This window comes from Indicator indicator, chromosome 3 (genome assembly GCF_027791375.1).
Source record: "Indicator indicator isolate 239-I01 chromosome 3, UM_Iind_1.1, whole genome shotgun sequence".
Taxonomy (NCBI): Eukaryota; Metazoa; Chordata; class Aves; order Piciformes; family Indicatoridae; genus Indicator; species Indicator indicator.
In genome coordinates this window covers 29,348,924-29,421,012 of record NC_072012.1, presented here as the reverse complement: position 1 = coordinate 29,421,012, position 72,089 = coordinate 29,348,924, and the positions used below count along the sequence as shown (strand labels likewise).

Genomic DNA, 72,089 nt, shown 5'->3' with positions numbered 1-72,089 from the left:
GAGTGGTTGGCCATTGGAATGTGCTGCCCAGGGAGGTGGTGGAGTCACCATCCCTGGAGGTGTTCAAGAGGGGATTGGACGTGGCACTTGGTGTCATGGTTTAGATAGTCATGAGGTGCAGGGTGACAGGTTGGACTCGATGATCTTTGAGGTCTCTTCCAGCCTTCTTGAGTCTATGATTCATCAACTAGACAAATAGATAAAAAGTGTCTTAAACCCGATTCAGTTCTATAGAGGTGCCTATATCAAGCACCAGATTTTCCTGTATGTTTTTCTTGGTTTTTATTTAGTTGTGTAATATCTATAAAAAAGGCAAACTTTCCTTAGCATAAAGAGCTTTACTGCTTTTCTCATGTTTTTTTTAATGAAACGTAAAGAACAGTCCTTGGAAATGCTCAGAACTTGGCCATGCTAGCAAGTGGAGTTGCACTTCAGCATCCATGTGAACCACAGAGAGAGCTGTGAAGTTTTTCACTCAGTTACTTCACCCATGCAGTACATTCTGCACAGCTCTGTGGAGGGCTTCCTATTACCTGGGCTCTTTTAAGCTGCTGGATGGTCTATCATTTGCTGTCATCAGATCTTTTTGGGGTTTTGTTTATTTGTTTTTTAAATTTAGGATAATTAAAGCCCTGTGAAAGTGTGGTGTGTGTAGTAATTTAATTACATTTAACATGATCAATGGAGTTTTCATCAGTATGTTTTGGTTAATTTTTCTTTTTTTCAGGAATTGTGTGTTAGCAGATATCAGATTTACATGTACAACTGTTTCTTTTGGAGTTTTCGTTTTGTTCTATAGCTATGCTTATCAAAATGAGTGGGGCTTTTTTTGTTTGTTTTGTTTTATATTAGACAATTACTTTAACTTTTCCTCAAGCAAAAACTCAATTAAATTGAAAGCTTTAAAAAAAAAAAAATGGATTTTCAGTGTCAACTTTCAAAGTTGGATTTATCCCTCACAGAACAGGCACTATCCCTGCTAACTGTGAGGTTTAGGAAACGTTTCTGATTTTAAATGCAGCATTTAGAATGATCCCCATTTAGATGGGAAGTAAGCAATCGTACTTTCACAAGGAAATCTTAGAATCATAGAATTTTTTTGTTTGGACCTCTAAGATCATTGAGTCCAACCATCAATTTAAAACCACCACGGCCATTAAACCATGTACTGAAGTGCCATGTCTACACAGTTTTTGAACATCTCCAGGGATGGTGACTCTACCACCTGGGCAGACTATTCTAATGCCTGACCTCTTCATCTACAGCCAATTTTTTTCAGTTCTAGAGAAAAGACAATTCATGTTTAAGATCAAACTGCATTGTAAACTCTTGTCTCTTGTGATTCTGCCTTTTAAATAAGAATTCTAGTTGTGTTTGAGTCTTTCAGCTGTCCCAGTGATACTGCTTATAAACTGGTCCTCTGGCCAGCATCACCTGCCTCCCTTCTGCATTACCCTGGTATGTCCTTAGTGGTTTGGTGCCTGTCCACCTTCTCCTCTTGGAGCTGATATTACCACCTGCTTGAGAAAGCATTTCACTTATTTTTTTTAAGGACATTTTATTATACTACAAATGATGTAATGTGGATAGATTTTTGTTTGTTTGTTTACTGATTTGGTTTTTGTTTGTTTCTTTGGTGTTTTTAGCCACTTTTCATGACAGCTTTTATAAACTGTCTTACAATCTACTTAGTCCTATTTTTGCCTGGGAGTTCTATACAGCCATCTGCATTGTGCTGTCTCTGATCTCTCCAACAGTTACTTTCCATTGCATGTTGAAAGCTCTGTGTTCTTCCTTCTTTAGGAAAAAAAAAATAAAAAGATCTTGTGAGATGACCCAAAGTGACTCCAGAGCTTCTTCCCAAACAGAAATTCGTGCACTATTTCCTTAGAGGCTGCTGGCATCGATAGTATTTACATCATGCAGTCCTTCTCTTTCGATTTAAAAAATAGGCAGAGCCTAACACCAACCTGGGTGACCTAAGACATGTTTCAAAAAGCAGCCTGCTAAATCAGAGTGTAGTGGCACAGGCCTCTGCTCAGGAAAGGTGGGAAAGTGAAGCCCACCTTAACTCATTTACACTGTGCAGCACCTCAGCAGCTCTCTCTGTACTGCTGACTCTTAAGTGTGTGCTTAAGATCCGTGAAGTTTTTGTCCTGGATAATTTTGGGTTAAAATGGGGGAGGTGGTGTGCTGTTTAGACTTCTATTTTGGTTTGAGGAAGTACAAGTGGAAAAATTGAAGTGGAAGGCTTTAATCCTAAAATTTAACTCCTTACACCCACTCTATCCTATGCTTCTGGTTAGACTGTCACAAGTGTTTTGAGGACAGTAGTTTTCAAGACTGGAACATAACATTGCTGTTGCTTTTTCACGTGGAGGACCTCTAAGGAGATGCTAAGACAACTCAGTAGCCTGTGAGGTTTTTTGAATGCTGATCTAAGTTGTCTTTGACAGACAAAGAGAAAAGGTCCTTCATCTGATATTGTACCTGATGACTTCTGTATGGCTTTTTTTAAGGAACCTTTTACTGAGATATGTTACTAAATATATGATTTCAACTGCAAGCTCAGGTTACTGAAGGTGTATGTGTCACTGTAACATTACATGCTAATTTACGTAGTAAATGTTAAATTTTTGAAGAGTAGTAGTAACACACATCTGCTGTATGTAAATCCAGCTGGAAACTGAAGACTTTATAGATCTCTACAGGCTGAAGGCAGAATCCCAAAGACCTGTAGAGCCATTTGATTTCAGTGGACTGTTTGGACTGTTCTTTCAGATTAGGTATTTTGTTACCAATGCAAAGACTTTATCATCAGAACACCTCTTAAGTGTGAGTGTATATCATAAAGATACATAGATATGAGGCCTTGGAAGTGAGGGAAGAGAACTACATAAAAGGAATTGCATGATCAACATTATGGGTTAGGAGGAGGACCTTCACAGCAGCATTGCTTAGAATGAATGGATAAAAATAAATGAAGCAACAAAAATGCTGCAGAGTGAGAAAGATCCTAAGAGGAACATGATAAAATGGCTGTTAGGAAGGAAGACACAATAGAGTTTGCAGCTACAAAGCCAAGAATTCAAGAAATTTTGTGAAAGGTACATGAAGGAAGATGGAAGAGCGTTTCTGAGAACTGGCCAGGGAAACATCACTAAAGAGTTTGAGAATGGGTTTGTTGGAGTACTAGGATGGAATGCAGATTTCTCATTATTCCTTTGTTGAGTTTCATCCTGCATTTCTTTCCAGCCACTGGAGGAGTGTGGTTACTGACTTTAGAAAGGAAAGGGAAGTGGGATAGTAATTAGCAGAGTCAAATTTCCTATTTTAAATGAGACTGTCTAAGAATGTTTTTAATGAAGGAGACTGAATCAGGATGGGGTTGTTTGTGGAGAAGGATGAGAAGGGCTGTGACAGAGATCTCTATGTAAGATGCTGTCATTAAGGCTATGGAGTAGTTCAAGAGCAGAGGAGAAACATCTCTATGTGTGTGGAGGGTGGCAGAGGGATTTGCAGGAAGGGTGAAGTAAAGGCAAGCTCAAGAAGTGGGGAAGACCAGCTTGTATTGTGCAGGTTTTCTTTCAGGAGGAATTAATGAGATTTTATTTAAATTGTTTTTTTTTTTTTTTTTAGAGAGAGAGAGAGGAGGGGTATGGGGTAAAAGAGAGATGGGAGGCACAAGAGAAACCAGCTATGGCGAAAAAGGCAGCAAAGGTCATGGAATTACAGCCTTCTGTGAGGTGAATGGAATATGTTCACAGAATAAATGTTCTCTGCTGAGGGTCTCCTCCATTCCTCCTTCAAGATAATTTGTTATAATAGGCACCTTCCTGACCACAGGAAGCAGCAGTGGTGTAGCTCTTGCTGTCTGTCATGATAGTGATTGCAGTTGGCTAGTGGGGACAGTACCTGTTCCAGAGCCCTTAAAATCTTGGTGCCTGATTGCTTCAACACAGCTTCCTAAGGAGCTGTTAGCAATGTCAAAACTAGTAGCTAGTTGGTACTAAAAATTTAGTACCCTAGTTCTGTGTATATAGTCAGAAAAGGAGAAGTCATTTCAAAGACCCTATATGACCTGGAAACAAGTTGCTACCATTTAATGTTTTGGTGGTTGTGAGAGAGAAAACAGGAAATGTGAAGGAGAAGCTGGGGGAGGAATAGGAAATAGGACAGGAATCTAAGTTAGCTTTGTCAGTTTAGGTTTATAGAATGTATTTGAAAGCACCAATATTTTCCACTCTATGTGCAGGTTAGCCACGAGCATTTGTAGCTATAGCTTTGAAACCCACAATTTGTTAACTACCTGGCAGTCTTTTTTAATGAAATGTTGAACAGAGTAAATTTGTCGTTAGCAGTGTACTGGCTTAGTCACGGCTGATGGATCCCCTTGTTTACATACTGACATTTGGCTTGTAGGCTAAGATACATGGTTAGTTTAGTATCCATGAGTTGGTTACACATGCTGAGGAAGCTAACAGTTTATGCCCTCAACTTTCTCTGTTTTTCTCACAAGCATGATTTTAAATGCATCACTCCCAGCTGTATTGTCTATAATTTCATCTAGAAGAGTGACTGCACCTCTGGAAAGTTAAGTATTTAAGTCCTTGTGAAGACGTGAGACAGATCAGAAAATAATAGCTTGTGGATTCTCAGAGGCTGATACAGGTTTTTTTGTGATCATATTGTTACGTTGACAGAGGCTGATGTATGCATGTAAACATATGGATAGCAATTATTTTGAAGTGTTTTTCAGTGTCTGGTTAAAGGTATGTATATATTATGTTGGTTATGGAACAATTACTTTGGCGTATGTAAGAGAGATTCTGTGTGTTTATGTTTGGATCTAGTGGTAAATTAATCTGAGATAATTGACAGTGATTGTACTAAAGCTAGAACAATTTATGCTAGTGCTCAGCATGGTGTGTTGGAATAACATCCAAGCAATGTGATGTAATTTTACAATACAATAACCTGTCATCATCAAGCAAGGAGTTTTTTTCTCTAATGAGATTAACATGTTCCAGAGCTGCCCATTACTTATCTTCCTGCTTTTTGTCTTGCTGCCATCTCATTTTCCTTTATAGTTTCCTTCACGTATGTTGTGATTTGTGTGGTTTACTAAACACTCTGTACCTCTGCTCTTAGAAGGCAGAAATCACTTGAAGTTGCATAAAGTGACAAAACATTTATAAAGAAGAAACATGAACTGTTTCCTGGGTTTACTGTGGATGGTCTTTTTCTGTTGTTCTCTTGCTGCACTGCCAATAGCTATTACAGTCTGTTTTCTGGTGTCGGATAGATGCTCTTTTGGCTTTTTGGAAGACCATAGCTCTACAAAATGTAGTTCTATTTATTCAGAATATATTCAAAAAAGGATTTTGAAGAGCAAGATCCTAGAGAAGACTTAAAAGACAAATCTCACAAGGTGAATCTTGGAAGCAAAACCCAATATTGATGTTTTTTATGTGAAGACTTTCTTTCACATGTGACAGTTATAAGAAATGTCAAAAGGGTTATTGTTCACTGTAGCTTTGAGGAACTAATTATTAGGCACTAAATAGTGTTCCACAGCAGTATTTTCATGTACCCCTTTTCTATCTTACTTGTCAGTGCAGTAAGGATTGCCTACCTAAATGGTTAGGCTCTCTCCATGTTAAGACTTGTTCAATTCCTTCCTCCTTAATCCTTGCTCACATACACCCTTCTGCTGCTGTTACTTGCTTTTTCTTAGTAATTCAGGATATTGCAAATTAAGGTCCCCATCTGTCCACAAGGAGAGGTTCATGTCTCCTGTGTTGGAATGATGAGTTAGTGGGTACACAAAAGTATAGTTAGGATATAAAGGATGTCTGTGGATCTAAGTTTGAAGTTGTGGCCGTACCAAATACGTGGCAGAAATTTTGTCTGATTTCTATTTTGCTTTCTTACACAAATCAGTAAAGTTCTGCCCACATGAATCTGTTTTGAGCATGGATTGCATTTTTTTTTCTTTGTTTGGTGGTTGGGGTTATTTGTATGTGTGTGTGTGTTTTTCTCTTAATTACATGGAATGGAGTATCTTCACATGTTCTGGAGGAATATGACCAGTGAAGGAAAGAAAAATAAAATCCTAGAACAATATAGGGAAACCCTAGATGCAGTGTCATTTAAGGATCTGCTCAAGTACAGCATTTGCTTCAATTTTGATATAGTGTGTCCAACCAGTTGTCAAACTTCTCATGTAGAGGTAATAACAGTCTTGCAAGATAGGACACTGAATTACATGAAATAGAAAAGTTTATCTTCTCTGACTGGTGTGGGTTTGTGTTTGGTTTTGTCTGGGAGTTTTGGTTTGGGTTTTGGTTTTGTTGTTGTTGGGTTTTGGGGTTTTTTTGCACTTACCCCCAAATGAATCACTTAGAATAAGTATACCTAATTGTTTGTACAGATATGATGATTCCACAAGCATAAATCAACCTTTGTAGACAACCAAAACTTCATGGTTATCTGGGATGACTGGGACAAAATATTGACTGACATGGGTAACCTGCAGCAAAAATCTGCAGTTTGCTGCAGACACAAGACTGACATGGCATACAACCAGCTTGGATCATGCCTTCGTTCTGCATCAGCTGAAGACCTGAACTGGCTCCAGGAATGAAGAGAATTTACTAGAATGAACAGTTTGCTCAAGCCGAACTTTTTCCAGGGATTATGGGTAGTACCATGTCCAGCTCATAAGCCCTCTCTGAGCCAAATGCATTAGGAACTTGAGGAACTGGCTGTATTTCTGGGATTAACTGGTCCCCTTGGACAAATTCTTCCTGCATTGTATACTGGAGTTTTCTAAATAGGATACAAATTGTCTTCATGCATGGTTTATCAGACCAGGCTCCTGCAAGTAGCCTTCCAGCTGTTGAAGTAAATTTGATCCTGAAGGTTAAGTAGTCATAGCAGAATAGCGTGCTCTTAATCCCCAAAGCTCTAAAGGATCTGAGCAGCCCGCACACACGAATGGCTTGTCTGTCCGGCTTTGCAACCACAGTGGGTAACCTGCCTGCGGGCACTAGGGAAATGGCTGTGTGTACAGCCGTGTTTGTAAACATCAGCCACTGAAAATCCATGCCCCATCAAAAGTCACGAGGTTAGCATGAAGCTGTTAAAATCCTGCGCTTGCTGCTTCCTGAGTTTTTGGACTGCATCAGTTTCCTATGTTCAGACTTTTCTCTGAAACCTTAAGAACTAGGGAAATGTGCATATAAATAGAGGTTTGTATTTCATCTAGTGGAACTTCAATAGAATTACTTAATATTGGAACTGACAACACTGTGAACATAGGCCTAGTTTAAGCACTGATTGAAAATCACACTAAGCAGGTGTCTCTAATCTGTGAAAATGATGCCATCCCTATAAGCAGGATAATAGCTTTATGTTCTTGATCTTGGAAAGGACAGACAGTAAAAGTGTCATAGCTGCAAAGGCGTATGGGTCAAAAATGATCCTATCTGAAAAAGCTATTGCTAAGATTGTTACAAAGTAGTTTCTTGTAAATTTAAAACATTGTAATAATTGTGTTTCTTTTAAAAATTATCATAGAATGCCTGTCTAAAGTGGTGTTTCTGTATTCTATTGAGGCATATGGGCATAATACTCAAAGGTGATGACAGGAATACTGACAATATGCAATTAGAAAAGTCACTTCTTTTCACTGCCTACAACAAATTAAATGCTAGCAGTAAAGAAGAGATACGGGCTAGGAGATGACATCCATTTGCAAGTATCAAAGTTTATGCCCATTTTACTGTACAGTTACATGAGGTAGCATCATAATCAGAGGTAAGACACCTCAGAATAAATAGTTTCAAAGAGTCTCAGGAAACAGTAGTTGAACCATTGGAAGGTTGATTTGTCGCCTAAGTGTAAGTGAAAATTAAACCAGGTATGAACACAAGTGGTTGGTTAAAGCTGAAGTCTGTAGAAAGAAAAAGGTGCCAAAGGTTGGCAGCAGTTAACTTGAGGCAATGTAAACACCAGGAGACTGCCAGAGAAGCCCTCTTCTGCCTTGATGCAGAGTGGCAGAGTGTGAGTTGGCTGTCATGCAGGGAGAGGGAGGGGGAAGGGCCTCTAACCCTTCTCTTTTTCATTAAATCAAACTAATTAACAGCATGGGTTGGGGTTTGATTGTTTGATTAGTTTGGGTTTTTAAGAAGCTGGTTTGAATAATTTTAGTCGGGCTGATTGCAAGCCTTCAAGGAAGAGTGTGTAGGTGCCAAGCAAGAAGGCCCATATTTTACTGGGACCAGGGACATCCTATACAGGGACTAATCTGAAGACCAAACATTCTTGGAGAAATCACACACAAATGGAAGCATCCTGCTGACAGAAGATGATGAGGGATTCAGGAGACAACTCAGATTGCAGCTGTGGTAATACAGTGGCAAGAGCGTAGACAGAGTCTTAAGAGGAGGAAATGTACACAGGGAGGAATGCAAGCAATGGCTTACTGTTTGCAAAATTTGCTCACAGAGGCAGTAGTAAAGATCACAGATGCAAGTCATCCTTGATTCTGAGATACAGGTGAGCTCAAGCAACCTGAAGTTTATATTTTTGAATATTTAATTGTTAATAACTTGAGTTATAATGATAAATGAGGCAAGGAAAGAGCCTGAAGGCGTTACTCTGATTATCATTTGGTACAGTTTCTTGACTGTGGAGGAACTCATTTAAACCTGCCTGTGCAGCTTCAGTTAATGATTTCCCATTAAAGATCCCAGGACTGAAGTTGCCATTTGTTTTCTTTCTTTCCCGCCCTCCCTCCTCTCTGTCCCCCCCTCTCCCACCTCTCTCTTTATGTGCTTCCATCCTGGGTCTAAAAAGCTGCTGTCACAAGAATTACTGAAGCTAAAAAAATAGTTCTTTGTACCATCTGAAAGCTTTGCAGCCTTGAGACAAATGGAGGGTAAAAAGCAATCCGTCTTAAAGATCAGTGGTTTTTAAACCACTGAAACCCACATTTGACCTTAGAATTAGGAGGAGAGGGATGTTTATCATGATAACAGGATTTAAAACCTAATTCTTCCTAACTTTGTATAATGTGCACAGTATTTCACAAACTGGTACACAGATGGGAAGGTTTGTGATTACCAGAAGAGCTAAGATGATAAGCACAGACTGGTGTTTTGGGCAGTATCATTTATCTGATAAACGTTTCCTTTTTTACTAGAAAAAAGTTGGAAAGGATATAGAAAGTATGTATTTGTGAGACTTGACAGTGTTCTCCAGTGGCTTCATGTGCCAGGATAACACACAGGGCAATTTATTCTAATCTTTGTTACATTAACAGCTAAGCACTGGCTTCCTTTTTATTTCTTCATAAGTATTTGTGCAACCTTCATGTCGTCTCTCTGGCCTGTCACATGGATTTGTATCTCTGTTGTCAGTTATTTTCACAGCCATTTGTTCCTTGGGCTGCTTTGTGTATTTGAACAACACAGTGTCCTCATATCCTGAATGCCTGTATCCCTGCTGTACTGTTGGAACAAGTCTGCTCCTTCTTCCTATGCTTGCTTTCTTCTGTCAAGGGAGTGTCGTTTCCGAGGTGCTCAGCAAAGCCATAACCATTAGTAATTTGCTAGATGGAAAACAAGGGAACTGTCTTTGAATACTTTCAGTTACTGCTGACTAGCTTCCCTGGTTGCAGTTCCTGAGTAGAAGGTGAAAGAAAGCAAAGAAACGAGCAAGAGCTCCCAAGAGATCACAGATTTCTCCAGTGAACTAGCTATGAACTTGAAGTAAAACGTGCCTTCGACGTGGATTTTTTTCTTTTCCTCTTCCAGCTCAGCTTATGATACCAAAACAAGACAGAAGGTGGCAGTAAAAAAGCTTTCAAGACCTTTTCAGTCACTTATTCATGCGAGGAGGACCTACCGAGAGCTTAGGTTGCTTAAGCACATGAAGCATGAGAACGTAAGTGAAGACTGAGTTCTTTCCCTTCGGATTTTCATGACAAAATTGACAATATAGACATAATTTCAGTTAGATACAATCTTCTTCAAAAAGTGATGTACCTCTAGCTACCTAGACCTAGCTATCTTCTGTGTAGTAAAGTTGCTGAGCTTTTGAGACTGAGTAAAAGGCTGCCTTTTTATTTTAAGATTATCTAATTTCATCTTAAAGATGCAGCTAATGAAATCCAAAGCAACTGGTCCTGCTCTTCTCTGACTAAAGTAATGGGAATGTTCTGCTCACTACTGTTGGATGCTCTTGAAACATCAGTCCAGGAAGAAAAATACCTCAAACCTACTTTTGCTGAATTTGGATTGTGTTGAGAAATTAAGAGCAGATACTCTCACTGAAATTAACAGCAGTATAATATCTGGATGAAAGATGAGCCCCCAAAATAATGGAGTACTATTCTAAATGTATAGGGCAAACAGTTGATTTCAGTGGGAGTATTCATCTGCTTAAAAGTAACTTGATGAATTGAAGCCTGAATGAAATATAGTGGGTTGAAAAGTATCCTGCAGAAAGGATACTAAAAAAGTTAAACAAGAAATCCCTTTAGACTGTGCATGATCTCAAGTAACAATAGGTGTATAAGCCCCATGTCACCTTGCCTGCAATGCATCTTTACTTTTCCTGCCTTTATTTCTGTTTGCCTCAATTCTTGTTGTAATTGCTCTTTGCAATTATTCCAATTTTCTGCTGGTTGTGGAGATTGCTGAGGCTATACCTGTACAGACCACCTATTGTGCCAGTTGTGTTAAGTCTTCAGGAAAACCATATGCCATATTTTTGTAAGTTTCATCCCTAAAATTTTAAGTGAAGTCAGTACTAATTTCATGTTTATTCCTTTAGAGATATCTAAAAATAAAATGTTGATTCCCTCATCTTTCAGGTTATAGGATTGCTAGATGTCTTTACACCTGCAACATCAATAGAAAATTTTAATGAAGTGTAAGTAAAATTTTTAAATCGTTCTGACTAGGTAATAACCAAGTAAGTAAACACCACTCTGATGTTAAAAAGGAGGCTCTTAACTTTTCTAATAGACTTGCAGCCACAGTTGGCTTTGTGTAAAGAAGTCAAATAAATCGTTTTGCAACTTTTCCACAAAAGAGAAGGCAAGGCATTGAACCTCCTTTTTTTCATTTTTTTAAATTATAATTAATTAAGATTATTGTGTATGGTAAATTATTTGATACTGCATAAATGCCAGTAACCAAAACTTTTTCAATTCAGTTATGTGTTAGCTGTAGATTATTTTTCACAGCTAGATGGGATAGTTTAGAAATTCAGGAAAGAATTCTATTGCTTAACTGAGACAAGATAAATATAGGCTAGATTCCTGACTAACCTAGGACAATGTGTATTTTTGTGTTACTCAAACATATGATTTATGCTGAGTTCCTCTTGGTTTACATCATGTATAAGCACTTAAGTAAACAGTCTATCAGAAGAAATAGTAATTAATACATTTTTCTCTCCATGGAAACTAATGGCCCCTTTGACCCTGCGGCAAAATTACACAAATGATAATTGAGTGTGATGGATGCATACTTTTGTCCCAGTACTGGATTTTTGGAAAATAATCAATGTTTCTGCAAAATTTGTGACAAAATAAAACTCCGCTGGGGGTGGGGAAGGATGTTACACAAAACACTCTTATTTCAACCAATTCAATGTTGATTTTCATCATCAGATATTCCAGGGCCTTGCAGGCACTGTAGGTTTAGTGCCTCAGGCTCCCACTTTGATGTTGGGTGAGGCTTCCTGTTCATGTAAAAATATGATGGGTTCTGCCCCTCACTGAGCTGGTGTAGTGCGTCATGGAGAAAATGGAGATAAAAACTTTCAATGTATCATGAGGATTTATTTTTCATTACATTAAATCTCATAGCTGTGATTCTATTGTTAAAGCTCATAGCTGATTTAAAGAGCATAAACTATAAACTGTGCACTACACAAAGTGGTAAAGGAACCTGTAGTTATTCTTTACATGTGCTGCTTTTAGAAGGATTTACATTCTGATAGTCCTAAACGGGGTGGGTTTTGTTTTCTGATCTCTCTTTTATTTTCACAGGTATCTTGTGACAAATTTGATGGGTGCTGACCTGAATAACATTGTGAAGTGCCAGAAGTTAACAGATGACCATATACAGTTTCTCATCTATCAGTTACTTAGAGGTCTTAAGGTATTGACTGAAATTTTGTATCAGCGACCATTCTGCTGCAGTCACAGTACTTAAAGCACTTTATTATGTCTTGATTTCTGCCTTCCACACTCTTATTGCAAAAATCACCAGTTCATTTTTCTAACCAGAAATAAAGCCCAAAGCCTGTTTGTATGTGTAATACATTTTATTACTCCCCTTGATGTTGTATCCTAGCTGAAGATAAGTAAGAATTGTGCTCTAAAGGGATTACTAATTGCAGAAATGCACTCAGGTACATTTTTGGCTCTGTTTTAAAGGGGGGTTCTGGAATTGAGATTCTAATGTCTTGTTAGTTGAACATTTGGTCATACATAACTCTTTGCTTACGTCAATGCTAGAGTCATTACAAAGCGTATTTACGTATCTAGGTGAGCCTTGGGCTCACTTGTAATTGTGCTCAGTAGTATGGTGTACAGGCTTCATGCCCCATAGAAGCTGTCTGAGCAGACAAAGCATTAGTGTGGAGCTGCACAGTTTGGCAGGCACCTGAGCTGGCTTGTAGAGGACTGCTTGCTGGCACTGAGAGGAGCTTTTGATATTGACTCAGCAGCGCAGGGACACAGCTCCTTCTGTCACAAGCAGTGTTTTGGTTTCCTCTTCATTCAGCTGTTTGCATCTGTTACAAGGAGCACTCAGGGGTGGCCCTGCCCTTCTGATAAACAATTCATAGGTTGAAACAAGATGAATGCTCTTGAGTTTTCTTTGGATTTTCCCTGATTGATAAACACATCTTGCATGTAATCTCTGCTCCTAAAAAAAGAACCTCTAGAGAACAGAAGAGTTTCAAGGTCTGCCTGATCCTGGTCCGTAAGACAATTGGCTCTTAATCCTAATGAGCAAGTGATAGGCAATTACAAAATAAGCTTTTCTCACTCTTGGAGTTTTAATGTTTTATGTAAAATAGCAGAGGCACTAAATAGTCTTGGGTCTCTGTTTTGCAAGTGGACCTGAAGTAATGATATGACTTAAGTCAATAACTTGTCCCAGGGTGCAAATATCTCTTACCCATATTCATCATATATGGTATGGGAAGGTGTTTATAGGAATCAACCATACTGCTCCCTAAGCCACTAACTTCACTGATCTATTAGCTGATAAACATGGCCATCCAGATAAGACTGGAAATTGCAAACTGATAAGACACTTTCAACAGAAGGATCACCGCAAGTGCTATTTTTTGCAGCAGAATCTAGTCTTCATGGTTACTCTTCTTGAACAAAACAAGGAGGTTTTGAAATTTGTCATACCTCTGTTTGATCTGAAAGAGTAGTGTGATTTAAGTCTCTTCTGTGTATAAACAGTCAGTCTCAGAAGTGAAAAGATAAGTGAAGTACTTTCCTTCACTTCTAACTTCAAATCTTACCTTTTCTTTTCCTTTTTATTTCACAGTATATTCACTCAGCTGGAATCATCCACCGGGTGAGTTCACTCATTGCAATAATGGAAGTGAATGGAGCATGTCCTTCTGTGCATCATTATGATATACTTTAAAAGGTTAAAATCATGCTTGACTAACTCTGTGTTCTACTGCAGGACCTGAAGCCCAGTAACCTAGCTGTAAATGAAGACTGTGAACTGAGGGTACGTATCATGCTGTAGTAAAGAATGTTGTAAAATCTCTCAAGATGACAGTTTTGTGAGAAAATACTAGCTACTGTTTGTATTTCTGACTCCATTAATTTCAGCTATTTGCTATTGTTGTTCCCCTGGATTAGAAAACCCATTTCCATGAACACGTGTTTTTTCTGTAATGTTAATTTAGTATGAATACACACTCATTTTTGCAAGATATTCATCCTTACTTCCACTCAGATGGTATATAAGCTAATAAGTTGTCCTGTGAGTGAGTACTTGACTGAATTTATTTGGAGTTTAACCTGTGATAAGTATCTGCATCTACTGGGTTTAGATGAAGCCTTGTAATAACTTTGGTTTTGTATCTATAGAATTTACAAGATAATTATATTGGAAAAGATACCAGTTACATTGCCAGTTACAACCCCAACCAAAAAACCTAACCAGAAAGACCCCTCTAATCCACTGTTCTCAAAGGCTATTTTAATATACACATTTATAGCAATAATATTTATCTTGGTGTATTTGTGTGATATGATATTACATAACAAGCATGAGACTCTGGAGAAGGAAAAGCTATCTTTGAGCTTTCTAAGCCTTTAAGCCTAAGAATAAGAGTTTAGCATTTCTCCATGACAGCCAGAAGCATCTTTCTCCCTGTGACTGAGCCTCTGATGTAATTGCTTTGTTCCAGCTATGAGGGATTTAAGAAAAGATTTCAAATACTACAAGATCAGAAAAAAAAAAATCACAATAGCGAGTAAGAGCAGTGCAGTTAGGTTCTTGCACCAATCCTGGTGTGTGGTGAGAAATTGTAGTTTCCTGTGTGGTTTACTGACACTTACAGATGGTCAGCAAATTTCATGATTATCCCTTTAATGTCTTCATGAATGTATGCTCAGCATCTGTGAAATTTTATGGGTCATCTGGGTCTGATCATGCACTCTAAAATATGTGCTGTATTTTTGTACTGTAAGTAAAGGAGACTTTGAATCTTTTTTTTATTATTATTATTGAGGTATCTGTGCACCTCTCTGCCTACCATTTGTTACACTATTTTGCTTTGTCTATATTTTTAGCTTTACTTCCTCTGATACTAAATTATTTTCTAGTAGAACATCTAGTGGATATTTCCAGGAACAAACAAAAAGGGATTAAAAGCAAAACAAAGGAAAATATGTATGTGTACACGTTTGATAGATTGGATCAGCGGTTAAAGAAAAATATTGCTGAAACACTTACAAAAGTAAGAGCATTAGTGTTTGAGTTTCATGCTATTATTCATGCTTTCTTTGCCTCATGCTGTTATTTTTGCTTATTTAATAAATAAATAATGCTCTTAAAGTATATTAGAAGTAAAGATGTTAATCTGTTATTTATGTCTTAATTTTGTTTAGGCATTTGATATCTTTAAATTGGATTATAACTGAGGAAGTTCAAATTATACTTTAAATTTTCTTACTCCCAATGAAAAGGATTAGCTGTCAGCTTAAGAAATGATCCTGAATCTTGTCACAGGAGGTTGCTGCTGATCTTAATTTACATTTCTAGACGACCGACTTAATGGACAGCACTGAGGCTCAGATGGTACCCTTTCACAACAGTCTTCTTCACAGCCAGGGATAAATTTTATCTCTAACTAGTGTGACATAGACCAATCAAAAAATAGAAACCAAAGAAACGAGCAGGAAAAAAATAATTTAAATAACTTCCTGCTAGTGTAAAGTTATTGAGGGAGAGCATATGGAGGAGAACATTTTGCTATCAAGCCCATGAGTAATCTGTGTACCTAAACAGAGCTCCTTTGTTGTTTCAGTGAGGGAGTGCTACCAAAAACAGATGGTATGTGATTTAAATCTACCTTGTTACATGGGGTATGTGTTTCTTTCCTAGTGACACTGGAATGATTCGTGATTTGGGTAAACGCTCAGGTAGAAGTGAGAAGGAAACAACAGAAATCCTGCAGATGTGTGATCAGTTCTTGCGTTCTTTAGGTTTTTAATGGCCGGTGGCACTTGCCATTGGCGTTTAGCACAAACATTCCCAGTTGATGTTTTGTCTTTTATAGCAACAGTGCTTATTTTTAGCAAATTCATGTCAGTGGGAAACTGAACTGGAACTTGAGGCAAAACGCAAAGTTTACCTTAGAGGACAAAGGGTTGGGCTCATCACAGTGGAAGCCTCTTTATGCAGAGTTACAGTGGGGAGAGCAAATGAGCTCATTCACAATGCTGCTGTTTTACTTCACCAATAGTGAGGGACTGTGGATAAACTCAAAAATTAGTAATGGGGAAAATAAGTACCTATAACAACTGAAAAGAGTTTTTAATTATTATTATTTTCATTTTTGTCTGTAGATTTTAGACTTTGGTTTGGCTCGACAAACTGATGATGAAATGACAGGATATGTTGCAACAAGATGGTACAGAGCTCCAGAAATTATGTTGAACTGGATGCATTACAATCAAACAGGTAAACTATGAAGACTTGGATTTTGCTACAACAGGATATAGTATTGGTTTTAAACCAAGAGGTGGCTCTGTTGAAGGATCTCATCAGTTCGTCATACGCATTTCTCTTTCCCTTTTTTGGCAGTTGACATCTGGTCAGTTGGATGCATCATGGCAGAGCTATTGAAAGGGAAGGCCCTATTTCCAGGAAATGATTGTATCCTTAACATAAACCATAAGATGCAGCTATAAGATTACTCTTTAATTCTGCTTGCCTTTCACCCCCCCTCCCCCCAATGACTTGACTGTTTCTATATAAATGTAAACAATTTTTGCTAATGTTTCAGTTTAGTGTATACAACAGCTGAATGTGAGACACACCACCTACCGGTAGACAGAAACAGTAACAGAGTATCTGTTCCTAAGTTACATTTATTGTTTGTCATGTATCTGTATTAAATCATAACTTACTTAGAACAGAGCAGATTTCTTCCTTGTTTGTATCACACTGAAAAAAGGTATGTTAAAACTGAAGCTAGGGCAATGTTTTTTCATTGGCTAATATATTTTTAAACAGTAGAACTGCTTTTAGGCTGGAAATTCCTAAAATGCAAACAAATTAACTTTTAAATAAATGAGGCATATTGGCATATTGTAGCCTGTTATAAAAAAGGCCAGAAGATCTAGAAATGCCACAGGAACAACAAAATCCTCTCTTTTCTTCAGTACTGTGCTGTAGTCCTTGCTCGAGCATCAAGGATTTCCATTGGTGCTTGCTGCACTGGCAGGAGGAGGAAAAGAGCCATTGCAGAGGAAAATAAAGTAAAATAATGAAGCAAAATAGTAAAATAAAGTAAAACAGTAACATAATAAAACTGAAAAAAAAAAAGCCCATATTATGAAGAATGATAAAACTACTACATCAGAGGAGGAAAGCTTTTAATATGAGAAACAAAGACATTCTTCTGTGCTGAATATTGACATTTCTCACTACTCTGAAACCTGTAAAAAAGCAAACACTTGTGCTAAAATGTAGCCATTGACAGGTGCAAAACAACAGAACTGCCTGAAAAAGAACTGTTAAGAGATTTGAGACACCAAGTCTCCTTGCTGACCTTTCTTTTGTGCTCATCATCATTAAGCTCTGTTGTAACTACAGGCGTTGTCCAGGTATCTCTCATCTGGATGATGAGTGCACCTCACACTTTGATTACATAATATGTGGTATTTTTAAAAATCAGTACCTCTAGTTTCCAATAAATAATTGATTTTTTAAAAGTTATTATTAATTTTTTGCTGTTAGAAAATGTTATCTACAATTGTATGATTATCTTAATGTAAAAAAGCTGTAAAGTAACCTCGATTCTCTATGAAAAACATTTTGCAGATCTCATATGACAATGAAAAATGAACATTTTCAGTGTTTTTAATCTTGAAACTGATGTAAAACAATTTTTTTTAATGAGAATTTTCCTGCCAGCCCTCAGATTAGTAATTTATCCCTGTGGGGTGTATCATATCAAACTGTTCTTCAGAACTCCCTCAGGTCACTGACACATAAAAGTGATATTAAATTCAAGTTTAAGAATATGTTAAGTTGGGAACTAGGACAGGAAAGCAATATTTTGCATGCACCTTTCTCACATACAGGCACACCTGAGCGGTTCATGTGGTATATCAGAGAATCTGATACTTTAGGACTAGTCTTAAGCAGGTATGAATTGGTTTCCTCATATGGACTACAGGGAATTGTCTTGCTGAATAATTTTAAACATCTTGACTGTTTGCATGAAAGCTCATTAATTGTTTAAACCCAGAAGGACTCTGTGCTGTTTATTTCCCTGAAATAATGCAGATATCGATCAACTAAAGAGAATAATGGAAGTTGTGGGAACACCCAGTTCTGAACTTCTGAAGAAAATATCATCAGAACATGTGAGTTCACAGCCTCATTTGGTTGACTTACTTTCTGTCATTATTTTTCTAGTTGTCATCATATGTCACTGATTGTATTACACATGTGCTCCCATTGGAACTGAGCAAACACTATAAAATGAGCACTACTTTCAAAATTTAAAAAAAAAATTTAAAATTCTCTTTTTAGAGGTATCTTAGCTGGATTAACTTTGATACTTGTTCTCATGTACTCAGTTTTTGAAATTACTTTTGTAGTTGGTCCTGATGATCTTTTATTTTACTGATGTGCTTATAATTTATTCAAACTGATGTTCAGTTCAGAGTATAATATTGTTATTAAATATTGTGTCTGTCATGTTTGTGTTTTCCATTATTGTAAGTGATCTAAACAGCTACATCAAAATCAAATCAGAGTTCTGCATGAGTGCTGTTATTGGGATCCCCAATTTGAAATTCATATTTGTTTATCTCTCTGGATGCCTGTGTGAGGTCCACTTTCATGATAATATCTGTAGTTAATTATATGATTTTTTAACTCTTCATATGACTTCTCTAAAATAGGAATTTAGTAAATAAAAAACTTCCATTTCATTTCTCTGCCAAAGCTACACTTAAAGGATGCACTTTAAGCACTAACCGTGGATATGCCACTGAGGAATGAGATGTGGTATTGATAAAGGCAGGTGTACAAATTTAGATGAACAACAGCACACAAATGCCTTCTGAGCTGAAACTGTTTTCTTAAACCTTTTCTGTATAGACCTTAGTCTAATACTGATGGCTGTTTTTCAGCTTGTGTGTCCTTTGATGGGTTTTCTTTGAATTTACTAATGAATACGCCAGTGGGATAAGCAAGTAGGAGCAGTAGGAGAGCCAGATATATTTCTGGAAGGTCAAAGCATAACAAAAGCTCATCAGAGCAGGCTACCACATAGCCCTGGGGTTTGTGTGTACCCAGGACTTGTAAATGGTCAGGGCAGGAGGAGGATCTATCCCTGTGCCAGGGACTGGATCAACCAGCAAATCTCAGACTGTGCTGTCCTAAGTGCAGGTCCTTTTATAGCCTTCATGCGTCATTAAGATCCTGTGGTTTTTGCAGTTACACATTCAGAGCTGTTACATAAACATGTGATTTACCCACAACTAGTCACTGTGAGCTTTTTGGTTATGAGATTAAGCACCTTAAATATTTACTGGAGATAATATCTGCTTTTGTCTTTAATTTATTGTGTCTCAGAGCATACATCAGTGAGCTACTGGAATCCTGATACTGTTTTACTGGGGCTAACTGTACCCTTAGAGCATAGCAAGAACACAAAAAACAAGTTAATGAATGGGAGTGCTGCTAGGCCACCTCTGGGCCATTGCTGCCTAGTTAGAGGAGCAATATCAAAGGAGATACATACCTTGCTTGGGGGCACTTGCCTCTTATAAGGGAGTGTTTGTTTTATTCCTTCATTCTAGTTCTTTACCTTTAATTTGGCCTTACTGTTTAGCTATTTCTTAATGCAGCTTTCAGTCCCAGACTATTTTTGTCATTCCTCTAACAGCAAGGTCAGAGGATTTCTGAAATGCCAAGCCTATTGTGAGTTATAAGTAGAGGATTAAAGAACTGGAAACTAAAAGTTCAACCTCATGGGATGTTTTAACACAAGTTACTGAGCTGTTTTGTCAATCTCTGTTAATATGGGTATAAATGGTGATTGCATTTAATTATTTTCAGAATGAGTTAAATGTCTGTGTTCTATTGGTTGGGTTTCTGTGGTGAATTTATAAGCAGAAGGGACAGGTTGGTAAGTATAATTCAATAGGTTTTCTGGGCAAGGTTGGAGATAATTTTGACCTTATCTTGTTCAGTTATGTTTGGATTAGTGATGTTAATGGATATCCATGCAGAAATGAATAATCCACAAATCCACAGATGTTTGTCACAAGATACATTTACCTTGTTTCTCCCCTAGTTCATAGCTTCCATGCAATAATGTGTAACAGCTCTTTTTCTATGCTGTCCATACATATGTCCAAGCTAATGCCCTGGAAGACTTAACTGATAGGAGCTGCACACCCTGACCTAGCAGGTGTTTGCTGCCTTTATGAACTTTAGGGACATAAAACAGATGGAGCAAAGCCAGTGTTTGATTGGTCTTTAAACATCATTCTCTGCATAACTGGCTACAGCTGCTAAGAATAATGTCATCCTTATAGAAAGCTTTAGTCTCGGATCCCTAGTAGAAAGGGAAAGTGCTAATATAATTTTAATAGGTTGGAGACATAACATGTGAAGGCTTGCTGCTTTTATTAAAACTGAAATGTCTCTAAAGGAGGCCTAGAGTTCTGATAGAATACGCTTACACCTTACAAGAAGCCAAAAGAAAGATATATAGATCTGCCTTAAGTTAGAACAGTTTGAAAGGAAACCATGCTATGTAATGATTTAGGATATTTTTATGTCAGTTCATCACAGCAGCAGCAATCGAGATGATGGCAGAGAGAACAGGATGTGTTTGCCCAAGTGTGGTTTTAGGATTGTACAGATGATATGTAAGAGTATTTTATAGTCTGTATATGATAGCCCAGAAGGTAGTTCCCCAGTTTTCAAACTGATATTGCACTTGAAACCATGGAGCTGCTTGGTATGAGCAACTTTATTTCCTTTGCTCTCTTCAGTAGGCAAGGAGTGCATGGAGACATCCCTGTAACACAAACATGTTTTAAAAGTGCATAGAATGCACTTGATTAGAAGGGACCTCTGGAGATCATCTAGTCCAATCCCCTTGCAGTAAGCAGGGACATCCCCACCTGAGTCACATTGCCTGACCTTGAAGGTCTCCAGGGATAAAGCCTCCACCACCTCCCTGGGCAACCTGTTACAGTGTTCCATGACGCACAGTAAAGAATTTCTATGCTACATCCAATCTACATCTACCTTTTCCTAGCTTAAAACCATTGTACCTTGTCAAACTGCTACATGCCCTGCTACAGTCCCTACCCAGCTTGTTTGTAGGCCCCCTTCAGGTAGTGGAAGGCTGCAATAACGTTCCCCCAGAGCCTTCTCCAGGCTCAACAATGCCAGCTCTCTCAGCCTGTCTTCACAGGAGAAGAGCTCTAGCTCTCTGGTCATTTTTGTGGCCCTCCTCTGGACCCTCTTCATCAGGTCCATGTCTTTCTTGTGTCGATGGGTCTAGAGCCTGACACAGTACTCCTGGTGGGGTCTCACCAGAGCAGAATAGAGAGGCAGAATCACCTCTCTTGATCTGCTGGCCACGCTTCTTTTGGTGCAGCCCAGGGTACAATTTGCCTTCTGGAATGCAAATGCACGTTGCAGGCTCATGTCCAGCTTTTCATCCACCAATACCCCCAAGTCCTTTTCCACAGGGCTGCTCTCTGGCACATTATCTTCCAGTTTATATTGATAATGATGTTTGTTCTGACCCAGGTGCAGGACCTTGCATTTGGCCTTGTTGAATCACATGAGGTTCACCCGGGCCTGCTTCTCCAGCTTGTCCAGATCCCTCTGGATGACATTCTGTTCCTCTGGCATATAGACTGCACCACTTAGCTTGGTGTCATTTGCAAACTTGCCAAGGATGCACTCAATCCCCCTATGTCATTGACGGAGATATTAAACAGCACTGGTCCCAGTACAGATACCTGAAGGACACCGCTTGTCACCTGTCTTCATCTGGACATTGAGCCACTGACCACTACCTTTCTGGAGGTGACCTTCCAGCCAGTTCCTTATCTACCAAACAATGCACCCATCAAATCCATATCTTTCCAATTCAGAGAGAAGGATGTTGGGGGGAACCATGTCAAAGGCCTTGTGAAGTTGAGAGTGAGTTCCTTTGTCCACTGATATAGTTGCTCCATTGTAGAGAGCCACTAGGACTTGCCCTTAGTAAAGCCCTGTTGACTGTTTTGAATCATCTCCCTGTCCTCCATGTACCTTACCATAGCTTCTAAGAGGATCTGTTCCATGATATTCCCAGGCACAGAGTGAGGCTGGCAAGTTGGTAATTCTTAGGGTCTTCCTTTCTACCCTTTTAAAACCTTTAAAAACGTGTATAATGTTTCCCTTCTTCCAGTTACCAGGAACTTCACCTGACTGACAGGACATTTCAAATATCATGGAGAGTGGCTTGGCAGTTTGTGGGTCTGATATGTGGGTAGGCTTTTCCTAGCTGAGTTTGGATGATCCTTTCACAGCCAGAGTGACAAGGCAAAGTATAAATTATGTTAAACATCTGAAGATCTCTGCCCTGAGAGTATCAGGACTTGTTTTCTGGTTAGTGAGGCTACTATTTGAGAGAGGAGAGTGAGGAAGGAAGGGCACAGTTTGGATTATACCACTTAGCTGAGGGTAACTTAAAGATGATTTAGGTTGCAATTTCAGGTTGAATATTACATGCATGTGTTCCCTGGGGATATACTGCAATGAACCAGTAAGTGTAGGTGAAAATGTAAATGCTGATGCATAATCCTTAGAGTAAAATACAGCTGTATAAAACTCCTTTGCTTATTGTGCAATATGCAGGAGTGACTGTCTAAAACAAAGTCATACATGATCATTTTATGTAAAGAAGGATTCACATGTATAAGAAACAAACAAAAGGAGTCTGTTTATTTAGAGTTGATATGGTTATTGATATGGTTACTCTTGAGCAAAGTTTAACCTCTGTGCATGTGGTATGTATATTGATTTATTCCTAGGCGAGAAAATACATTGAATCTCTTCCACATATGCCTCAACAGGATTTGAAAGCAGTATTTCGTGGTGCCAGTCCATTAGGTAAGAAAGTCAGACTGGTATAGATTAAATCTTTCACTAACATAGGAACTCAAGCCTTCCTTTGCTATATGAACCTGCATGATAATGATCAGACCACTGAGGATAACATTGCTTAACCTTTCATTCTGAGACTGTTTTGCTTTCAAGTGTCTTTTGTTTCTGGTGAAGATTACTGGAACCTCCTAAAGGAAAATGGTATGTGCATGAAGAGCAAAAAGCTAGCTACATATAGCAGGAATAAACAAATGTCATGGAGTCTAGATTAAAAACATCGTTTCTGGCTCAGGTAGGCCAGGAGCTGTAAATTGCTGGTGATCAGAAGGATATACCAGGAAGTATAGTGGTTTGAATAACCCTTTTGAATATTATTTCCTAGGAATGGATTAGCCATTGTTAGACACAGGATACCAGCCTAGAAAGGCCTTTGATCTGATCCTGCACAATTGTTTTTACACCTAACCAATTGGTTCTGCCTGTGTAAGAGATTTTTCTATGAACCATTTCATGTGGTATGACAAGAGACGTTTGTGATTTTCATCTGATGATTTCATTGGTGCAGCTAATTAAAAGTGTGATCTCACATTCACAATTTTAAATTACTGAAGCTTGCATTGATCAGGACCAATTTAAGCACATGATGCACATTACAGGATATTTAACTTTGAAGCACAGAGATCTTTTCAGAATGAAGACTTTGGATGTCTGAAGAGGTGAATCATATATCAAATAAACTATAACGAACCCTTGTGCATACTACAAGCAAAACAGAACCTTCTTTCATCTCTGAAAAAGCCTACTCAGAGTATAACATCCTCAAAACTTATATTGCCTAAATTTTGTGGGTTTGTCAATAATGTTAGGTGTGTTTAAGGTGAGTGAGAATAGCCTGTGTGTAAACAGCTGCCTTGTCTTTTCTTAGTTGATGGTCTCTTCTGGCTTTGAGCTGTGTTTCTCTTTTTCCATTAGCTGTAGATCTTCTTGAGAAGATGCTTATATTAGACAGTGATAAAAGAATTACTGCCTCAGAAGCACTTGCACATCCATACTTTGTACAGTATCACGATCCAGATGATGAACCTGAGGCCGAGCTCTACGATGAGTCAATAGAGAATAAGGAGCGAACCATAGATGAATGGAAAGGTAACAGAACTGCACACAGTGGTTAATACATGAAGCAGAGCAAAACCTTACTTAAATAACAGTTTTCTTTTGTTTCTAATCACAGCAATTTGAAGTTTTAAGGCTCAGGGAAGCAAGATGAGTCCATGTATGTGTTTGTGGGAGTGAAGAGGTGCAAAGGGTTGTGTTTCCTCTGCACATTATGTTCCCTTCCCCCATTCTGTCATCTCCTCACCAAATTCCCTATAGCAGGTTTACTCCTAAGTAAAAGCTGATGCTAGCTACCAGATAACCACACATTCTGTATTGCTTTTAGTTTTCTAGGTCAGCTCCTCAGCTAAAGTAACTGTCCTACAGCAAATGACACTGGTCTGGCTTTGTTCAGAATTGGAAATTACTATTTTCCTTGTAGACATGTATTTTGTTAATCATTCATTAGATGGCCAAGTAGTTGGAATTAATAGATAAACCATGCTATTGATCCTGTTTGGAGATGGGAGTTGATGATTTTACTTGGGAGCGAGACCCCAAAATTCATCCTTGAAAAATACTGCAATAACCTTTTTCATTATTCTTAATTAATTTCATGCTTGCGTTGTGATTACATTATACTACAGTGTCACAGAAGTGATGTAGCTAAAGATTAAGTTTGCCAATGCACTGAAAAATACAGTTCAATTTCATCATTGCCTAATGAGGACATATTATGCTAACAATTCTTTACTAGACATTTTAAATTGAGAATAATATTTTAGAAAACTAATTATTCTTGTTTATGAATTAAGTCCTTTCTGTGGCTTAAGATGAAATATGTATTCTCTAAAATAAATGTTCTTCTGTTTCTATTTATATATTCTGTAAGTTTTACTCCAGAAAGATTTTACAAAACTTCATTAGCAGAGTGGGCAGGCCTATGATGAAAAATACTGACCTCCTATGTCATACTCATGCCCTTCCACTTGTGCCATGTTTCATCCTAGCCATTGCAGAGAAGACAAGCAGACTTACTACAGCAAATGCATAATAAAGAGAGAAAGGAGTGAGGTCATAGGTCTCTCTACAATAAAGTAACCTCCCAGAACTCTGAAAAGAGTTTTCTAGAAACCTGCTGTGTTTGTACAGACAAGGATGATTGATTGGTATTGTTTAGTCCTTACACATGTTCTCTTCTGCAAAACCTGGCAGCTTACAGCACCACCTATACATCTTGTTTACTGAGAGGCATGTTCAATTTGCTGCTGCACTTAGCAGTGGATGATTTGTTTTGTGCTGTTTTTCAGCTGACTGAGTCTTTACCAGGAAGGTTTAACAATTTCCGAGTCATGAAGCTGATTTCTGTTCATGATGAAACTCTGTTGAAATTATTTCAGGAACAATCTTAGCTTAACACTTTATGAGCTGAAATGAGGGCATGGAGATGAATTCTCTAGGAAGGACAATACCATATTTTTCTGCATCACCTATCCTTGCTGGAACTATGGTCAAGTTCCTTCTTTATCCAGTTGCGGGGAAAATGGCCTGAGACAAAAATCTTGAAACTGGCATAGGATGTGCAGCTCTCCCTCCTGAATGTATTTTTATCTTGGGGAAAAAAACTGTCTTTTCAAATACAGTGTGTGCCACATTTAAGTAAGATAGCATAATAGGTGACCATTTGCATAAAATACTTGTATTGTTAATGAAATATTGACCCAGTTTCTCAAAGCTTCAATAGCATGTTTTCCCTCTCTTTCTCTTGAAATTAAAAATCAGTGGTGCTTGATCCCAAGAGGGACTGAGCACCAAGGTAATAGGAGATTTTGGACATTTTGTGTTGCACATTATGGATTTGTTTCCTTGGCTTCCACTGCACACTATGAGCTTTGCAACCCAAGCTCATAGATTTCCTTCTGACATGTTTTATCAGTAAGGAAATACTTCAAAATTTTAGTAGCCCAGAGTATGGTATTTAGTTGAGTGCTATGCACTTACTTCTCCCTAATTGTTGTTCCAGTTGCACATATCTCAGCGTAATATCTCTACTATCTGCTGAGTAGGTGTCACAAGAACCAGGTAAGGTGTTTCATAAACATACTATGTACAGCCAGCAGGAATTAATTCTAATACAAATTCAGATGTCTGATTTGATGCTGGCTTCCTGTGAATTCAGTCAAGACCTAGATCCTGCATGGCTGCCTGTGGCCAGATGCTACTTAATAGCCACAAGTGACTCACTGAATGAGTCACTTAATGACTTCTTCCACCTCAGAAATTCTGCACACAATTTGTTACAGAACGAACCTTCACTGAAGCTGGCATGCAGGTCCCTGTACACATATACACCATGCTACAGCATAGCACTGCCAGAGCGTGAGCAAGATTCATCCCAAAGATTTTTACATGCTTCTTAGAGGAGTGCTAGGTCCACTTGCAGGTGTTGCAGCTGTCTCAGATCTGTTTAATAAACAAGCTGATAGGCACAAATTTGATATGGTTTAAAAATCACTGTTTGGAAAACAGAGCCTGAAGTAATGCACTACTAGCTACATATTTATGTGAACAGGATTTGGTCCTCAAAATATGATATGTACCTTGAGAAAATACATGGGAGGTAGCTGCTGACAACATATTCCACTACTGTCCAAGGCACAAAACAGGATGTGACTTTCAGCCTGAAAAGCTAAAGGGCTATTCCTAAATAGTAAAACAGCAAGGAATCTGTGTTTCTGGCTAAAACACTTGATGAAGATAGAACTTACATCTAAGAGAGACTTTTTTCCAGAGGACCTTAAGCTCGTTACAATAAAACATTAAAAAAATTCTAAAGCCTAGTTCCCAAGACATTAGCAGAGAATTGCGAGTGATTTATATTTAAGGCAATTTTCTGAGAGATGATAAAGAACATTCTCTGCAGTTCAAAGTGTACATACTAAAACCTGCTTGAATGCTTTTAGAGATTCCATTTTCCATTACGTTTTGTCTTTCATGACATCACTTTGGCAGGTCATCTGGCAGCATAATTAATGTTTCCATTTCAGGGCCTGTGTGTTTTAGTAATTAACCAAACGGGACAGATACGTTGTACAATAACAGTATTTGTGAATCTAATTTGTAATGAGAAGTTAATGCAAAGGATTCTTAGAGAATGCAGTCTGGTTTTGGATCTGGACTCTAAGAAGGCTGGAAATACAAACTACAAGTCACATGCTTCCATAGAACTGCGTTGTCTGGAATATTTTCTTTTGAGAGAGTATCACCTAATTCTTCTCTCTCCCTTACGCTCTCTCTACAGAACTTACTTATGAAGAAGTGATTAGCTTTAAACCCCCTGACTTAAAAATGGATAGCCTGGAGATAGAACAGTGAATACAGGCAGCTCTGCCTTGCCTTGCTGCACTGTGAAGACTTAAAATATAACCATACAATTAACCTGTGGTCACACATAGAACTTACTATCCAAAGATGTTGGTGAAGAGGAGAAAAGCAAATGCATTATATGAAAGACAGATGTTGTCTGTTTTGGATGGGGTTTATTTTGCCTTGTAATATGAATGTATTCCCAACTCAAAGGATGATAAAGAACTGCTTCCTTCTGACAAAATCATGCACTGAGTTCTATTGAGCTGTATTCTGCATGTTTCATTTTATCAGTTGTATTGCCAAAATAAAGATGACTTTTAATTTTAAAATCATATACTTAAAGCATGAATGTATGCAAACATAAACATAGAAGTCCATACAAACAATCAACTTTCTTTTTCTGGCATTTTATCTGTTTGTTTTTGTATTTTTTATAGTTAGTGCCTTTATGAAGAGAGGGCTTGGTAGTGAGATAGACAGAATCTGCATATGTAGTCATATCTGAGGTGATCTTACAAATTTACTGGATGTCTTTCAAGCAGTCAACAGCAGTTGAAAGTCTCTAAAAATAAATCTTTGTCTTCTGTTGCCATTAAAGTGTCTGTTCTCATTATTTTCCCCATGTGTGTTTTTGTAAACTGCACAATACCCATTTGTGAGACGATTTTATTTCCCAGTAGTACTCCTAACCATGCCATCAATGGTACTCCTAACCATGACATTGGTGGAGTGTGGTGAATTTGCCCCATATTACAGGAAGGTGCCCTGAAGGCACTGCGGCAGGTCTCTTAGTCTTCTGCAAGCTTTAGCAAAGGCTGTTAACAGATGGCAGTGCAAGAGTATTCAGTTCAGTTCACAGTTTTGAATTCAATATTCTTTATTGCCTTATTTTCCTTTGCATAATCCTTGGGCAAATATGTCTTCCAATGGCAATTATTAAATTGACAAAGCAGCAAGATTTAAGAATTTGTTCGTGAAAAACAAAATATCCATCTCATCGGAATTTCTTTTTAAGCAAAATTTTAAAGACTTTCCAGCTTTGAAAAGTTGTGAAAACAAGTAATAAATTGCAGGATATACCAAATGCTGAAATTTCTTAAAGAATTACATTTATCTGATTCCTCTGTTAAAGGCATAATTCTGAAACGGGAATATCCTCTGGCATGAGGCCTCTTGTGATATACTGCTGTGTCGTTCTACATACTTGTGATTCATGGTTGTTTCATGTTGGTCATGTCTGTGTCTCATTCTAGCTGTCTCAGAGTCTCATTTTGGAGGTGGCTTTTTATAATGTTTAGGTCTTCTGCAACTTTTGTCATTATGTTCTGTTGTACAGCCATTACATGAGGTAATTAATTCTACTACATTTGTTTATTTACCTCTATCTTTTGTATGCAAAAAGAAAAGCTTTTTCTTAATAAACAGATTTTAGAAAAAAAAATCAAGTTCAAGAACTTTGATTTTTTTTTCAGAAATTCTTGATACAGTTGTTGCTTGTCTTCTCTGAGAAACGGAAATAAGCATGCCACTTAGAAAACGTGATCCTAATTTGTGGTGGACTGCTGTTGATAATGTTAACCAGTTATCCCATACTTGCATCCAGTGGAATACAGCCATTTGTGATGAGCTCCCTGCAAGGAATATTAATGTGAAGGTAAATGCCTGCATGGATTTATTGCAAGTCCTCTGAAGTGTTGTCTGGCCCTCATTGCTATGAATTCCTATGGAGCTGGGTGACACCTGTAATGGTCATGCAACTGTACTTCAGGCTGACTAAATTAGGTGGAAATCTGTAAATTTTTAAATTATTTATCTGGCTGCAAAATAAAAATAAGCACTTAGTAATTTTTTTTTTATTATTATTATTTGTTTGTTTGCCAGTTAACAACAAAATAGCTCAGTGTTTTATTTTCTCTGATATCTGATAATGAGCTAGCCTGGTCTGCAGCTCTGTTCCAGCTGGAAGAGAATGGATTAAGTAAAGAGATTTCACAAGAACCTCCTGCATCTAACAATAATTAATTTAGTGTGGGATTTGTTCCATCATTTGTTTAATCTCGTGTCCTGGCTATGAGGGTGGCCATCACAAGTTTCAAAGGATGTGTAACTCTGTGGTAGGCAAAGACCAGACAGTCTGCTCTTGCCAGAGCTTTGCTACTTGAGGTAGAAAAAAAGTTTTATATCACTTCCAAAATTTGTTCTTCTGTCAACTCTGAATCTTCCTCTGAGTACTTTTTACATTCAAAGAAGTATATATATATTTTTTTTTAGGAGATAAATTATGTAGGAAGAATACAGTCATAGCTGCATTTAAACTAATCAAAGCTGACAGTAATGGGTAACAAGAGCTCAGTTATTTTTAATGAAATACCATCTCTTTAATGGCAAGAAAATCAGTAGGGAGAGAGACAACTTTTTCCTTGATTTGCGAAATGAAGGCAATTTCTTAGACCTCAAAAGCCACTAATTAAAGTATTTTTCTAGAGCAGGTAATGGACTCCCTTGTGGTAATCCAATGTGGGACTACAATGTCATAAATATATCAGTTTATAACAGCAGGGCTGGATAATTGGAAAGCCTGTACCCCACTGGGACAGAAAGGTGGAAGGCTTAGCACTAACAATGCTTATCATGTGAACACAGATGGAGAAAAATGTTTGTCAACAACACAAACAGGAAAATGGACATAAATACGTAGGAATGAGGGCTTTGGCTCGGTGAACCTGTAAGGCAGATTGCTTGAAAGTAAAATTTATAGAGTAAGTAAACATGAAAGTAAGGATTTTATTTCATTAAAATTTATTTGATAAAAATTTCTTTAATGAAAGCATTTTTGTGTACATGACTCAATTTTATTTGCAAAACTCATAGTGGAGCCTGCTTAAACTGGGTTTTAATCTCCTGGCACTTCTCTACTCTTGTTACAGTAGGTACAGTGCATAAAGGATGTATTTTGTAGGTCCTCTGTGCATTGCATGTATGTTTGAGGAGGCCATTGTAGGTTTTAGCCCACATTAAATTAGGGTGCTTATCATCCCTGACCACCTGCAAAGCACAGAAGAGATGCTTGGAGGAGCACAGCTGGGTGATGCTAGGGGAGGAGGAAGCTCAGGCTGCCACTGGGGTAGAACACAACTCTCTGAGGGCTTTTTCTGATTAGTTATTGTTACAAATTTACTGCTAATCTGAATTTACCCGGTTTCAGCTTGTTGTCCCTCTCCCTACTGAACTGAAATAGCTTCTAGTATTTATTATCTCCCTCTGTAACTGGTGCTAAGTAGAACCCCAAGTCTAGTAATTTTGTCATCACTGGAAGCAAACGGCCTTTCAAAAGAAGATGCATACATCTCAATTTTTTGACATGCATAAGCACACACTACACTTCATCTAAATTCTGAGTATTTTTTAAGCTGTCTACTTCATCTGCAGTGAAGGCCAGTAGCAGGAATTAATATGCCACAACCAAAGCATAAATAAAGACAAAAAAAATCTCTAATTTACAATGTACCAATGGAAAGAAAAAACAAGGATGGTTTAGAGGAAAAGCATAAAATTCCCTCCTCCAAGAACATAAAAAGTGGTTGCACATTTAGGAAACAGCAGGGTTACTTTTGGGATTTACAGAGGGGAAAATAGTAGGAAATTGGGTAATCAGCACTGATATATGAAAAAATATATTGTGCACCACTAGGCCAAGAGGCATTGATTAAACAGCTTTGTTGCAGAATTGCTGTTAGTGCTCTTGGCATGTTTTTAATGTGCAAAAGATGAAAGCAAAAGGGAAGTAGGGTCAGTACTTTGCAGAATCTGACTTGGTGAGCTCACCATAGGGACAGGACGGGAACAACCCTCTCAAGAACAAAATGCTGGCACCAAATGAACCTTTAACAGAGGTGGGGAACAGTCAATATGAAAGCCACTTCCTTTCTTCCCGTCACATGTTCTCCTGGATCACAAGAAAACAGACCTCTATCTACCCAGTTCTCAGGACCTGGTCAAAGATTAATCTGTTCAAAAAGTACCATATTCAACCGCAGGCACAAATTACTTAAATATCCTTTGCCACATCTGTAAAATCAGTAATTTGCTGGCTTGTCCCAAGAATTCTTGACAGATGACCCATGGCAACCATTTAGCTCTTACTATAAGAGAATTGCACAGTAAACTGGGTCAGTTATGTCCTTTGGTAGCAGCAGGAAGGAATTTGGCTTTGGCAAGATCAGTTTCCTGAAGAAGAAATTAGTAGCAACATCTCTGTTTGCTTTAAAAGAAACTGCTTGTTTCTCTGACCTGTGAATTGCACTGCTAGTGTTTATGGATGTACTGCAATGCTCTAAAGCTGGTACTTAGGAAATCAGCATGCTCCCTGCAAGTGAGAGTAGCAGGTGTCATTAATTTATGAGTCTAGGCAAAAAGCATAAGGGTTTCTAAGGGACTGGTACCAAGAGACTTAGAAAACTGCATTAGTGTAGCTGCCACTGACCTTTGCTCTGCTGTAAGATAAAATATTGAACTCATATGCCTAAAAGGGTCTATATTTTCACTATAAGGAGAGAATATCTTGTGATTTTCCTATGCAAACACTGATCTTTCCAACCAATCTGACACTTAACCCATTAGACAGGAATTATCTACATAACGAGTGAAACTGTTCAATTAGGCTTCAATCTTTCATGCATACAAATGTGTCATATTGCACTCATATAGTCCCTCAGCTTCAATTACTGCCAAAAATTAAGATGTGTACCACAGCACAGAGGTTTTAGCTAGTCATTTTAGGTTCCCATTTGATCACAAACAATGAATGCAATAGAAATACTGAATCACAGTGGCAGCCCTGGGACAAATGTACATTAAATCTGCCATAACTGACAGCCTCCACTGAGCCATACTTTGCTCCTTATAGAATGATATCCTGGAGATTAGCACTAAGAGAATATATTCCCATTTCATATTCATTTTAAAATAGAGCCTGAAGGCTCAAATCAAGAATAAACCCTAGTTGTGTTACACTCTGTGCAAAAATAACACACTATACTCCTGTCCTGTCCAACTGTCTCATTAGGCTGAATTGGAAAATCAACAAATGAATGCAATGTTAAGGAGTTGTCACAGGTGACTGTTTTAAGTCACTTAAAGAATCATCATTAAAGATACCAGCAAAAGTGATTTTAATATGAATTTTCAAAGTGCAACTTAATGAGGTTTGATGTCAAGGTTTGGTCTATTACTTCCTACCTGGGAGAAACATGAAAAGGTAAATCCATTTGGGGTTGGGCTGGAATGAGATTCAGAAAGGACCCCCTTGCTCTTGGAACTTCCTCTCAGAGAGGAGTCTAGGTGCAGTTAGGTCCAAACTTAGTCCTAGACCTGGTGAACAGTTTGGGTACAGAAATTTCAGCGATAGTGATTAAACATAGCATTGTGGGTCCTATATAACTTTGAATTTTAACTAATGAATTTTAAAATTCATTAACACTGTTATCAAAAATCATATGATCAGACTGTATAATTATATAGCAATGGTGAGTGAGTCAAGAGTTGGTTATAATCACTACAGTAATTTAGATAAGGATTCAACAAAATAAGCAAATCACACACAGATATATACAGATAAAAGGCTAACCTATGATACTTGGTACTCAATGATCTTTAGGACTTTACAAAATCCAGCTGTAGTGAATTACTCACGTCTCCATCAGCTTACAAGTCTCCCCTTTCATTGGCATTTACACATAGACAGTCTTGCCCTTCATCAGCTTTACCAGTGGACGGTACTAAGAGGTATCCCAGGTCAGGGAGGAGATGCCAAGATACAGCCAGCTGCAATTCTAGGGAGCTCCAAGGAGCCTCATTTAGGATCAGTGTTTATAGGGTCACAAGATGATTGACTTTGATCAGTACCTTTCTGTGGTCATTATTCTTGTCAGGCAATCTTAGCACCATTCAAAGTGGGCTATGATCTAGGCAGGAGGATTTTGAGTACTTTTCCCAAGCAGTCAGGAGTCACAGGTGTGGTTAGGGAGTGCCTTGTACTCCCCCTCATTGTACTTGTACCCAGGACAGGAAGATGCCAGACTGCTTCAACTCACAGTCTCATTGATCAAAGTCAGAAAGCACGACGTTGTCACCAGCCCACTGTATTTTGTAATTAAACAAAACCACAATGGCTGGTGCCAACATCACAATGCAACCCAAGGTATGTGTGGGGCAGTGTCTGCACCAGCATAGGAGGATGGGAAAGATGAGGTAAGAGTACCAATGAGATTTTGGTGATTTAAACAGGTGATGCGCACAACTATGTAGTGACAAATTAGTAAAGCTATCAATCAGTGTGATACCACTAACACTCTTTTCATATGATTTTGTACTGAAGTGGGGAAACTCTTCAGCACAAGTATTTTTTGCTCTCTGCAAAGTATTGTCTCAGACTGTGACAATCTGTGATAGTTTAAAAATTAAACTCATACAATTTATTGTAGGAATGAGTGTGAAGAAGACCTTGAGGCAGGCTCTGAGTAAAAAGAATTAGGAGAGCTGTTTGCTACTCTCTACACCCAGCCTTGCATTCTCCATCCTTCTCCAGCACGCAGGGATAATGGGGCAGTAAATAGATACTTAGTAAGTTCTCAGTCACTTGAACAAACGAAGTAGCCAGCTTTAAATTTTATTTAAAAAAAAAATAAAAACAAAAAAGTGTTCAGGTGTACATATTTAGTTTTTTTTCTGCTAAGGATTGAATGCCCTTGCAGCATGGCAAGGCCCCTTGGGTGTAACTGAAACTGGAACTGAAGAACCCTGCTCAGAGGTCAGAGACAAAACCAGAAAAGCTGCAAAATGTTGGCAGCAGCTCCACTGGGGAAGGGTGGGGACACAATAGCATGGGAATATTTTCAGATTAAAATGGAGATTTTTTTATTCAAGCTTTACTTCTTGTAATAAATGAAATGAACTTACTTCCCCCATGACACATCTAACTAGAAAAGAACAGAGTAATTTTTGAAGGTGGGGATATAGAAAGCTGCTTTAAAGATATTCTAGGAGTCAGCTGTGGATGGATCCAAGTTTCTCATCTCACTCCCTTCATAGACACTTCTAATGGTTTTATTAAACAAAGTGCCCTGTGTTACAACATTGCTGATTTCCTAGTCTTTTCAAAAAGTTTATCACTTCATCTGCTATACGTGTGAACTGATGGGGAAAGGTGGTCTTGTATTTGGCTTATGCTGCTACTTCATCCGTCTATAGCAAAGTACACCCAAATACTTTTATGGAGGAAAAACACAAGAAAACCACTACTGGCCAATTTTGTCAATTAAAATATCTTAGCGAAGTCTCTCAGTAATATTCTCAGCTTATGCACAGGAATGACATTGTCTTGGTGCTGGGTTAGTACTTTCATCTACTGTGTCAAAATTATCTGCTTTTTTGCCTTAATAAAAGTCAAGCAGAAAGAAAGCATCGTTTTGCCACAACTTGATAAAGTAGGTGAGGGATCAAAAGCAGAACTAATTCTTACTGTATTAGAAATATATATATTTGTCTATCTAATAGACTGGCTCAGTACTAAGTAGAAGCTGCTCTGTCCTTCACCTTGTCCATATCACAGTTCACTCCAGCCATCAATGGAATGGCAAACATGGCATAAAAGTGGCTTCAGAAATCAAAAATAAAATAAGTTGTGCCAGGGGAAGTGTAGGCTGGATATTAGGAGGATGTTCTTCACAGAGAAGGTGATTGCCCATTGGAATGGGCTGCCCAGGGAGGTGGTGGAGTCGCCATCACTGGAGATGTTCAAGAGAAGCCTGGATGAGGCACTTAGTGCCATGGTCTAGTTGATTGCTTGGGGCTGGGTGATCGGTTGGACTGGATGATCTTGGAGGTCTCTTCCAACCTGGTTGATTCTATGATAAAATAAAATAATCTGCTGGGACAGTGGATTTTGAAAGCAAACATGCATTATTAATTCAACACTTGACCTGCCAAATGTCAGACACTTGATTTCACTTCTCACTAAACTGGGGAGTTGAACAGATCATCAGTCAGCAGAGTCAGCTGGAACACACCACTGTTGGGTAGGACGATAGCTGCCTCCTCTACCTGAAACATAAGTATCTGAAGGAGGGAGGACAGGACTGCTCTTCCACATTCGGTAGTCAGGCACAAAAAGGTCTCAATTCCACTACCAAAAAGGCATCAGGAGCAATGAAACTCGGCCAGATTGCCCCTTCCAATTTGAGCCACAAATTGACAGCAAGCCTGAATTATCTAACCTCAGCAACATTGCTGAAGTCAGACAAAACAAAGGATTATCAGAGCAAAGAAGGGCAAGAATTTTAATTATATTCACACAAAGAACACATAAAACGATTTGGGTTTGGTTTGGGGTTTTTTGTTTGTTTGGTTGTTTTTTTTTCTGTTTTGTTTTCTTTTAAGCAGGTCTTTGCCTAGACGAGCTGGTCCAGGTCTATTTACTGTAGAGATACTGACAAGGTGGCTATTCCTCCTGCTCCAGCACAGCAATTGTTTCAAGCTGCTGCTTCAACTGTTTCATGTCTCACCAACCACGCATCGAATGCTTGCCCTGAGCCACTGAATCAAGTGTGTGCTTGTTTCTGTCGAAATATACGAAACAGCGTTGAAAACTGGGGTCTAACTCCGGAGATGAACTGGGAAGCCCCCAGCTGTACCTCTTCGTGAAGAGGTCATTTGAAAGCTCCCTCTTCTACTCCCAAAACACGACCACAAAACGAGCCCCGAGTGACGAACCACAGAACGGCGCGTACACGCAGGATAAGAGGGCTGGGGAGGGTTTGCTCTGGGCTTTGTGGCAAGCGCGTGTGCGGGCGGTGAGAGCTTCGGCACCTGTTCGCCCGACCGCGCACGCTCCTCCGCCGCCAGGCACAAGGGCTGGGCGGCTCACTGCCCCGCTTCACAGCCGGGCACAGACGGGCTGGGTGGTTCGCTGCCCTGAGGCACCGCCGGGACACCCTGTAGCTCCCTACTCGCCGCTGCCACGGAGCGCAGCTCCAGGTGCTCGAGCATGGAGGGGCAGGCACGCCCGGCCCCAGCCCCGGCCCCGCCAGAGGAGGCGTAGGGCGGGCCGGGGGGTGCGCGGGGCGGGAGGCGCTGCTCGCCCAAGCCCGGCCCCTCGCCGCAGATCTGCTCGGTGGTGGTGGCCGCTCTTGCTCCCCCCTGCCCGGGCTCTTTGTCGGTGGTTGCTGGCGGGGGGCCGCAGCGCCATGTCCTCCCCCAAGAACGGCTTCTACCGGCAGGAGATCACCAAGACCCTTTGGGAAGTGCGGGACCGCTACCGGGATCTGCAGCCAGTGGGGTCCGGTGCCTACGGAGCCGTCTGGTGAGCGGTGCGAGGCGGGGCGGCCCCGGGAGGGGGCGGTGAGGCGCCGCGGTTGCCTCTGTCCCAGACTGTGGGGGACACTGCCCCGCCCGGCTCTCGCTCTCCTTGTTCCCTGCCAACTTTTTCCGGTTGTTGTGCCTGGCCCGGCCTGGTCCCGCCCGGTGCTGCCGAGTCCTGCGGGAGCTGAGGCGGGTGGCCCCGCTGCCCACCTGGCCGGGTGCCGGGGGCGGGCTGTGCCGCCGGGAGAGCCCAGCCCTTCGCGGAGCAGCCGGCAGGCGGACAGCGTTCATACCCGTCCCACGCATGCTTTCGTCCCAGGAGCAAGAGGAGCCCGGGGCGCCGCCCCAGCCCTGCCCGAGGAGCACTGCCTGCGGCGCCCGGGCCCGGCTCGCGGGGTGGGGTTCCCAGAATGGGAACGTCCCCAGAACCCGAGGTGTTGGCCCTTGGGACGCGATACCTGGTTTGGGTTGTGTCGGTGGTGGGGTTTTGGCTTTTGTGGGATTTTGTGGGAAGTCTGCTTCTTGCTTTCCCCCCGCCCCTAGCCAGATGTTCCTCTTTTTAAAGCTTTTGAAAATTGGCCACTTTCATCCCAGGATCTGGAAGCCTATTAAACGAATGGAACTAGCTGTGGGATACTGCAGACGAGGTGCTTTTGGAAAGGTAGCCTCCTCCCTTGGCACTTGGCAGGCCGTAGGTTGAAGTCTGGGCAGCGCAGGGCAGGATGCGGCCATGCTTGGTGGGCTTTGCATCTCTCTTCAGGCCTCCCTCACCAAACTATTCCTTTTCCCTTAAAGCTCAGCCGTTGATGGAAGAAGTGGTACCAAAGTCGCCATTAAGAAATTGTACCGCCCATTTCAGTCTGAACTCTTTGCCAAACGAGCCTACAGAGAGCTACGTCTGCTGAAGCATATGAAGCATGAAAATGTGAGTTGGGTCATTAGCAGATTTTCTGCCCCCAAGGGCACAGCTTGCACACCCTAAAAAATGAGAGAAAATTATGTGGAGTTGAACAAGGCAGATACGTGGCTGCATGGAATTCAGGAGCCCAAGACCTGTATGTCTTTTGTCTGTCTGTCCTTTATCTACAAACATTGGTTTGTGCAAACTAGAATATCTTGTGGGAAACATGTCATTTCCATGTTGGAAAAGTCGGGTGGGGAAGGTTAGGACCACAGTGGAATTTGTGCTCAGAGCTAGTGAGACAGATTAAGGAACATAAATTACAGTCTCCGTCACTATGTGTGTGAGATGCAGGAGGGCATAGAGCATGAGCCTGTGCCTGTGAGTCTCAAATACCAGCATTGCTCTTCTTCTATGAAGATGGCTATGGCACACATACATATCTTTGGGGGGGGATAAGGTTTTACTTTTTTATCATTCATGAAGCATTTGAGGGTTTTGGGCTTATGCTAAAGTGAAACAAGAAAGGTGACTAATTTGTTTTTCTGGGATACAGAGAATAGGATAGAGAGCTCTGCAAAGACTCCTCCATAATGTGAAAGAACAGCTGTAGAAAAAAATGTTGTTAGTTCCAGTAGTGCTTAGTGGCTTAAGAAAAAAAGTGAAGGAGGAGAGATTTGCGTGAAAACAGGTTTTGTGGAATCAAAGCATGGAGTCCAAGCGAGAATTGTCCTAGAGTAAACTTGAGGAATGGCAGTAGTGGTTTTCAATGAGGAAGCTGGGGGGCAGCGGGAGAAGAGAGTTTGGCGGAAGTTGTTAAAAAGATGGCTAAGATTATAGTTTAAAACATTAACGATGTGGAAGATTAGAGCATAGCTCCATTGAGATAGCTTTCCTTGAAGGCTAAGGGATTGAAAATGAGGACAAGAGAAACTGGTAATAACAATAGCTAGTCATTGCCATTTAACATTCTAGTATTGACATTGTGTCTGCTAACTTTATCTAGGTTTGTTTTTAAGAATAATCTGTGGAATATCCTGACTGTCCAGAAAAAAAATAGACTTTTTTGGTAGGTATAAGAAATGGTGTGCCTGTTAACATTGTAGTCTGAATCTTTCACTACATTTGATCATTTTACTTGAGGATTCTTTTTAAGTAACTGCTTCATAACCACTGCTGTATACGTTAAAGAGTTAACATTTGCAGGGAACTTGTGTCTCATGGCATGGGCTTTAATGTTCTCAGCATTTTCTTTACTGAACATTTGGGAGCAGAGCAGCTCATGTAGTTGCCAAGATCTTAACTGTGTCCAGAATTTTGGGATTATTTTTCTTCCATTTCCCAGAATAATCTGTTAGGTAGCATTTTCCACTCCTCGAGGTTTTTATGTGGTGTATGCCCTTCAGGATAATACTCTGGAACCCCTCCATGGACTCATTTGATAATTAAAGAGTCAAAAGAAAATGCTCACTGGGCAACGTGAGCACAATCTAAGAGTTACAAATCAGTATATGTGAAGGAAGGGAATAATTTACCATCTTAGGAAACAGTTTGGGCTGAAGAAAGAGGAACCTGGTCTACGTCTTAAGGAAAAGTTTTACCAAGTACTCATGCATTTACTCATTAGAGAACAAATGAATAAATGATTCTGCAGGGGTTTGTAGGCACTGTCGAGACAGAGGGTGACTATTCCACCCATCTGCCATAAACCCATTAAGTTAATCTCCATCCTCTATCCCAGCCTCACACCCTTCTGTCAGTTATTTCACCCACAGTGAGTTGGGAATAACAATAACGTCTTTTAGGATTTCTGGTCTCTGTGCTGATCTCAGAATACTCATCCAAAATTAAACCAGAGCAACAGTATCACTCCTCATCATGATTTTCAGCTCCTCACTTTGACCCACTGCCATTCTGTCAAAGAGCCTCACTTTGCATATTTCCACAAAAGGATGGATTTACAGGCAGACAGTAAGGCCCTTTCCTATTCACTGTAGTCCACAGTGTACTGTGCACACCTTTAATGATATGGTGCAGTAGTGGCAGGACAGTTGCCTGTTCATTGTCATTGCTGTTGTGGCTTCTGTAGATCTGACATTTGAATGGGTGCCACTCAGATGGGTGTGTATCTCCTTATAACAGAAACTAGTAGAGTAGAACAGTGATTGAAGTGCCTTTCTGATTTTTCTGTTAACTAATATGTTACAGTATACTTCTATAAAATAGCGGTTACCTATCATTCTGGCTGCATTATAAATAGAGCTGCTATTAAAAATTAATAAAACTGAAGTAAATGTCTCAGAGACCACAATAAAATACCAGTGCTGCTGTTATCTTTGTGCTGGCTGTTGATAATCTAAGTATATAGAGGATGTGGTGTGTGATAGCTAATTACCGTGGCTCCTGCTGGTATCTTGTGCCAGAACAAAGTGAGAGTTTTATCATAAGTGTGGCACGTTTGTGTATCTTGTACATATTTGTATACCTACATATATAAACACTCACAGGAATTCTAAAGCGCTTCTACCAACTTAAATTCTGAACCTGTTTCTGGCATAAACATTTTGACAAATGCCTATTAAATGTTTCTTGGGTTGGTTAATATTCTACAGATGTTTTCTGTTCCTGGAAACCCTGTATGTAAGAGGCAACTGCAGTGTTTGTTTAAAAGTACTCTATATTATGCTCTCATTCATCGCTCTGAGCAGAAATTATTCAGTGGTGTATTCTCATATCTAGTGAGTGTTTTGCATTATAAGAACCATGTAGCTATTTTTCCCCCCCTTTTGGAAGGAACTCTGGTATCCAATAGACACCAAATTGTGCAGCTGTATTTCCAAAAAATGACACAGGCCTTCACTTTTAGGTTGGCTAATATTTAATTCTGTGGATTTCTTTATTTTGAAAAAAACGTTGGGGTTTATATTTATACCTACACAGTGTCAAACAAAGGATGAATTCAGTCCAGAGAAAATAGTGGGGCACACTCTGTTCCTGCCTGAGAAAAATCTTTAAACTGTCACCTTTTGCAGTTCATCTAGTCAGATAAGAACTTTAGAAGAGCAACAGCCTTTGCAGTGTACAAAATCATACCAACAAGGTAGTTGTAGATGAGTTGACACCTTTACAGATGAAAACATGTTCACTGTGGTGTCCTGCAGGACTCCACAAGTACCAGAAGAATGCAGTTTTGGGAATCCTGGCTGGAGATGGCAAATCTTAGGGGTCCTTATGAAAGCAAAAATACAGTTGTAAGTGGATAGTTTACTGCTGTCAAAAGGTTATAGGGGAGAAACTCTTCTGGTGCTTTTCTGTGAGCTGAAAGCTTAGCAAAGCTAGAGAGCTAGTAGGACACCAGAATAACTTGGTTTGGTACTCAAAAGCCAATAAATAGTGGTATCGGTTGTCACTTCTATCTATTTTCACAAATGTGCCAATAGGCATTTTACCTAGGCTGGGCTTTAGCTGGCTGACATTTTTTCATGCCCCAGCCTTGGGTACTAATAAAGTAGACTTACTAGCTTAGTCTAGAAAATGAAAATAAGGAAAACAGCACTGAAAAACAAAACCTTCTCTTTGGATTGCCATCCAGTCCAGAGATAAAGATGTGTTTCTTTGCAGGATTTGGATTTGTCCAGTGTTATTTAATAAGTACTTTGAAAAAAGAATGTGGTGGTGCTCATGAGTACAGCTGGTGCTTGCTGATGTGCTGACTGGCAGGAGAAAAGGAAAGAAGCTGTCATTCCATCAGCAGGCATCCCTGGTGTCATGGAGCAGTAATCTGTGAGGAAGAAAGGTGACTGTGGTGCAAGCCTTGTGCATGGATAGTTAAAATTTTTAAAAGACAGAGACTTATTAGTGTGGTAAAAGGATGCAGGTGTCCTGTGATGTGGAATAGTGCAAGAACATGAAATTAAAGCTAGTTCTGCAGAAAATTTAATGCATCATAATTAGTAGTTCAGTGCACCGCAGCAGAGATCTCTCTTAAAAATGCACTTGCATTTGTAGCCTAAGTGCCAAAGCCACTCTACTGTGTTTTCATGCATAACATCTGCAAAAGAAAGCAGCACTTACTGTATAAAAGACATAACCTACATTACTAATTAATTTATACAAGACCCAGTTCTTTCACTCATGTGCTGCTTACATCAGAAACTTTCCTTTACAGAAATGCAGTGGAATAGTCCTTGAATAAAAGTAATCTGACTCATGAAAGTGCAGAGAAGAGTAGAGAAGAGAGGCAATTCACTGTTGTGCTCCACTGCCAGAATAATGTTTGGAAAAGGAGGCAGCTGAGAAGGGAAGGGCAGAAATCACCTTACCAGTGCAAAGCTGTTATTTATTTGTTGATGGTAGTTAACAATGGTCAGAGTGATCAGTATAAATGCCTTGGGGGAAGGGGAGTGGGTTATGGGACTAAGAAGGGCTGGAGACACTGCCATTTACCTGCTACTGGCTTCATAAGGAAGAGAGACAGTCAAGAAAGTAAGTATACTGAGTAAAAGCCTACCTATGGGGGGGAAAAAAGTTAGGTCTGTAGATAGGTGGGTTTGCTTTGCAGGAAGATGAGAGTGCCATGCAAGGAAGGTACTTCATTGGAGAGTCTAGACATCCTGGTTGGTTTTCAGTGAGATGGTAGGAAAGAAGGTACATCCTTTGTGGACTAATTCATTTAAGAAATTGCCTTTTGACATAGTTAATGGTGAAAGAAAATGTGGCCCTGTGCTGCTGCTGGCTATGACAGGTGTTTTTCATTGCCATCACAGAGTGCACTGGGTTTGTTCCTTGGCTGTGTTTCCATCTCTGTTAGTATCAGTTAGTGTGCTGAATTAACACCAAAAATAGAACTACAGAATATTTCCATGTCACAGATACCCCGTGTTACATTTCTTATAGACCACATATGAAAAATAAATTATTCTTGTAATTGTTTTACAGTGGCTTACTTTTTGTGCTGGGACACTATCTATAAATACCATGAGAAAGATTTAATTTTTTTTTTTTTTACAATACTGTATTTAATTGAGAGTGTCTTAGACAGATGCAGGATTTTCCATAATAGTATGGAGGAGGGAGTTTCCTACACTTTGTCTAGTTCTTTTCCTTTTCCTGAAGAAGCAGCTGGAATTGTATCTTGCTCAGGATTTATTTTATCCTGTACCTCCTTGTGCCTGACATATCTGCAGAAAGCTGCGACCTAAATGGAAATACTGATGACTGTTCCAGCACAGGAAAATCATCCCAAAGCACAGCTATTAAATAAAGATAACGGAGGAACAGGAAATGGGTCTCTTGCTTTTATTTTTAAATTGATTAACTATTAGTATCTCTTTCCATTTTTGGACACTAAAGTGGATTTCAGGAGTTTTAGGAAGCTTGCTTTGTAAACCAAGAAAAGAAGTATTGTGAAACTTTTGACATACTAAAAAAGCTTTCTGGTTTGTTATTTAAAATTCTCTGCAGAGACCTGAGCATTGGTCTTGGTGTTTTCACTGCAGTGGTTTTGGAGTGATGGTAAGCTTGTCTCCATGAGTTTGCAACACTACCCCAGAAGTAATGTATCTATTTAATGTACATACATATTATACACCTAAGTAACAAGTAGTGTTAATAACTACCAAGTCTGAATAGAGAAACATGGAAACACGAGTGTCTTCATTGAGAGGGCTTTAAACTAGATATGAAGGGGACAAAACTACAGTGACTGAGAGTAACATTAGGTATGGCATAACAACACGGGATAAGATCGTTGGCCCAGCTGAAGAGCATCGGTACTTCATCAGGGACTCCAAAGGACTTCATTAGAAGCCCAGCTCAAATGCTTTGATCTGAATGCACGCAGCATGGGCAATAAACAGGAGGAGCTGCAGTGCTATGATCTGGTGGGCATCACAGAGCCATGGTGACATGAATCCTACAATTGGTGGTTTGGACTAGAAAGGTACATGCTCTTCAGGAAGGACAGGCAGGGGAGATGAGGAGGGGGTTGTCCTCTACATCAGTAGCCAGATAGAGTGCATCGAGCTCCACCTGGTGAGCGATGAAGAGAAGACCAAATGCCTATGGGTCAGGATGAAAGGAAGGGTAGGGGACCTTACGGTGGGGGTCTGCTACAGATCACCTAACCAGAAAGACCAAGTGGGTGAAGCCCTTCGTAGACATTCACAAGCCCTGGTCTTCATGGGCGACTTTTATCACCCTGACATCAGCTGCAGAGACAGCACTGCAGGACATAAACAATCCATTTCTTGCTTATGGAAATAATATTACCCTAAGGAGAACAAGCAGGACTTACGAAAAAGTGTGGCTTAATAGTGAAATAGTGCATATTGGGTAAGATTACTGTTAAAACATCATCTTCCTTGTTTTTAATACAGAAATACTTGGAGAGCACACAACTTTTCTGGCTGTGTATGCTCTGTTGTGTATGCTCTGTTATGTATGTGTACACGTGCTACCTTAGGAAATGCCTGGAGAGCTCCATTATGCTCCATTCCTAATTCCTCTCTTGTCCCTTTCTCTCTCTGCTTCCACACAGAAAAGGAAAACTTTGTGTAAAACTGTCATAAAAACCATTACTGCATTTAGTGTTAGCACTGAAGGTATTAGTTCTAATAATCGCATCCTTTTCTGTGGTTTTAATTGTTTTATGGTAGTTATTATTTGATGAGTTTCATACAACAGTCCTTGGGAAAATATTATTAGGATTTTTTTCAAAGGTACATGTGTCTTCATCTTTATTAGTTTTTCTGTCTTGTATCATCCTTACTCTAGTAGGCCTCCCTGAATGTGGAAAAGATAGAAGTATGTGCAGTAAGAATTTCATCACAGTTGGAGATTTTTATTTAAAGCTTTAAATAAAGGAAGTTCCTTTCCTTTTCTTGCCTTTCTCCCCCTGCATTTCTGCCTTCTCTTCACTTTCATGTAATACTTTTATCTTTATTCTTGTTCTGTTGATTAAGATGTAGCAATGTCAAATGATGATATCAAAATGGATTTTTCAGTCTTTCTTTTAGCTTTTGATGATAGCAGTGGACACCATAGTATGCTGTTTCCTCTAGTTTGTTTCTCAAAATTCCTAATTTTATAGTTTTAGTTTGATGTGTAATCTGATGTTCGTAAATTGCATGGCTATGGAGATAGGTCTGCACAAGGTTATAAAGGTTGTTAGTCTTTTAGCTGGTTTTACAGCAAAACACTGCACCCCCCATCAATATGGCAGCCTGCACCTGAGGAACACCACAAGCAACCCAGGGCTTCAGAGTCTTCCTCTAAGTAGACAGAAGTGGTTGTGAATTGGTAGTAGAAGTAGAAAATAAGTAATTATAAAGGCCTGTGCTCTTCAGGCACTGCCTGGCTTAAGCAGCATCCAAGCTGAGATCTGGCTTTAGACAACTCAGGTTATGTCTTTTGGAGCATTGAATTCTGTGTTTTTAATTTTCTGGGGGGCTTGAGAGAAGCATTGGCAGTTACCAATAGACAGTCGCTCTAGTTCTGCTGAAAACCATACTAGTATGAAAAACTGTAGTGGGAAATCTGTTTTAGTAGTTTGTTACTGCTCTGAGTGATAGAATATTTTTGTTTGTCAAAAAATACTCTGAAAGAGAACTTAAGGTATAAGCCATAATAAATAATATTAAAGTCCTGATAATTTACTCAATAAAACCATTTTTGTTCATACTCTGTATTCCCATTTAGATGTTGTAGTCTATGTACCTAAACTATCCTGTTACTGAAATTAGAAGACTTTGAAAGTTTTCTTCATTGTCAGGCACCAGTCCCAGACAGATGAGCAGCATTTATTACTGCTTCGGGTAGTAAACCAGTTTGTCTGGTTTACTTTCAACATTTCAGTTAAAAGGTGCTCTCTTGTCTTAAATAAAGCTGTTATCCTCTGAACTATTCAAGTTAAGACCATTGGGTTGGTTGGTTTGGTTTTGGTTTTGTTTTGTTTTGTAAATCACAGGGTCAAACAACCCATAGAGTTATAAAATTTACACATAACAAATCCTGGTGTTGCTAGGCACTACCTTTAGGTATTCATTATGCCTGTAGCTAATGTCTCACTATGGTAATGTTTTTGATTATATTTTTTCACTGCTTAGGCAGTTTAGAAATTTTTGTGTTACATCATTATAAATGCATGTTTTTTCTTTCCCCACTCTTCTTTCTAGGTCATTGGAATATTGGATGTGTTCACACCAGATGTAACACTGGAAAAGTTTAATGACTTGTAAGTTCTGTATTGTTGGTGTTTGGGAGCAGGGCATCAATACTTTTGCAGGAAGGACAGTTATAAAATCATTGCTTCATGGATTTATGTTGTTTTCTGAATTTCATCTTAATATAACTTCTATGTGCAGCTTCAAAATTCATAGGTTGAGGTTTGCAGGTTGACATTAGAACCAGTTACCTGTCTTATAGAGTGTACTTCTTTCAGCTCTTAGTAAATGGCAGTTTGGCAGATTCCTTAATCCACCTTTCAAGCACTGATTCCTTAATCTAAGGCCCAGGTTGCCCAAATGACAGGATAATTCTTAACCCAAACAAGTAGGCTGAAAATGATGCCTGCTACATGACACATCTCTGGTGCAATCCATCCTAATTTAAAGATTAATTCAAAACTTGATGCTGCTGAATTTTTTTAGTGGTTATCTGGGTTGTGGTCTGTAGTACTCCCCAACCGCTTTCCGAATGACTCATTACGAATATTCATTACCTTTAGGAAAATGAATTTAATAAGTCTGAGTTGGAAGAGAACTTAATATGCTTTCAACAGTCAGGAGCATCAACAAAGAAATTAAAATATTTTCTAAGTCTCTTGTCTATCAAGAACAGACATGTTTTGTGTCATACTGGGGGAGAGATAAGAAATATTAATCTTTTCTCCGTATTTGCTCTGCCCTTATATAGCTGCAGAATAAAATTGCTCATCTTTTGTATCCAAAGGATAGCAAATTTGTAAATGCTGGGACTGGGAGCCTGAGTCCTGATCTCCCAAACTCATGGGGGAAAGTGTTTAGTACCTATGAAATGTTAAAAATATTACCTGTAATTCCTAGAGACTAAATCAATGACCCATTGCACAGAACAGTTTTTGATCTTAAGTGAAGATGAGCCTTGAAGTGCCAGCTTGACATTCTCCTTTACCAGTACTAAGTATCAAAGATCCCAGATGAAAATTAATGGAAGTTATTTTGCCTCCTAACTAGATCATCTTTATTTCTGCTATGTCTGACCTTGTCTATTTGAATCTAGGCAGCTGGTTTCTGCTAATTCATCACAATGGTCATGATGGTGAGATACACACCATTGCATAAATGCCTTAGCTTTCTGTGTGGGTCTCTGAAGTATCACATGGCTCTTGGTCATGTTCTTTCTAATTAGTTCAGAACCTGCACTCTTCTGATAACTAGCAATTTTCCATAATGAGTGTCAGGGTTGGGCAGTACCTCTTCATGACAATCAAAATAGATAAAAAACTTGGAGGGCAGGGGGATGATGATGGAAATTTTTGGTAAATGATCTGTAATTTATTATTGTCACTGAACAATGACATATAATTATGTTTCAATTTCTTTGACAGATTTAAGTTATTCTTTTTTCATTCCTTTTGTTTGTTTCTTTGATTTGGTTTGTTTTTAAGCTACCTTGTCATGCCATTTATGGGAACAGACTTGAGTAAGATAATGAAGCATGAGAAACTATCCGAAGACCGAATCCAGTTCCTGGTGTATCAGATGTTGAAAGGATTGAAGGTTTACTACTTTTACTATTATTTTAATTTCACAATCTCTTTATCCTAGTAAGCTATTATGGAGGGCTATAAATACTTGTCATAGCAGGATAAAATTTATCATGCCTTGTTTAGTAAAAGTAATGAAATTCTGCATAGCAGTTGTTTTGTGATGATAAATGTTATCTGAGGGGTTGTGAGTTTTTTGTTTGGTTGGGTTTTTGCGCGGTGGTTTTGTCAGTGGCTTTTTTCAAGCAAAAAGAAAAGAGTAATTGAAGATCTACATATAGTACACTAATCCAGTATTACCTTGGTTTTCTTATTTGAGTACACTAAAATTTCCGTGCTGTGATTTTTTGTCGCCTTCTTCCCCAGTAGTTTCTTGTGGTGCTTCTGGGCAATATTCCTCTTGCTGTGTCTAGTTAGCATAGAGACAGGATGAAGCCATCGCTGACTTGACTGTTCAAGTCACCTTGACTTGAGACCTCAGCTATATCAATCATCAGCTTCCAGTTTCCTCAACTGAAAATGTTTCTGTGGCTTACCAATACTGGTCTGATGCACTGTTGCTATGACACTCGGCATCAAACTTGCTGTAAGTGTAGTATCTTTCTGTGCTCTTCTGAGGAGAATTGAGATATATAGTTGTATATATATACATATATGGGATGGGGGGTGGATGCTTGTGTGAGTATGTCTATTTATACTATTCCTATATTTATGGCATATATGTAGTGTAATATCTATCAATACACACATGTATGTGCCATACACAGTTAACAGCCTGTAGGTGTGGTATTTTGGGGTGAATTTCTGGTCCTGAGAGTGATGCTGAGCCCTGTTGAATCCTAGTGCCCACGCTGGTTTTGGTAAGTGTTCAAAGGCCACAGCAAGTACTAGTTTGGTCCCTGCATGTTAAAAGGCCAGTTCTGCAGAATACTAAAGTTCATTGCTAAAATTAGGTAAATCATTGTGATTTCTATATCCAAAAACCTTTCTGAGCCAGGTGTCTGAATGTTTTCTGTGAAACTGAAAAGTGTCCTTTGCTTAACATGTATGTAAAGTCAAAGAGTCTCTGAAGCCTCCAAGCCTGGGACAGCTTTGATAAAGAGGAAGGACTGTGAAATTTTAGTGACATATCTGAGTGGTAGGTGGCTGAGAGGAGGACAGATTAATCACTTACAAGCCTAAACTAATATGCACCCGATTTAAAGAGTGGTAATAGATGTCAAGAGAAAGTCCACTGAAAGCAAATAATTTTTTAATGCCTTCTAACAGACTTGCAGAGATTGAAATGGACCTCTGGAGGCTTTGTAATCCAACCTTCATGCACAAAGCAGGGACAATCTGAGCAGGCTGCTCAGGAGCTTGTGCAGTTGGGTTTTAAGTATATCCAAGGATGGAGACTCCATGTCCTCTCTAAACCACCTGTTCCAAGGTTCGATCTCCCTTACGGTGAAATGTTTTTCTTGTATTTAAATGTAAATTCCTATGTATTGGGGGTTTGCCCATTGCTTCTTGTCCTTTCACTGGGCAATACTTTGAAGTATCTGGTTCTGTCTTCTATATTGCCTCCCTCAAGCCTTGTACACAGCTAAGCAATCCTTGTTGTTTCAGTTTCTCCTTTTGTATCAGATACTCCAGTCCCATAATCACCTTCATGGAGCTTCACTGAGTTTGCTTTAGTGTGTCTCTTTAACTGGAAAGCCCAGCTAGAAGCTGGACACAGCAGTCCAGGTCTGTTTCACCAGAGCGAAGAAGACGGAAAGGATCACCTCCTTTAAGTTGCTGGCTGTCTTCTGCCTGATGCAGGAGGCTTGTGGTTGTCTTTGCTAGCAGGACATGTTGCTCACATTGAACTTGTTCACTGGGACCTCCAGGTCCTTTTCTGCCAGGCTGGTCACCTGCCCAGCCTATATTAGTGAATGTGATTATTCCTTCCCAGGTGCAGGATTTTGTTGAACTTTGATGAGTTCCTGTAGTCTGTTTCTCCAACCTGTGGAGGTCTTGCAGGATGGCAGCACAACCATCTGCTGCCTTGCTGAGGGTGCACTCTGTCCCATCATCCAGGTCTATAATGAAGATGTTAAACAGAACTGACCCGAGACTTGACCCTAGAGGTGGTACTGCTAGTGATGGACCTCTAGTTAGGCTTCCTGACACTGATCACAACCCTTTGATCTAGGCAGTTCAGCCAACTCAGTCAGCTTTGATCTAAGTAGTTCAGTCTGCCTCACTGTCCAGTAATCTAACTCATACTTCCTCTCTCTGTGAGGGTGTTGCAAGAGAGGATTTCAAAAGCCTAGCTAGAATCAAAGTAAATAATGTCTGCTCTCCCATCATCCACCAAGCCAGTCATCTCATAGGAGGCTAACAGGTTGATAAGGCATGATTTTCCCCTTTGTAAATCCGTGTTGGCTACTGGCAGTCACTTCCTTGTCCTTGTTATATTTGGAAATGGGGAAATGGTTTCCAGAATTATTTGCTTATTACCTTTGCAAGGAATGATTCATTGGCCTTTAGTTTCTTCCCCTTGCACTTTTAGAAGACAAGAGTAATACTTGCTTTCTTCTCCATCACAAGGAATATCTGATCACCATGACCTTTCACATAGTATAGAATGGCCTTACAATGGCCTTGGCCAACTTTCCTCAGCATTTGTGAGTGCATCCCATAAGGGTTCAGGGACTTCTGCCTACCCAGTTTGTTTAAATATTTCCTAACCTGATCATCTTCCACAGAATGTAAGTCTTCCTTGCTCCATATTTTCCCAGTGGTCTCAGGGACTTATTATTTGGCAAATATTACTAGTAAAGATGAAGGCAAATAAAACATTGAGTACCTTGGCCTTTTCCACGCCCCTAGTAGTTTGGTGCTGTGCCCCATTCAGCAGTGGGCCTGCCTTTTCCCTAATTTTATTTTTGCTCCTGATGTGCATCTCTGCACACTTGGACAGTGGCCCTCTGTTCCTGCTGGGTGATCTGACTTCACTTTCAGCATATCTGTACTTCTTTCATATTCCAGTTTCCCTTGGAGCTATTTGTTCATCATGCAGGCCTCCTGGCACCTTTGCTTGATTTTGTCTTCCAGTGTCTGTGTTTATAATGTGCTGGCATTGTACACTGTGAATCATGGAAGGATTCATAAAAGGCTCAGAGAGACCATTCAGATTGTTTAGTTTTGAACTGTGTAGGAAAGCTGCATCTTGTAGCTCTTCCAGTAAGTCATGACTGAGCTGGACCATGGTGTCTGGGCAATAATAATAATTTCAATGTAAATTTTCTTTTACTTGAACAAATTATAACCAGACTTTATCCTTAAGTTAGTTGCTGACCTTGTTGATTGCCGTCTTTTTTTGTTTGTTTTGTTTCTTTTTTCAGAGAACAACTGTGAGTGTAAGCATGACTCTTAATCCCCCAATCTTTCTCACATATAATGTGTATATTAGTCTCTCTTTTTATCTCTTGGATCTAGTACTTCTGTCTCTTGGTGACACAATGCCAGGAGAAGCAAAAACCTTGACCTAGCTCTGCAGGTTTCAGCCAGGCTCTCCTGCAGTAACAGCCCTTTAATTCACATTGCTGCCGTAGAGATGCACAGACTGTAACGTGTCTGTGGGATGGCACTGTCTGGAATTGAGTGTTGTTCCTTGGTGGCTGCTTGCACTGTACAATTTGGGCTTTATGGTTATGTGCCTGCAGGTGTGGGCAGACTTTCCTCTGCGATCATACAGAGATGAGTGGAGCTGGCATGCTGGGAGATGTGTGGCACAGGGATGTGCTTGTGCAGTGTAAACAGTGCTGGTTCCAACACAGGAAGGTCTGACACATCCATCAGGATAGTGATTCTTCCAAATCTGTATCTGCACTGACAAACACTGTTGAAAATAAATGATATTGCAGGAGAGCATGCTGCTCCTGGACAAGCACATCAGGAACAGTGTACCCAAGGTTCCTTTTTCAGTCAGTACTTAACAGATACAGAAAGAAAATAAGTTGGTTTTCTTCCATCTCAAAACAGAGAAACTGTACTTTGTTGAGTCCTGCATTATTAATTTCTCTTGGACCTTACCTTGAATTTTGTGTTCTTCATTCAATAGTTTTTCACTCATGCAACCTTTTATGCATGATAAGTAATTATCCTTTTTATTCCACAATTGTGCATTGAAATGCTGTAGTTCCCATTTTACAAAGGCAGAAACTAAAGGCAAGTTTGGGGAAATTTGCTTTATTTAAATGAGAGAGAATTCACCTCTGATCTAGGCTTCGGATATGGAGTTATGACTTCAGTTTTGTCATTAGTTCCCTAATTACAAATTCACGTCCTAATCAATGTTTTGTCAAGGACCATATAAATGGAGTTGTCTGGATTTTTGCAGGTAATGTGTCTAAGAAACAGATTTCCAGCAGAGGCATGCTATCCACCAGAGATAAAAAACATCATCTGGGCTAATGTTGCAGGCAAACAATATATGAACTGTAAAAAATTAGTTGGAGTTTAGTGTAGTGGAAAGGATGAATAATGAATTTAATTCTGGTGAAGTGGCCTAGAAACATCCTAGTGGCCTAGATTACCTCACAGAGACCAACAGAGTGGCGCTGGAGCAGAGATTCCATTGCAGCCCGTGGTGAAAGCCATGGTGATGCAGGTATCTCCTGCATATCCCATGGAGGACCCCTTGCTGAAGCACATGGTTGTGCCCTGAAGGAAGCTGCAGCCCATAGAGAGCATGTGCTGAAGCAGGCTTCTGGGGGGTTTTTTAGCAAGACCTGTGTCCCACAGGGGACCCACACAGGAGCAGTCTGCTCGTGAAGGACTACATCCCACAGAATAGTTTGTGAGGATTGTCTCCTGTGCTCCCACAACAGAGCAGGGAAAGAGTGTGAGGAGGAAAGAACGGCAGAGACAACGCTTAATGAACTGACCATAGTTGCCGGAAGGAAGGGAGGGTAGTTTTAGTTTTGTTTTTTGTTTCAAACTATCTTGTTCTCTTACTAATTGACAATAAATTAAATTAGTCTTCAAATCTGTTTTGCCCATAATCATAATTGGTAATTGTCCTTGTCTCAACCCATGAGCTTTTCCATTGTATTTTCTCCTGCACGCCCTGCTGAGGAAAGGGAATGAGAGAGCAGCTCAATGAGCACCCAGTTGTCAGCCGAGGTCAGCCCACCACAGGGGGAAAGAGCAGGAAGTTCTTGATGTAAGCTATTACCAGGATCTTATAAAAATCAGAGCAGTTTTCATTTCAGGTACAAGGCAACCAGCAGGGATAAGATATTCTTAGTAAATTGGTCTCTCTGGACTCCGTAACTGTGTTAGATCTTCTATAAGTGTTCACCTGAACATTTTGTCTCTTCCGACACGTTTTTGAAGGGCACAACTCTACTTACCTCAAAATTATCAGCAGGAAATTAGACATTACTAACTCTAATATTAGTTTTGTCATTTCTTATTTCATGACAGACATTTAGGAAGTATTTTCTGTCTGTTCCAGACAACTGTTCAAGCTTCTTTTGCCATACCCATGGTAATATTTAACTGCTCCAGTTCTCTCCTGTCATCTCTATTTACTGCCTTTTGTTCATGTTCATTATTCTTTCTGCTTCTCTGCTTTCCCTTCCCCCTCTCACTCATTTCCTCTTCAGTTTTTCCTTCCCTGCAAAGTCACTCTTCATTTTCACTTTGCATGCTGCCTCGAGTACTTTCTCCTGAGTCTTTTCTAATTCCCTTTTGATTAGCTTTTTATTTTGTGTAGAGATTGCGTATACAGACAAGAATGCTTAAAATTTAGACAACAGTTAGGTAACTTCCTAGTGCAATCTGATTTATGCATGCTACCAAAAACCGTCTTTAGGATTATGCACAGAGCTCCTGTTCTTCAAGGCACTTTGCTCATGTTAACTAGATCTTGAATGAGATATTGTTGAGGTGAAGTGGTGATAACTTTGTGAAGGATATATCTGCTCTGGCTTAGATGTTCTTGTCATGATAAGAGTGAAAAGTGTGTCAATAAATTGATAATATAATGAAGAGAATAGGTAAGAATAGGATCCTATTTCAGAAGATTAGTGAACTGAAATAGAAAGTTTTCTGAAGGCAAACTGGTGTAGTTCCAGTGCTGCTACCTGCCAGGAGATAATAAAGGGAAGTTTACTGCTACTGTTAAAGAAACATTGCAACACAAGACCAGTATTTCAGTTTACAGGAAAGCTGGTATGTACGTTAGCACCAGGAATAAGTGCTCTTTCATGTAATTGCAGTAGTCTTGTATTAAGAGGAGTGTTCAGAAAATATAAGAGTTCTCCCCAAAGTGTTGATGTGTTTTTGGTGCTGTGAACACTCATAAAACCTTCAGTAGGGTGAGAACATCAGCAGACCCATCTCTTCCCACCACACAGATGAGATTTACTTTCACTAAAACCCTGAAGGTGACAGTCCTTTTAATTCCTGTTTCTACATGCCACGTTCTTAGGTGCAGAGATTCCTGGGGATTGCCAGTTATTTCTTTACTGTGTGCAACAAAAATAGCCTACAGAGTATTTTAAGCATCTGCTCTGGAAATATCAAGCTTCAAGAAAATGATACTGATATTATTTAGAATTCAAGCAGTCATTGTGATATCCTTGATCAAGATGACTATTGGCAGAAGAGATCTTTTTCTTCATTTGTTGGGAGTCTAACTACCTGTGCATATATTAAGAAAAAAAAAGTGCATATATATACTCTCTGGTCTCCACATACAAATGACAACTTCCTCTTTCTGTGTCTGGTTCCTTCCATCCCGATCCACTTCATGCACACCCATGACAGAAACAGCATTTTGTAGTTCTTAGTTTGATGTAACAGTTTTACAGCTAACATTCTGGGGTACAGTCCTGCACCCATAGGCCCTTGTGCCTTCACAGGAAATCCTGTGAAGCACTTTGGTATTTCCTATGAGTGGTGTTAAGCCTTGCCTAATCTGCAAGTAATATGCAGCATGAACTGGTCTACTGCAAATGCCAAGACCTACATTTACTCTGGCATGGCAGTCAGCAATACACTCATGGAACAGCAGAACCCTACCACAATCTGGACTAGATTAGTAAAGTCAGAGGCACAAGGTTAAGGAAAGTGAATTTTCTTTTCCCCCCTTCTTTGCAGAACACACAGGACTCTACTTGGAGTATCCTGTCACATGTAAGAGAGGAAAAAGTAAATGTCAGAGGTTTTATTTCTGTTTAATCACTGCTTTAAAAACTTGGTGTCATAAATCCAGGTTTGTGCTGCTTAGCTTGTAGGGGTTTTGTTTAAGTTCAGAAAACTAAGTCTGAAATGTACATTGGATTTGTTTGAAGCTTTGCATTCTTGTTCCTGGTCCCTTCACCAGATGGACTATGAGCTTCCCTTTACAGAGGGACTGTTGTAATTTCACAGTTAATTGTACAGCTTTGTGGTTGCTGAGAAAGAAGACAGTGGTTGCTGGGGATGTGGTGGGTTGGCAGTTACCCATCAAAGTGCAGTTCTTCTGTACATCTCTGTGATGCTGTGCTAACTGACTGCTGTTGGTGTTTCCTAGCTCTGAGAACTTGTAACTTTTCTCAGTTATTGTCCCATTCTTCAGGGTGGAATAAAATTAAACCTCTCCAAGTGATTCTAGTGGGATTCACATCTCATCCATGTTTTCTGAGGCCTTTTTCAAAAGCCTTTATTGTTTGTAGGTTTCTCAGTTTCAGTAATATGGGCTGCCACTAGTAATATGGTCTTTGGGGCTTTCAGTTCAGTTCCATGCACCTGAAGTAAACAATACGAGCACATCCCAGTCCACTCTTGGAAAGCAAGTCCTCAGCTCAGGACAACTGTCTGCATTTCCTTGTAAAAGATACGCTTGGTCTGAACTAGTTACAAGAGGCTCTCTTTATATCCACCATGAAAACAGTCTCTTCTAGGTCACCATTCAGCTGGTGAGAGGAACTGTGTACCTCAGTGGAGAGCATTGGTGACAGTCACAGATGCATATATCTGTATTCAGTCAGGTGTCTTCCCAAAAGAACTAGTCCTAGGTGTCCAGTTTGATTTGACTTTCATGATCCCTTAAATAGGTCACTGGAATGGTGGTGAAAACGTTCAGGTGAAGGAGTGTATCTTGTAATGTGACCTTTCCATGCTTCATGCAGGAAGTAGCATGTGGCCAAATTCTTCAGCTGAAAGCTTGACTAGCCTTCATTCTGCTCTTAAATGATCTCCTAAAACTCAGTGCTGCTGGAGCATATGAATCTAAACTGTGTGTCATACCAGAAAAGTGCAAGAGAGCATTTTTGGTGTATACAATTGCAGGATCTGTTTTGATACATCTACATACCTACCAATACAAAACTTAATTGGAAATGAGGTTTTTAATCTATGGGAAGGTTTAGGAAAAAAACTATATGCAGTAGTCAAACTGATTTAGTTTTTCCCGTTGTTGGGGAAGGGCAGAATGCTGGTTTAATTATCTAAATGTTGAAAACCTAGCTAGAAAAATATTCTATGCAACAAATAAATATTTTCTCATTTCCGATAACTTTATTACCATAAAAAAGTACTTTCACACTGGCCCAAGGCAGCTTCTAAGTCAGGATCTCATTAACTGAAAAATACTTTCTCTTTTTTACAGTATATTCATTCATCAGGCATAATTCACAGGGTAAGTAGAAACAATATAAAAGATGTTTACATTTTGATAAAGTGAATGGTGTTTGCGTATAAACATGCTCATAAATATGCATGGAATTCTGATTAGGGTGTCTTAGTTTGATGATGCCCTTGGTTTCTTTTTCACTAGGAGCAAAACATGGTATGGCTACCTCAGTGTAAGGCATTCAGGTTGCACTAAATAGGGCTTAGATTTGGATTTCTTAAATTACTTTGAATCTGAGTTGTAAGTCTCCACAAGAACAAGTAGCATCTAAATTTCTGACTTTTTTTTTTAATTAAGATTAATCTTTTAAGAATAATGGTTAAATGTTTAAATATCATTAGTTAGTGTTCAAAGTGGGGGGGGGGAAGCAGAAACTGAAAGTCTGAAATTTTAGAGCCTTGAAAACATCTTTTTTTTTCTTCTGAGAGAAATTAAGCATCTGATTCTTTCTGAATCCCTGCTGCATCTAAAGTCCACTTAAAATCACTTTGCACTGTGGAGTTCTGAATGATGCCCTTGCAGTACCAAGCAGCCTAACTTCTGCAACAGAACAAAAGAAACTGGCTGTTACAAAATATCAGGACCACCACAAAAAATGTACATTGTATAGTAGCTTTAAGATGGATGTATGAACTATACAAATACCAAAGCGCTATAATAAATTGGTATTTTTAGTTCTAAAACTGCTGTGATCATGGTCTAAATTTACAGTTGCTTAGACTTTTTCTAAGCTTGTTCTTGATGACTCTTGAGCTTATTGGGTTTATTATGGTCCTTTGCACCAATTTCTTTCTCACCCAGAACCTTCTGAAGTATCTATATATAAAACAGGCTTATGTCTGTTAAAATGTTCAGAGAAAAGATTCTTGTAAATGTCTTGTGCTAAAGCGTGTCAAACAAAGGTTTGAAAAAGCTGACGGAAAATTTTTCTGATTTTTTTTCTTTCTCTTTCTAACTGTGAATGCCTAAGAATCACTGACTTTGGCAAATTTTTTTAGTCGTTGCCAGTACTCTTCCCTTTGCTGCTTAACTTAGAAGTACTTTTGAAGATCATTAGATCAGTAGCAGTCTCCATTTAAGTGACTTCATTAGGAAATTGATTTTCCCACGGAAGAGAGTGTAGGCTTTTAAGTAAAATCTTGTTTGATTCCTTCAGTAATCCTTTTAAGTCTATCAGGGTATGGAACCTTTGTTAAAAGTATGTTTTGATATGCAATATGTACAATCCAGAAGGAGATATGTGAATCCTTAACTTTGTGGTGTTAGTATTAAATGCAACAAATTTATGCCCAAATCCCAATCACAGTAAGATGAATGAGTTCTTTACTGGCAAGTATTTTCCTGGCTTCTACCTGAAAAAAGTTGGCTGGGTGGAAAATGTACTGGATAAAAGCCAAACATATGCAAGTTTTTGCCTTTGTTTCTTTTATTTATTGACTTTGAATTTCAAATTTAGATTTATGTTGGTTTACCTGTTGCTGTCTTAAGTAGTTGTATGAAAACCACTAAACCTAAATGCAAGAAAAAAAGAAAGTGTGTTCTATTGTGCTCACTGTAAAATAAGTAAATAACACCCATTTCAAATTTGTTCACAGGATCTAAAACCTGGAAACTTGGCAGTAAATGAAGACTGTGAACTGAAGGTAGGATATGCTTATTTGAAATCAGTAAGGTGTGTCAGAAATGCACTACAGAAGACAGAAGGTACAACAGCTGTAGATGTGCAGGTTTTCGTGGTGGGCCAAGCTTTCAGCCCATGGGCTTTCAAGAGCCACAGAGAAATAGAACATTGGAAAACTGAAGGGAAGAGCATCAGATGGGCAATGCTAACAATCTTGAAAAATGTTACAAGAAATTGCTGCTTAAAATTATTTTCCTGTTTATCTGGCATCAGTTGCCACAAGAATAATTAAATAATTATTTAAGAAATAAAGCCCTGAATAGTAAGAATCTATTCACCTCCCACTTGTTTGTGGCATCATTGGAGCAGTTGCTGACTTGAGTTCCTCTAGCTGGGTGAAAGGCTGTGTAAGAACTGAAACGTCTTACATGAGTTTGGTTTGATGGAGTAGCCCATGCCACAGCTGTGTGCCCGCATCAAGCATGTATGTGTGACAGTAATAGTCACCCTTTTCCTGTGGGATGCTGCAATGAATACTTGTCAAGGATTACGGCTGGGCTGGCTACTAGATGAATAACAGACACTCTCTACCTTCTCCTCTCCCTTCCCAAAGGGAAGAGAAAGGCAATAAGGGAAAATAACTTATGAATTGGGCAAAAAAAGGAAAACTAGTGAGAATAACAACAATAAAATGAAATACGTAAAAGCCCAATATCAAACCCAGCTCCCCTGATGGCAACTAGTCACCATCATCAATGGTGCTGTGGGAGAAGTCCCAGACTGGACTTAGCAGATTTGTGAGCTGGATTCAGGAACTTATGGATCAGGATCAAAGGCAGAACAGATGATGGCCCTTGAAGAAGAGGGAAGAAAAGCACTTGACCCTCATGATCCCTCAGCTTTATACTTAGTATGATGTATGTGGTCAGTTTAGGGTTGCCTGAACTGTCTGCTCCTTGCTGCAGGTGCAGCCTTTTACTCTGCTCCACAACATGATGTGCAACATTTAGCAGTGACCTTGCTCTGCACACCGGTCCTTGATACTAGCTAGAAACATCGAGCTTTATCACTGCTAGAAGCAGACACTGTTCAGACATTTTCAGGAAGCACAGCTACTTAGAAGAGACAGAGCTGAAAAGTAAAATCACTGAACTGTTCTGCTCTAGCTCAAACCAGGACAATACTAATAGATTTTTATGCATTCACACAACTAAAAATACTTTTCAAGAGAAAGAAATGTGATGGTCACAGACGAGCTGTGATGGAGAAGAGTTTTCATGATGCATTGTGTCTAATCACTTCAGAGAAGGACGAGAGGAATCAAATACTGCTCACCACTGTCTCAATCCACTTTTTTTTTTGCAGAAGGGATGGTTCCTTTATGGATCCCTGAATGAAACCAAGAAGGAACTGAGTAGTTGATTTTGGAAAAAACACTTGAATTTATTTTGCTTACATATGCAGGAGAAAAAGTTAGAAATATAGAAAAGGAGAAAGAAATAAGCAAGGGGCAGCAAAGCAAAAGATCATTACCACCATGGATCTAGCTGATGTTTCACTGATCCCTGAAGGTCTTGATCAATGGTGGGGAAGCTTACAGCAGCAAAGGCTGACATGTTGGAGCCAGATGAGGCCTTGCTTCTTGATTAGGGTGGAAACTTCAAACTCTCCCTGTTGCCTCTTGGGTTTTATACCTTTTCCAGTCCCATACGTAGTCACGCTGTCCCATTCAGTTGAACACATTTGACTGGTGTCAGCACTAGTCCTAAGGGTGGCTTACCTGTGCCTGTCTCATGGTAACATTCCTGAGAATGGAACTTGTGGCCTTGTCTGGTTATCAGCTGCTATTGTCACAGAGCTTGTGATAATGGTGTGAAAACACCTTTGGAAACTGCTGTGTCAGTCACCTTTTGAGAGTCCTGTCCGTGAGAAGGTCCATGAAAGCTTGTCACAGTGAGCCCCAGCACCCACTGGCTATCAGCACAGAGTTTGTGGTCTTGTAGATAAGAAAAGATTCCTCTTGAGACAATAGTGTGAAGGCAAAATGCGAAGATGAGTCCTGTTTACAGTGGGATCCAGTATCAGCACAGAGTTTGTGGTCCTCTGGGACAATGGTGTGAAACATTTTGGGAAGGTAAACAATGCTGAGGCAATAAAAGGGAGACAAACTTAACTCCACAAACAAAAACATCCTATTTCTTTGAAAGTGATTCCCTCCACACTGTTATAACTAACAATAATATCAATTTCATGTAGACTACAGTGTATTTCACAGCCACAGCAGGAGTATATCCGTTCTGCTTCATTTTGCTCTTAATTGAAGTAATGAAAAAAAAAATCATTACAGGGAGACAATTCGTAATTCATCCTCCTATAGTTCAGCTATTAGCTGTCTCTGTCACTACACTGCAAGATAGAAGCATTTGATGGTATTTTTTTGTATCACCCGATTGCTGCTTCTCTGGAGTGGGGCAAGTATTGGCGTGTACCATGGCTTCCTTGGCCCTACCCGTCAGGGCTACCCTCCAAAGATGAGTAGAAGGACATGTATACTCACGCCCCTTCCCAGTATGAAAACTGAACCTAGCTGCTTTGCTGCTTTGGAGACCAGGGCTGTAGCACCTGTAGTGGAATGTTATCTGTCCCAAAGTATAGCTGTTGCCATTTCCTCGGGAATGTTCTCAGTAGGGTCCATCTGAGCAGTAGTTCCTCTGCACAATGTTTGTCACCTCAAGCCTCCTCCTAAACTGAACTGAAATACTGAATCCGACAAGTTCTGATTGCAGTTTCTTATATGTATTTGAAATCTTCCAAAGCCTTTTAGAGTGGATAGTATTAGTACTAGCAATAATACTAGCACTGGCAATCTGAAAGGCTAGTCAGTGCTTTTCAGTTAATTGCAAAATTAAGCTCTGTCTTCAGTCCTGTGCTTGAATCATGACTGGCCCATACATCCTCACAAAACAACAGTAAACTTAAGTGGGGGCTTTTATATCTTGCTGTGCAGGTACCTTTGGATCTTATGGCCAAGGTTTCCTCCCTAAAAGAGATACAACTTTATAGGAGTTGTTCAGTTATGTGAGAATTCCAGCTTTGATTAAAAAAAATCTAACTCTACAAGCTGGGAAATACAGAAGAAGATCAAAGGATGTGAATCACTCCCTTAATTAAATAAAATAGAAGTTGATGCAATGTTGCAAAAAATGTTTATTAGCATACAACATACAGATTCTATACTCTCATGTATCTGTTGTAATACATTTTTTTAATCTTCGGAGACAAAAAGCTATTATCTTCTCCTGTCTTGTAGGTGGCCAGGTGGTGAGTGGGTTCCTGGGTGATGGGGAAAAAAAGAGAGAATATAGAAAAAATAATTGTACATATTTCTCTTTGCTACCTCCCCAGCTGTGCAATTGTATTTTGAGATGCAGCCCAGGTCTAAGACATTCTTCCATGATAAGATCACTTATCTAACACAACTTATTGTTCAGTTACCTTGAACATTTTAAAGCTTTTAGATAAATTGAAGCAAATAATTCTGTATCAGAACACAATTTTGTGAAATGACAAGGAGAAAATATAGCATTAAGCTTTCTTTTGGCTGTCTGAGTAAAATTGTTATGTTCTTGATTGTACAATAAGCTCTGATACCACATGCAGAAGGAAAGAGCAAAGAGGAAATACTGGTTGTCAAAAGGCAACTCCAGACTGTAAACAGAAAGCAAATGCATAGATAATATCAAAGCAAGGATTTAACTGGGATCTGCTTACACTGAAGGAGTTAAACTGACTCCCCAGCATGCATGAGTTCAAGTGTAATGGGCAAGGCATCACTCTGTTCTGATAGAGCATGTTTTCCAAGCCACTTTATGGGCACATAGGACGGTTCTACCAGGGATAGTCCAACTCTTTTCCCCCATGTCTGTGCCCTTTGCCATCGGCTCCAGTGGTGATGAGGCAGGAGGCAGGAGGGAAGTTGAGGGTTCCTTGAATTGGTAATTAATAAGCATTCAGGTTTATTTTTCTCAATGAGCTTTCTAGATCTCTTTTCTGATGCTCTCAACTGCTACACAGTAATCAAAAAAAGTGACAGTGAAGCAAGACAGGAAGATTAAGTTTGGTGAGTAGCAGAGGAGCTTATCCTTAAGGAGCTGAGGGACATCTTCTCTCATAATTCCTGCATTATAAAGAAGATATTCAAACTTGCTCTGAAAATTAGTTTGCAAGTTCCAGCTGAAAATTGAGGATTAGAGTATGAAAATAATAGTATCATGTGAAGATTGTTGTTGAGGTGGTGCCATGTTAATATTAAGTACTAACATGACACACTTGGTCCTGAGTCTAATGAACGTCTGAATGAAAAGAAATACTGAAGTTAATATAGCACACAAAAATGTCTCCAAGTGTCACAAGGTTCAATATGGGAAATGCCTGAAATGCTGTGACAACCCTGTGGGTTTTAACATATTCCATATGAAGCGGAAAAAATGAAAGAGGCAGCTTCCCGCTGTACCCTGAAACGAGACTTGAACTCTTATGGGTTACTCTGAACAGCACTTTATTGTGAGGGGTTAGCAGGAACAGCAGCGTTGGGTCACCTCCTCAGAGAGTGACAAAGAATCAGAGTACAACTATCTCTCTATATATGATTCTATCAGAGCATACATAATCTTCGGAATTCTTAGAACTTTTGACAGAATTTCATAAACATTCAGACTTTTCTCATTTGTTCTTCTTTCTTGTCAGGTTTCAAAACAACTTCTTTCTTTCTTGACCTTCCAAAACTGCATACTCCTTTAAGTCAAGTGAGAGTTCAATGGCCACAGACAATGGTTATTCTTCAATGTTCCACCTGCCTCATTTTTTATCTATAGTTCAGTAGTCTAACAAGTAAAACTTTTACTCTACAAAGCAAGCAAGCTCTTGGGTAACCACATTCGTGATCTTGGGTTGGGGCTGTACGAAGGTCATGAGCAGCTGAAAGCACATACCTAGAAACCTTAAATCTGTTCCCTACTACACCATAAAATTTCTTTTTTTAATTCTATCCCTCTTCCTGTCTACTGGGAAAAAGAGTGTGCTGTATATAAAGAATATATTTGAAAGTTGTATATAAGACTGTATTTTCCTATTACAAATATTTCCAATCCATTAAATCTTTAGTACCCAAAGAATTGGCTATAATCAAGTGCATTTTTTCTGTAAGAATAAAAATATCTCCCTTTGCATCCTGTTTCTGTTTTTTAAATTGGTAGGTAATCAGCAGTTATGGGGGAAATGTGGAAATGATGTTTCAAGTATGGCAATAAAGATAAACCATAACCTTTTATACTCTTGATCTATGAATGAAAATAAAATTTTTCTTTCTGTTAGTGCCAAGGAATGACAAAACTTTCCTGAAATACTTTAAAATGTTTGCCACTGAATGATGAAACTCTTCTGCAATGTTTCCAAATGTTGAATTATGGAGAGCATTACAAAAACATCACTCTTGGTATAGTAATGTGCAGATGCTCCTAGTGAAAACTTTTGTCCTGCCAATGTATATAGGAAGCCAGATACATATGGAAACCAGTGGCTGTTGATGCATGTACAAATATCTGTGGATGATGATGATTTATCTTGAATAGATTTTTACTTACCCAAGCCCCCTGTTTCTTGTTAGAAGCATGAACAAGATAATTCAGTGAGAGAAGGATGCAAAAATAAACCAGTTTCAGCACATTTGTCCAATTCTTTTTATTTTCCACATTTATAAAATCTGTATGAAATAGATAAGTAGCTGTCTGATCAGGATGTTCTTTGTGCTTCCACTGCAGATTCTGGATTTTGGATTGGCGAGGCATACAGACAGTGAGATGACTGGTTATGTGGTTACAAGGTGGTACAGAGCCCCAGAGGTCATACTCAACTGGATGCATTATACGCAAACAGGTCATCATCTCTTCAAAAAAGTCTTACCAGAGCTAAAGCATTCATTGCATCAAGAAATACATAAGCAAGTCTTTGTTTCTGAAGTGAATGAGAAATTTGAGGTGGAAATGACAATATAATTATGCAAAACTTCCTTGTAGGTAAATTGCACGTAATCATTTGGTGGTTGTGAGTCTGGCGGTCTTTTTGTATATTTTCTGAGAGTAAAAGAAAGCACCCAAGTAGTTGGAAAAAAGTGATATAAATGTATACAGATGTGACAGTCTAGTCTGTGTTCTTGTGTTCTGTACTGACTGTCATCTTCTTGAAAAGATGTGCTGATTTTAACTTGAACAAACAAGGTAAAGTTACAGAAGGAGGGATAACTATGGCATGAAGTTTTTGAAAGTGTTGAAAATTTGCTTCCCCTGTGCACTTGCTTGCTACTGATTCTGCAGACTATGTCCAGTTTGCCAATTAGGCTGGTAGTTTTACCTGTACTGTTCATCATAATTGTAAGGCACTAACTTATCTTGTAACAGGCTATAAAGGTAATTTTTACACTTCTTTAACATATGTTTTAAATTAAACGTTATGTACATTTAAATGGACAACTATTCAGCAATTTAATGTGACTATTGGTATTTTTTTTTTCAGTTGACATCTGGTCTGTGGGCTGTATAATGGCTGAGATGATAACAGGGAGGCCTCTGTTCAAAGGAAATGATCGTATCCTTCAGTGAATTCATGACACCAATGTAAGAAAATGATGAGGAGTCTTTTTTATGTGATACCATAGGTCTGTTCAAAAACTGTAAAGCATAAATAGAATGAATAGTAAAATGACTTGCACCTTTCTCATTAATTGGCTATTTGATTATCTGTACCACTTTCGCACATCTGCCAATTCAAACTTGCATTACTGAACTTTTTCAATAGAGAAAGATAGGTGATCTTTGACTCACATCTCAAATCATCAGGTAGAAGGTTGTGTGACTATAGAAAAAGCATCTTTTGCTATATTTGTTAGTAATAGATTCCACAATTCCAGAACAAGCACAGAAGATTCTGCTGTGTTATTCAGACTTATGTGCACGTCAACTCTTTGAGGCTTTTATTAAAACACATTAAGTAACATCTAGTAAAATACTTCAGATTTATAGAAAACATCCAGTCCTATCATTCCACCAATGAAGAATTAGGGCTGTAATTCAAGTGGTACTTCATTGGCAGTAGTAGTTGTGATAATTAATACGGGATGATTTAATAGAATTTTTTACTTGTTTGTTTGTTTCCCAACTTTGTCTATTTGGCAGCTCAGCCTAATCTTTTCCCACTGCTTCTCCCCTAGTGGAGTTCCAGTCAATAAACTGCTTATCTGCAAATACATGTTTAGAGAGTCACAGCTGTTTTGGTTTAGTTATATTTGTATTTAAGTCCTCACATATTAGATTAGGACTTGGTTGCACGGAACATATTATTCTCATTTTGTGAGGAAAAAACCTGAAAGAGGAATATTGCATTCACACCAAAAAAAAAAAAAAAAAGACAGGCACTGTGAAAAAGTAGAATACATCAAATTACTTCAGCTATACAGATTTCAAGAACACATTAGCTCCTAACCAGAAAATACTGAAATGCCTGCAAAAGAAGAACTGTTAACTAGCACATAGCATTTCTCAAGTAATGCTACTTTATCCATTCTGGTACAGAAATAAGAAAATGAATGAGTCATAATTTTCAAGGTACACTGTAAGTGTGTTGTAGTCATACTGGGGTTTTGAGATTTTGAACTACTGGCCAAAGTTCTGCGTCCTGTGTTATGAAGGAAGTCACTCCAGCATAATAGTCTTTGCTGGCCTTTGAGTATATGAATCACTATTTCCTGTTGTCAGAGACATATAGCTGTGAGTTCAGCTGTGGCTAGGTGAACAAGAAAACAGCTAACTTAAGGGATTTTAGTTTTAGTATTAGGATCAGGTTATCCTGCAAACTTGGTATGGGATTTTATGTATTTGTTTCATCAGCACTATTGCCTTTTTGCCACCAGCGGAGGCTGGTGGAATCATCATGTGCCTTGAGTTCTGATCTAGCTTCTAGTTTCTCATCTGCTGCTCTTACCAGAGTCATAAGGCTGTTCTCTGCAGCATTAGCCTCCTGTGAATAAAGTGTTTCTTCTTGGAAACAGTTAATATCGTTGCTGACTATGCTGTGCTGGTTTAGGACATAGAAGATAAGGGAGTGTTCTGATGCTTTGCCCCAATGTCTCAGCATCTGGAATCAAGCTATGCTTGTGGGAGGTGAGGGGGAGATGGATTCATTTCTTTTCTCTTGAGGAGAAGAACTGGCTTGTTTCCTCTGATTTTTGTTCTATTTATCATACTCTGCATCACCTAAGTGTTGGATAGACCAGGGCAATGCATACAATACAAGTGTTGGTTGTTCTCCAATAGGTTTGAACTGATTTTGAACAAAAGTACCAGAGGCCTGGTTATATTAGAGGATTTTGCAGATGATTCAATTATGTGTTCCAAATGTCTAGGATATTTTAGTTCAGCTCTTTTGCAAGATTTGTACAAGAAAAAGGGAAAGTTTTTGCCTCATATATCATAAATCTTCAGTCACTGCATTATAATTGTTGCTTTATTCTACAATAGCCATGTAATGCACATTTTTTCAGGGTGCTTAGTTTTTTTTTTTTTATGGTGAAAGACTTTGTTCCTTATTTCTGGTATTCAGATCTGGACCAACTCACAGAAATAATGAAAATAACAGGCACACCAACTCAAGATTTTGTTCAAAAACTGCACAGTCAAGATGTGAGTATTCTGCTTTGTTAGTGGGTTTTGAATGTCTTAATTTTACTTAAGCCACTTCCAGTTCTTGGACTGGCTGAGATAGTATGTATTGGCTATTGATGATGCCTGGTAGTATATCTCTGATAGTATATCTTTGCCTCGAAGTGCTTTGCATGCCCAGAATAGCTACTGGAGATTAAAAATCTTTATATTTAAATACTTCAATGTAGAATAGAAACAGTTAAGCTAATGCACTAATACTTTTATTGGAAACATACTGAAAAAGTGAACCTGTTCAGAAAACCCCATTGTTTGCAGAGGTCTCTGTCTTTCCCGTTCTTACATTGATGTCCCTCTAGAATCCTTAAGCCCCTACTATAAAGAACCTAAAATTGCTCATTAGACTAACTTACAATTTAAATACTAATGAATTACTATAGAAAGTTTGCTTGCAGAGATTTCTGCAAACTGTGTCATTTTTCCAAAATCATCCATTTTCTGATGCATATATATTTATTCTAATTAATCTATTAAAGTGCCAATAATTAAAGCTTTCCATTTCTTAATTACAGTTTTAAGGCTTAATTAAAAAAAGATTATTTTAGCAAGGAGAATATAATCCAGCTTTATGACCCCAAAACCAATTCATTTGGACAATTTGCTATCAAAGCACTGAGTTACCTAGGCATATAGTTAATGGTGTCACATTACAAAGGTGGCAAAAATCTAATATAATATCTATGTTTCTTTGAAGGCAAAAAACTATATCAAAAGCCTCCCAAAAGTCCAGAAAAAAGATTTTGCATCCATCTTGAAGTATGCAAATCCTTTGGGTAAGAAGGTTTGTGTTGGTGTGTGCAATTTGTCTTGTTCTTGTGTTTGCATTGGAGGCAGCAGTACTGTCAGCCATGTGATAGGTTATGTGATGGTTCTCTCTCTTTTCTATCTCTTGCTTTGATTGTATTGGCTGAACTTTGCCAAGTTGAGATACTGCCAGGATCAGTTTTTTCTTAGAAGTGTTTAAAAAAGAAGGAATTTGTGGTTTAGGCTTCAATCCAGCAGCTACTTAATGGTGTTACTAGAGCAGCTTCCTTAAGAGCCCTGGGAGATTAAATATGTGTGCTAAATTTTCTCTGTGTTTTGTTGGAAATGATTGTGAAAGCTCAATCTGATATACAGTAGAAATGCAAGCAAATAGTTAAAGCTGACATTTTAGTCATGGAATTAATATTTCCTGAGAAACATCTGTGCATTCCTGAGAAGTGTTGGCTTGGATTTGGTAGATATAAGCAGCCAGAAGAGCATACCAAGTGTGCATAACTGTGACGTGACCTGAGGCAGCTAGAGCTCTGAGATGGTTCTGCCCAAACCTTATCCATTCCCCAATGACCTGAACACTCACCAAGTCAGTTTTGTTAGAATATCAGTTAGGATAATTGAATCTTCTCAATTTAAGAAGTTAAAATTGTATGTTCATATACGGTAGAAATAAATATGAGTAACAATCAGCTCTTACCTTGACTGCATAGTTAGCTCGCTGACATTCTCAGCTATAGCAAGCTACACATTTCCATTTGGTTTTTAGGATATTTCTTCCTATCATCTCTGTGGCCATCTCAGTGCTCATACATAGAAAACAATTGCTAATTCTCTGGGAGAGAAGATTGGCAAGCAGAAGTCGCAGTATCCTGTACCACTCTGCTGTTTCTTTTCCTGTCAGCTGCTCCACCCAGCCTAGTAACGTTCCATCAGGATAGAAAAATAGAGAATAAACAAATCATTCATCATAGGTGTTTACACTAACCATTTTGATAGTCTGTTAATGGAACTGATCCAAGATCCAATCCAAACATACAGGATTTTCATGGACTGTTTTGGTTGAGGTCAAAACCACATAGCAGGTAATCTCAGCACTGAGATTCAGAGCATGGATGACTTGCTTTGTCAGCGAACTTCAGAGTGTGCTTCAGCTTGGATTTGGTCACATACAGAGCAATTCTTATTAGCTCTACAGCCACCTGTTCATTTTGCTTCTCTCAGGTTGCATGTGATGTACCTTAGAACCACAACATGGTGGCAATGATGAAAGACACCTAGGAAAACCTGGAGCATGATGGTCCTGGAGCCAGGAGCTGAGAGATCCTTAGCTGAGGAGATGTGGCTATGCTGCATACAGAAGCATGGGAATACCTCTGTGAGCATCAGGCTTTGTACACCTCCCGTCTTGCTCACAACACTATTTTTCTCATGCAGATGGGCCCCACTGGCTATAGAATGAATATCCAATGATTCTGCCTTATAATGCTGTATTTCTTTGAAATATCTCCCAGGCAACATTGCTGTGTAGAAGCTTGAATCAGTGCCATGATTTGAAAACACTGTTTGTTTTCTGCACAATAGCTGTAAACCTTTTGGAGAAGATGCTGGTGCTGGATGCAGAGAAGCGAGTCACGGCCGCTGAGGCTTTGGTGCATCCTTATTTTGAACCAATTCACGATCCTGAGGAAGAAATCGAAGCAGAGAAATATGACGACACGTTTGATAACATGGATCTTCCTCTAGATGAATGGAAGTGTGAGTTCAGTTTTGTGATGTGCTCAAGAATAACCAGATAGAAAGGCCATCAGAAATAGAAATATTCCCCTTTAAAAGTTACCATCTCTCTTTTGATAGAATAAACAAACAGCCTTGAGATAAACGCTATTGATAAGCCAGCATTCCTCATGTTTAGTCCTCCAAAGGACTATGGAGAATGATCTCCAAAAGTTTATTCTCTGCCTTCTAACAGAGGCTCTCCTCCTCTTTCACCTCCTCCTCCGTGTGTCTGTCCTCCCATCTTTTGCAGCATAGGAAAGAAACCCTTTCTTTAACATGTTCCTTCCAGTGGTTAGGACAGATGAACAAATTCCTTAATAGTTGACTCCATAGGGTTGCAATGGTCACTGGCTTTAATTTTAAGATAGGTTCTCTCAGGGACAAAAAACCCATCTATCTCATCAGAGATTTATGTGGGAATCTAGTTTTTATCTAGTGTCAGAGGTTTGTATTTTGGCTTTTAAGTGACAACTTGGCTTTTAAAGCTGATTTGCTCAGTAGCTCTTTCTGAGGATGCTGCCTACTATACTGTAAAGTTAATGCTTGCATTCCTTTGAAAACACCTGTGATATTTCAATATTGAGCTTCTTGTTCAAGTCTGAAACGGTGAAAAAACAAAGATCCTTGATTCCCTTACTTTTTTGCTCTTTCTCTCTATTTTTGCCTGAAGAGGTCCCTCTTCCTGACCTAGATCAGAGCCTAATGGTGCTGGGGATTGCATCTCTCTTCCTGACCTAAATCAGAGCCTAGTGGTGCTAGGGGCTGCACCTTGGCCATGTCTGTGCAGCTCCTTTTCTGATTAGACTGGCAATGCTGTTTATTCTGTTGCTTTCCAGGCATTACATATAAAGAGATACTGAACTTCAAGCCACCACAGACATCAGAGTCGAAGGAGACTGAGGTGTAATTGTATGACTCCGTCTTTTCAGAACTTGGAAGAAAGCAGGAAAGTTGTAAATGTTTCTGATATTTCAGGTGTATAAAGTGTTTGTAAATAAACTTGATGTGATCCGTTTCTTCTGCCCTGTAAGAAAAAGCAATGTCTTTTACTCTGCATGTGGAAGTTGGTGCCTTTGGGAGTAGCATTTCCAAACTATCCAGAAACTTATTCCTGCCTACAACTTCTACAGAAGGATTCAGACTGTTATCATGGTGCCATCCTCAAAAGAGCAGGTAGGACTAATTCTTCAGCTCAGAGATCAGAAGCATAGAAGTTACCACCTCATGCAAGCTGAGATGCAGAGTATATCAGAACATGCTGTTTACTGTGACAACCAGCAACAGAACAAAAGGACAGTCTTAAGCTGTGCAGGGGGAAGTTTAGGCTTGATCTTAGAAAAAAGTTCTTCACAGAAGGAGTGATTGCCCATTGGAATGGGCTGCCTAGGGAGGTGGTGGGGTCAATGTCCCTGGAGGTGTTAAAGAAAAGACTGGATGAGGCACTTGTGCCATGGTCTAGTTGATTAGTTAGGGTTGTGTGATTGGTTGGACTTGATGATCTTGGAGGTCTCTTCCAACCTGGATGACTCTGTGTGATTCTGCTCTCCAAGGCCACTGAGCTATGTTGAATGCAAGAAGTATTCATGTGACTTCCTCTGGAATATTTCATCTTGGTAAGATGCCAGGGGAGGGCAATCAGCTTCTGCTGGATAGCTTCTGCAGGTAGTGGAGACACAGCCTGAACGAATGCCTATGTCCCCTGTCTTATGTAGGTGGAGGAGAATCTGAGCTGGATAAGCAACCACTGTCAGAGGATACAATATTTCCCTCTAAATGCAGTGCAGTCTTTTTGTGTAATAGACTAGGAATCGAGGATTTACAGGGAGAAATTCTTAAGACTTTCTAAAGCTTTGCAGGTTCTCTAGGATTTTAGTATTGCAATGATCACTGAGAAAGTACAACTTCTTGGAAAACCTACTGGTTATAGAATCAGCAGTACTGAATTTAGAAATAAAGCTGCAAACAGGTCACATTATAAAAAATAAAATGAGGATTAAAATGTTATGCTGCAGCTGTTTGTTGGGAATACTTGCAGCAAGCTGTTTTGCTTACCAAGTATAGAGGTGTTGCCAGGTGCAGAATAGCAACCATTTCCTTTCTGAGCCTTTTCAACCTGTCTTACTTGGAAAAATGCTCAGACCTTCTGTTGAGAGATGCCTTACCAGAAGCTTCCTGATGGAATAAATTGGTTAGACACTTAATGAGTTCTCCTTATTGTATTCTTGCTGTATTTTCCTAGGTGCTTAGTTCACAGTAATCTTTCAGAAGGAGGAAAAAGAACTGGGCAAACCTTTGGTGCAGTATTTCTTTGTGAGATGGATTGTCCTTGTTAAAGGTAATGTCTTTACAATTGACTATTTGAATGTAGATTATTCTCAGTGCAATATGCTGTTGTATGTTGCTACTAAATAGAACAGTTTTGAAAGAAAACATTTGGTCATGGCAGGGAATAACTGGGAAAGAAGTAAGAAATTACTTGTGGGTTTTTTTGCTTTAATAACCACTTTAAACCAGAAGTAAAGTCAAGACACAGTTGTTCTGTTTCTTTGAATTAATGTTTAAGTTAAGCACCTGTAGATGTTAGGAATTGTTTAAGAATTGCTTGTGATGAGCGTTGATTAGCTGACAGAAGCATCTAGAGGGACTAAATGGTAACAGAAACCTTGAATTATTGATGTATTTGATAAGTCATTAAAAACTACAATTTTAGGAATGCAAAGATTGTAATTTGAAACAAAACATTTTTCCACACTACAGATCACTGAGGAAGGCGCAGTTAAGAGTCATATTCCACTTTGCACAACTGGCTTTCTGCTTGGACTACACTTTTATGTTAAAAAGGAATTTAGTGTTTTACAGAATACATGTTTTCCCTTAAGATCATGCTTTGTGATCCTCTTAAAAGTCTTGGGAGAAAAGTGCCTGTTGAAATTAATGAGCTTGATAAAACCAGCCAATGGGAAATGGAAAATGGAAAATGTCAAAAGCGTCTTTGAAGATGCTCCTTCCATATTTTAAATGGAATATCAACATTCCAGTATCTTTATTGAGGTAATACAGGTGGCTCACTGCCACACTGTGAGGGAACTTTTTTTTCATTGAAAGACTGCTTTGCAT

At 39.2% G+C, this 72,089-nt stretch overlaps 2 protein-coding genes across 3 annotated transcripts in view; both read left to right on the top strand.

Moving 5' to 3' along the window:
- Window positions 1-27,395, top strand: part of MAPK11 (mitogen-activated protein kinase 11) — a 32,183-nt gene extending 4,788 nt beyond the window's left edge. For both annotated transcript variants that reach the window (XM_054399889.1, XM_054399888.1), the window contains 11 exons: window positions 9,822-9,951; window positions 10,883-10,941; window positions 12,068-12,179; window positions 13,590-13,619; window positions 13,734-13,781; window positions 16,133-16,247; window positions 16,371-16,442; window positions 18,081-18,160; window positions 22,853-22,931; window positions 23,898-24,071; window positions 27,322-27,395. In XM_054399889.1, the coding sequence (XP_054255864.1) occupies window positions 9,822-9,951; window positions 10,883-10,941; window positions 12,068-12,179; window positions 13,590-13,619; window positions 13,734-13,781; window positions 16,133-16,247; window positions 16,371-16,442; window positions 18,081-18,160; window positions 22,853-22,931; window positions 23,898-24,071; window positions 27,322-27,395 (973 nt within the window). The remainder of the gene's footprint in view (window positions 1-9,821; window positions 9,952-10,882; window positions 10,942-12,067; window positions 12,180-13,589; window positions 13,620-13,733; window positions 13,782-16,132; window positions 16,248-16,370; window positions 16,443-18,080; window positions 18,161-22,852; window positions 22,932-23,897; window positions 24,072-27,321) is intronic.
- A 9,236-nt stretch (window positions 27,396-36,631) lies between these two features.
- Window positions 36,632-69,941, top strand: MAPK12 (mitogen-activated protein kinase 12). Its single transcript, XM_054399322.1, has 12 exons — window positions 36,632-36,747; window positions 37,542-37,671; window positions 45,822-45,880; window positions 47,294-47,405; window positions 56,022-56,051; window positions 57,641-57,688; window positions 63,486-63,600; window positions 64,237-64,308; window positions 66,319-66,398; window positions 67,132-67,210; window positions 68,778-68,951; window positions 69,809-69,941. Exons 1-12 carry the CDS (start codon window positions 36,632-36,634, stop codon window positions 69,877-69,879), a joined length of 1,086 nt encoding a protein of 361 aa, XP_054255297.1. The 3' UTR covers window positions 69,880-69,941.
- Window positions 69,942-72,089: the final 2,148 nt, after the last annotated feature.

What these genes read in the sequence shown, in the direction of transcription:
- MAPK12 (XM_054399322.1), top strand. Translation starts at nt 36,632, where the DNA reads ATGTCCTCCCCCAAGAACGGCTTCTACCGGCAGGAGATCACCAAGACC. An exon ending in ATGAAGACTGTGAACTGAAG is followed by an intron (nt 57,689 to 63,485) that starts GTAGGATATGCT and finishes CTTCCACTGCAG; the next exon opens with ATTCTGGATTTTGGATTGGC. An exon ending in GATGCATTATACGCAAACAG is followed by an intron (nt 63,601 to 64,236) that starts GTCATCATCTCT and finishes TTTTTTTTTCAG; the next exon opens with TTGACATCTGGTCTGTGGGC.